Genomic DNA, 70675 nt, shown 5'->3' with positions numbered 1-70675 from the left:
GCCGCTCCCCTGCGAGGCCACCTCCTCGGCCAGCTGCTCTCTCTGCTGGACTCGGCGGCCCGGCGGGGCCTGGGGCCCACGCCCGGGGAGCTGGGGCCCTCGCCGCGACCCCCCTCGCCACCCCCACCGCCGTCGGGGCCCGCGGGGGGGGCCCCTCTCCGCCCGGCCCCCTCCGCTCGCTACCGCAACGGAGACCTGGGCCTGGTGCCGAGGGGGCCGGCTCGCGGGGCCGGGGTTCCCCGGGGGGGGCGGCCGGGCCGCGTCGCCACGGTGACGGCGGCGGGGCTGTCCCGCGGCGCGCGCGCTCACGTCAACGCCTGCACGCACGTTCGCACGCAGGTGTGTGTGTGCGTCTGTGTGCACCCAGCCTGGCGCCGCCACCTCGTGGTGGATGGTGGCTGTTGTGGTACGAGTGTCTCGCTGCGGTTGTCTCTGTGGGTGTCTCCGTGTCTGTGGGTGTCTCTGTGGATGTCTCCGTGTCTGTGGGTGTCTCTGTGGGTGTCTCTGTGGGTGTCTCTGTGGATGTCTCCGTGTCTGTCTCTGTGGGTGTCTCTGTGAGTGTCTCCGTGTCTGTGGGTGTCTCTGTGGGTGTCTTTGTGGATGTCTCCGTGTCTGTGGGTGTCTCTGTGTCTCTGTGGGTGTCTTTATGAGTGTCTCTGTGAGTGTCTGCGAGGGTCTCCATGTCTCTGTGGGTGTCTTTGCGAATGTCTCCTTGTCTGTGTCTCCGTGTCTCTTCGGGAGTCTCCGTATCTCTGCGAGTGTCTCCGTGTCTCTGTCTGCAGGTGTCTCTGCATGTCTCTGTGTATCTACGGGAGTCTCCGTGTCTTTGTGTCTCCGTGTCTTTGTGTCTGCGTATCTATGCGAGTGTCTCCGTGTCTCTGCAAATGTCTCCTTATCTCAGAGTGTCTCTGCGAGTTTCTTTCTGTCAAGGTCACTCACTGAGTCTCTCTGGGTGTGTCTCTGGGTGTGTCTCCATGTGTCTCGGTGTCTCAGTGGATGTCTCTGAGGGTGTCTCCGTGAGTATCTCCGTGTCTCTGCGGGAGTCTCCGTGTCTCTGCGAGTGTCTCACTGAGTGTCTCTGCGGGTGTCTCCGTGTCTCTCTGAGTGTCTCACTGTCTCTGCGGGTGTCTCCGTGTCTCACTGAGTGTCTCTGCGAGTGCCTCTGCGAATGTCTCCATGTCTCACCGAATGTCTCACCGAATGTCTCACCGAATGTCTCACCGAGTGTCTCACCGAGTGTCTCACCGAGTGTCTCACCGAGTGCCTCACCGAGTGCCTCACCGAGTGTCTCACTGAGTGTCTCTGCAGGTGTCTCCGTGTCTCACCGAGTGTCTCACTGAGTGTCTCTGCAGGTGTCTCCGTGTCTCACCGAGTGTCTCACTGAGTGTCTCTGCAGGTGTCTCCGTGTCTCACTGAGTGTCTCACTGAGTGTCTCTGCAGGTGTCTCCGTGTCTCTGCGAGTGTCTTTATGTCAAGGTCACTCAGAGTGTCTCTGGGTGTGTCTCCATGTGTCTCCATGTGTCTCCATGTGTCTCCAAGCCGCGCTCTCGTGCCGCCCCTCCCCAGGCCGTGCTCCACGGCAACGCCGCGTGAAGGCGCCCAACCCCCAACCACATCTCAAGCCGGGCCGACATGGACACAGAGGGGATAGGAGGCGGTAGGAGGGGCTAGGAGGGGGTAGGGGGGGCTAGGAGGGGCTAGGAGGGGGTAGGGGGGGGTAGGGGGGGCTAGGAGGGGGCTAGGAGGGGGTAGGGGGGGTAGAAGGGGCTAGGGGGGGCTAGGAGGGGCTAGGAGGGGGTAGGGGGGGGTAGGGGGGGCTAGGAGGGGGCTAGCAGGGGGTAGGGGGGGTAGAAGGGGCTAGGGGGGGCTAGGAGGGGGCTAGGAGGGGGTAGTGGGGGCTAGGAGGGGCTAGGAGGGGCTAGGAGGGGCTAGGAGGAGAGGGGTCACTCAGGGAGAGCACACACAGGGATCAAGGTCACTCAGAGAGGTGAAAGTTCACTCGCAGGGGTCTCACTGGAGTCGTCAATGCTGCGTCTGGGTGTGGGGTCGCGGCGGGGTCAACTGAAGCGTGCCAGGGCTGGGAAATTCTCTCGGACTTTATTCTCACGAGGTGCACGACCCGCTCCCGTCATCCGTCCCGTTTCATCCAAAAATAAAAGCAGACGCTTTCTTAAATGAACCAAGACTCAGAGTGGACGTCCATAACCCCTCCCGCGAGAATCCGAGTCGCTGCACCGCCCCCCCCCCCCCCGCAGTGACTCGCTCAGAAATCGGGCGCTCTCGCCCTCACGATCGCCGCGACACCCCCCCCCCCCCATCCCCGTGTGACCCACCGACCCCCAGGGTACCCAACAAACAACAGGGTGACCGCGCGCACCCCCGCCCCCTACCTCCCCCCCCTACCCCCACCGCCTCCGAGTCACGCGGAGGTCGTGACCCCGCCGGGACCCCCCGGACTCCCGTCGTCGACTGTCCTCGCTCGCTTGGGGGGCGGCCCCCCGTCCCGCTGCTCTTCGACGTCGTCCGGAGCGACGGCGTCTCGGCCCCCCTCCTCGTCGCGCGCCCCCCCTGCTGGAGAGGAGAGACAGCACGGACGTCAGCCGGCGCTCGGTGGTGAGCCGTCGCCATGGCGGCGGTGACGCGGCCGTCGCCTTGGTGGCGGTGACGCGGCCGTCGCCACGGCGGCGGTGACGTGTAGTGAGTCGTCGCCACGGTAGCGGTGACGCGTAGTGAGCCATCGCCATGGCGGCGGTGATGCGGACGCGAGCCGTCGCCATGGCGGCGGTGACGCGTAGTGAGCCGTCGCCATCGCGGCGGTAACGCGTGGCGAGCCGTCGCCATGGCGGCGGTGAGGCATAGTGAGCCGTCGCCATGGCGAGCCGTCGTCGGCATGAGCGGAGGCCACCGCGTGTCGGCGTCGCGGTCCACACATTCGCCAGATTCCAAATTTACACCGTAAATGACTCGAAGGTGAGTTTCTACACACGGCAATCACCGCCTCCGTCCGCCCTCTCCTGGCGGCAGTACGTACGGTGCGACAGAAGTTCAACGTCCACGCCCTGGGTCCCTCGCGTCAAGGACAATCCTATCCTGGTCTCTCGAGCCCTCCCCCGGTCGGGTAACGTCGCAGCGACAACCCTCGGTCCCCTCCAGCTCCGACCCGAGCACCGCTTTGGCGTGGGGAAGTCAACGGCGGCTGTGTTACAGGCGGCCTTCGCCTCCGCCCCAACCCTCTTTAGCCCCCCGCCATAGGAATGTGGAACGTCCACCGGCGGGCACGGGGCCTCAAGTGGAGAACCGCCGTGCCGTGTGCGAACGAGCCGCAGCAGAGCCGGCCGGCGCCATCACCTGCGTCCTCCGGAGGCGCCGCCAGCACCGTCGCCGCCTCCTCTTCCTCCTCTTCCCGCCGCTGCTGCTGCTGCCCATTGCCCGGCGCGGCCGCTGGCGTCGCCGCCCTCTCCCCGGCCAGCACGGCGGCGGGCAGCGTGAAGCTGAAGCACATCATCTCCTTGCCGGGCGCCACGTTGCGCACGTGGTGCAGGCCGCCGGCGGGCAGCGCGGCGCCGCCCAGCGCCGCCTGGGCGCGCGCCCGCACGTCGGCGGCCGGGTCGGTCGAGCGCGAGAACGCGTACAGGTGCACCGTGGGGCCGCGGTGCGACGCCGCCAGCGCCGCCGCCAGCGCCGCGCCGCCGCCCTCCGCGTCCGCCAGCAGCCCCGGGAACTCCGACAGGAAGTCGAGCGCCAGCGCCGGCAGGTTCATGGTGATGTGGATGGCCGGTTGGGCGCCAACGGCAAGACCGGCAGCGGCGTCACCGATACCGAGACTCTTACTGTCACCGATAACACTGCTAGCACTCGCGCTACCAGCGCCGACGCCATCGATACCGTCACTAACGCCATCACCGCTGACGCCGACACCACTACCGCCGACACCATCGCCAACACCATCGCCAACACCAGCACTGACCCCATCAACATTGACACCATCGCCACTGACACCATCACCACTGACACCATCAACACCGATACCGCCGCCGCCCATCGCGAGGGCGGCGCGACCCAGCTGCAGCAGCAGGTCCCTGACGGGCCCGCGGATGAATGCGCGCCCGTCCACGTTGTAGACGCGGGGGGCAGGAATGGCGCCCTCGGGCTCTGCCGCGGCGCCGCCGGCGCCCGTCCCGGTGGTCACGTCAACGCCGGGCACCTTCGCCGCGAACGGGCGTCGGTCGGAGACAAAAAGGGTCGGAATCAGAATTTTTCATTTGTCCTCAAGAAATGCCGATGAGCCACCAAGTACACGGACGTCCGGTAGCAGCACGGGACGAGGCAAGCGGCCGTCGACCGCTCGTCACGCGGCCGCCCTGCCCGGCGACGCTCGGCGTGAACCGTAACAACGCCCCTCCCCGCCCCGTGACGCACCCACCGGAGGGGCGGGGGGGATACTCCGGGGCGAAACGTTCACAAACAAAAATTGGGAAAACATAAACGGGCACGGGGCTCCGGGCACCGGTGGCCGTAAACGTCGTCGGCGGACGACGGCGCGCGAATGTCACCGCCCGTCCCGGTGCGGAGAGACGGCGCGGCGGTCGTGGCGAGAGCGAGAGACGACGACGCTGCCGCCGGAGCCCACCTTGTTGACGAGGAGGTTGCGCAGCAGCCAGCGCGCGGCGTGGGGGTTCAGGTCGTTGGCGAGGACGCGGCAGCCGCGGCGCGCCGCCGGCACGGCGAAGGGGCCGGCGCCGGCGAACACGTCGAGCAGCACGTCGGCGCGGCGCAGGCGCGAGACCACGCGAGCGTGCTCCGTGCCCAGGCGCGGGTTCCAGTAGACCTGAGCAAAGTCCAGCTCGAAGGTCCGCCCGTTCTCCCTCACCTGGGCGGAGGGCGCAGGAGGAGAGAGGTCACGCGCGCAGCGCAACACAAAGCGAGAACCGGGAATCGTGTCGCCGTGTTGCGGAGAGCAGCGCACTAACCGTTGCGCTATCGCTGCTCACACACACTCTCGCGACAACCGCCATTCGCCACTTTGTGCCGGTGACGTCAGCACGGGGCTCGTGCCAGGCCGTGTGCACTTCGAGGTGACGTGGAGTGTCGAAGGCTCGTTGGCAGGTCGCGGGACAGACCCGGCAGGTGCCAGTGGGTTGACCGAGCGACTGCGATGACCTTCGGATGCGCCGCTCGTGCCCCCTCCGCTGTGCCAACTCGCTGCGTCTGAACCGCCCCGGCGCTCCGTTCATTGTTGTGAGCGTCGCTCCGCGCGCACGCGCACACACGACCGCGCGCACACACGACCGCGCACACGACGAGGTTTTCCCCACCCATCCCCCCCGTGCCTGAGTGACGAGGTTGCCATCCCCCGCGAGGACCTCCATGTGGAAGTTGCGGAAGGTGGAGTCGATGATGTCCACCTTGTTCACCACCGTCGTCACGCCCGGGTTCTTGTCGATGATCACCTGACCTGCGCATGCGCACACACACACACCCAGTCACAGAGACCAAGATCCCCGGTGTGGCCTTAACAGACTGCTGGGGCAGCACCTGTGAAGGCCGGCACGGCACACGAGAGGGCGATTGACCAGCACCACATCCGGCCGCCTTTGTCTCCCCAGTGTCGATGTTTACACACCGCACCAGGTACTCATTTGAGGCCGAGTCGACCTAGGGGAAGGCCCAGGACCGGTTCAGATAATCGTCGCCGTTGTTGGCCGTGAGTGTCAATCGGAACTCGGGTCGCCGGGTTCGTAGCGGAGCGCGCCAACCACTACCCACACACAGACAAAGATCCGCCGTGTAGCCTCGATAGACTGTTGGGGCAAGTGGTGTTAGCGAGTGAGTGAACGGTCTCACGAGCGAACGGCCCAAGCGGCTGCACGAGCCGTTGGGCGAGCAACGCTCGCGAGCCGAGCGACTGCGGGGAGCCGAGCCAGCCAAGCCAGCCCAACGAGCCCAGCGAATCGAGTGAGCCGAGTGAGCCGAGTCAGCCGAGTGAGCCGAGAGAACAGAGGCAGCCGACTCAGCCGAGTGAGCCGAGTGAGCCGAGTCAGCCGAGTGAGCCGAGAGAACAGAGGCAGCCGAGTGAGCCGAGTGAGCCGAGTCAGCCGAGAGAACAGAGGCAGCCGAGTGAGCCGAGTGAGCCGAGTGAGCCGAGAGAACAGAGGCAGCCGAGTGAGCCGAGAGAACAGAGGCAGCCGAGTGAGCCGAGTGAGCCGAGAGAACAGAGGCAGCCGAGTGAGCCGAGAGAACAGAGGCAGCCGAGTCAGCCGAGTGAGCCGAGAGAACAGAGGCAGGCAGCCGACTCAGCCGAGTGAGCCGAGTCAGCCGAGTGAGCCGAGTGAGCCGAGAGAACAGAGGCAGCCGAGCGAGCTGAGAGAACAGAGGCAGCCGAGTCAGCCGAGAGAACAGAGGCAGCCGAGTCAGCTGAGTGAGCCGAGTGAGCCGAGTGAGCCGAGTGAGCCGAGAGAACAGAGGCAGCCGAGTGAGCCGAGTGAGCCGAGAGAACAGAGGCAGCCGAGTGAGCCGAGTGAGCCGAGTGAGCCGAGAGAACAGAGGCAGCCGACTCAGCTGAGTGAGCCGAGTCAGCCGAGTGAGCCGAGAGAACAGAGGCAGCCGAGTGAGCCGAGTGAGCCAAGAGAACAGAGGCAGCCGACTCAGCTGAGTGAGCCGAGTCAGCCGAGTGAGCCGAGTGAGCCGAGAGAACAGAGGCAGCCGAGTGAGCCGAGTGAGCCGAGAGAACAGAGGCAGCCGAGTGAGCCGAGTGAGCCGAGAGAATAGAGGCAGCCGAGAGAACAGAGGCAGCCGAGCGAGCCGAGCCAGCCGAGCGGGCCGAGCTTCCGCCCGCGCTCACCGATGAGGTGGCGGTACGGCAGCTGGTGCTGGCGCAGGTTGACGTGAGCGATGTGGCCGAGGCGGCTGAAGGCGGCGGGCACCTCGCGGCCCTCGGGCAGCACGGCGCGCAGCACCTCCTCGGCGCGGAAGTTGTCGTAGGTCAGCTCCAGGTCGTAGGCCGCGGGCCGTGCCAGCGGTAGGCCGCAGGCACCCAGCGCCTCGCGCAGCGTGGGGCCCGGCTCCTCTCCCACGCTCGTCCTCACCGGGTCCAGCAGGATGTACTTGAGGCCGTCGCCGTCGCCACGCCGGTTCACTTCGGCGTCGACGGCGTCGTCGTTGGCGGCGGCGTCGTCGTTGGCGGCGGCGTCGCCCGCTTCGGATTTGCCGGCGCCGGCGGTGGCGGCGACGACGCCGGCGTCCACGACCCGCCGCACGCCGGGCCGGCGCAAGGAGAGGGCGCTGAGCAGCCGCATGAGGCGCGAGACGGCGGCGGCCGGCACCACGATGGCCGGCACGGTGACGCGGCGCGAGAAGGCGGCGCGGTCCAGCGACGTCATGCCGCGCACGGCGCGCGGCGGGGCGAAATGCCCGGCGCCTTCCAGGCAGCTGGCCCGGTTGTCGGCCTGCGTCATCGCTCCCACGGTGGCGGAGGAGGAGGTGCGGGCCGACGCCGGGCGGGTGGACGACGAGGAGGACGAAGAGGGAGGGTGGACGGCCACGTGGGTGGACCCGCGGGTGAGGAGGTGGTGGGCGCGGCTGCCGAGGGCTCTGGCGGGGGGGAGACGCGCGGTTAGCGGACGCCGCTTCCGGCTACGATCTACCGTCGTCTCCCGGTTACTCGGTTATTGCCACTGCCACTACTGCCGTGGTCGCTACCAATACTATCACTACCACTGCCGTGGTGGCCGTGAGCTTCTCACGCTCGATTGCTCCACCCGTGTTGAGGTCGATACCAGGCATTGACCTGTCGTTTCATCCATCACTACCACACTGCAGGTCACAACCACGCACTCACCAACCCACTCATCCACATACACACTCACCCACCCACACTCACCGCACTAAAAGTCACACCTACACAGTGGCGGCTCCTGCAAAATCTCTCAGGGGGGGCAAATGTCTGGATGATTGATAAGGATAAGGTCCACCCATGCAATGGATAAATTAACAGCTTAAGCATGTAAAGGCAACTTCACTTCTTTAATATTAATGAAAAATAAAGTGACTCTTACAATACATCTTGTTTGTTTCTATACTCACTATTAAAACAAACCACTCAAGTTTCTTTTATTAAAGATTCCACTAGGTGGCGACAAATTATATTGTTGGATGAAACGTGCTTACGTATGATGATGTAAGCACGTATGATGACGTAAGCACGTTAGGGCGAGCCCTCCCGGAAGCCATAGAGAATGCATTGCAGCGCCCCCGTTCGAAAAAAAACATCTTTGAATGTAAGTCTATGGGACCACTCGGGGCGATTCTCAGCTGGAGGGAAATCGCCCAAAAAGAGGCGGTACTCCACAGAACGTAGCATGACGCTGATTGGACTATATCCAGAGGCACAGTGACGGCTAGCGTGACTCTGTGGTTGAATGACATTGGTGGTGCGTCGCCCAATCGCCCTAATGAAGAAACCGCCCCTGCACCTACACACTCACCCACCCACTCACCAGGTCACAACAACACAAGACATAGATTCCCCTATACCTTTAACAGACTGTTGCTGCCATTGGTACCTCATTTGCCAGTAAAAAATATGATAATTGTTTTTTACCCTAGTCTCACATGGGTTGGACCAGATGACGCCAAAAGGCTCTAAGGAAAGCTGTCTCGGGTGTGGACCAATCAACTTCAAGGACAGTGCATACATTATCAGAGTTATGTTTTTTTTTGCATTATGACTGCAGGTATTGTGGTCTATGCAAACATGACTCCTCGTAAAAAAGGTGTCAGTTTTGTTGCCAGATAAAAGGGTAAAAAAACAATTATCAGATTGTTGCTGCTCATTGTTGTGGGCTGGCATGGCACACGACGGGGTGGGTGGCCAGCACCACGTCCGGCCGCCTTTGTCTCCCAAGTGTCGATGTTTACATACTGCACCAGGTACTCGTTTGAGGCCGAGTCGACCTAGGGAAGGCCCTGGACCGGTTAAGATGGTGTTGGCCGTCAGCGGAAATTGAACTCGGGTCGCTGTGTTCATAGCACAGGGCACTAACCGTTGCACTATCGCTCCCCACAACAATACTCACAACAACTAATATTTGCCACTAAGTAGTGGTGACATCACATTGCTTTTGCTAGGCTATCTGCACTTTGAGGTGGTGAAGTGTCGAAGGCTCGCTGGCAGGAGGTCACGGAACACACCCAAGTGTCATAGGTTGACTGGCTGGGATAACTGGCAGATGCACCACCTGTGCCCCCCACTGTGACAACGTGCTGTTTTTTATCCGCCCAGCGCTCCGCTCATTGTTGTGAGCGTCGCTCCTTTGCCCTCTGTAGCAGCATCCTTCACGAGCCTTCTCCACAGAGGCCGTTCTTGACACCGTTGGTACCGGTCATCGGCAAGTCTATTCAGCTTCTTGGTTCTTTCGGTAAAGTCACGTAGAATGGAAATAATAAAATAATAAAAATAAAACATAATAAAATTATTCTCACGACGTTTCGGCCACAACGCAAGCAACCGACTTCAGGTGAAGAACAGGTCTGTCGAGATGACTGAATGACACCATCCAGGCTTGGAGCGTCTATTTAAGCTGGGATGGAGGGGGGTAAGAGCGCCTTGACAAAATAATTTGCATATCAAGAGGAATTTAGCATATTTATGGGAAATGCATATATGCGATTAGTACTACTTGTGAAATGCATAGGTTTGGCGAGGGGTTTAAAGTCATATTATGCCCGTGCATTATGCAGGATTAGCAGCATCAAAGGGAGGGGATAGGGGTAGCATTAATAAAGGGAAGGAATGTTAATAGTATGTAGCTGCAGTAACTAAACCACCACGTAAACAACTAAAGTATAAACCACATAGTATCATCAGTATACTAAATATACTCTCCAATAAGCTGAGCTACTAACAGTAAGTAATACATTACAATTCTAGGTCGCAAAAAATATAATATGCTTCCAGCTAAACTTTATTCTCTTACATCACACGGGTCTACACCGTACCCTGCAGTCACGAAAGCTTTAAATCGAAATTTAAGTCTATTCAGCTCCGCATCCTCATGTATCGCATAAGCTCCATCTCTTCTCCCGCCCATGCTGCACCCGTATAGCCCCTCTATCAGGCCAAACAGAAGCTACTTAGGCATGCGGTGGCTGGGCATGCGGGCTACATGACCCAGCCAACACAGCCTCGCCTGCCGGAGGAGCTCTCCGATAGGACTGTGTCCAGATCTGTCAAGGATTTGTGAGCTCCACACACAATCCAGCCTGGTTAAATACAGGATGGATCGTAAGCAGGCCAGCATGAATATTTCTAAATGGCGCGGATGTTCCATTAGAAAGGTTCACGTTTCACAAGCATAGAGAAGGGGGGGGGGTATGATTGTGACCGAGGAGACCGGAAGCTTCGTGTGGAGCGAAAGACCAGGTAGCTTCCACATCGCAGCGTTACAATGCAGCCAATGAAAAGATTATGCTGCTCTACTGATTCGGAGACCTCACGCACACGCAATCACCACCACTACAGGTCACGCCAACCACTCCCCAAGCTCTAACAACTACAACAACCACCTCGCTCAATGCACGACCCGGGTTCATAACCTCGAATCCATTACAACTCTGATAACAGTGCTGTTTGTTTCTGGTCACTCGACGATTTGGACCCTTGGGCCCAAGTCCCCCTCACGAAACCGTCGCCACTGTCCGTGAGCTGCGACAATCTCGTGGCACACACTCGAGATGATTTATGTACTTATGCAATCTGCACGTGTATACTTTATTCATATGTTCTTACACCGTGACTTGCTGACCTTTTCTCTATTTTGCACTCCTATCTATGAAAAATAGCTTTATGGCTCATCAGATTCCTCCAGCAGAAATACAGATTCTGCCGAGTTGTACCTTGCGGACCACCCGTCCCTTCTGGACATCTGTGACAGAGCGTTGTAGCTCAGCGGATTCCTCCTCTGCCACTCTAAATACAGATCCTGATTTTATCGCTCCATCTCTACGGGTGTAAGGTCTCCCTTCGTGGCCGTCTCGACCATCCTCTAGTCCCCGTGCTCCTCTCTCTGTCTCTCCCTGTCTCTCCCTACCCACACAAAGATCCTGCCCCGTGCAGCCTCAACAGACTGCTGTGAGCACCTATGAAGATCGGCACGGCACACGAGGGGGTGGGTGGCCGGCACCACACTCGGCCACCTTTGTCTCCCCAGTTGAGATGTTTACACACCGCACCAGGTACTCGTTTGAGGCCGAGTCGACCTAGGGGAAGGCCCAGGACCGGTTAAGATAATCGTCGCTGGTGCTGGCCGTGAGTGGGAATCGAACTCGGGTCACCAGATTTGTAGTGCAGCGTGCTAACCGCAACACCACCACTCCCCACACGCTAACACACACACACCAACACCCAACACACCAACACAGACACACACACCCAACACACACAAACACACACACTCACAGACACACTAACACACACACTCAGACACACACTCACAGACACACTCACAGACACACTAACACACACACACTAACACACACACACTAACAGACACACCAACACACACACTAACAGACACACCAACACACACACTCACAGACACACACTAACACACACCCACTCACAGACACACACCAACACACACCAACACACACACTAACAGACACACTAACTAGACACACACACTAACATACACACTAACACACGCACTAACATACACACTAACACACACACACTAACACACACACACTAACAGACACACCAACACACACAATAACAGACACACTCACAGACACACTAACACACACACCAACACACACACACTAACACACACACCAACACACACATTAACAGACACACTAACACAGATACACACAGACACCAACACACACACTAACAGACACCAACACACACCAACACACACACACCAACACACCAACACACCAACACACCAACACACACACACACCAACACACACACACCAACACACACACACCAACACACACACACCAACACACACACTCACAGACACACACTCACAGACACACACTCACAGACACACACTCACAGACACACTCACAGACACACACTCACAGACACCAACACAGACACCAACACAGACACCAACACACACACCAACACACACACTAACAGACACACCAACACACACTAACAGACACACACACCAACACACACACACTAACACACACACCCCACCACAGACACACACAGGCCCCCCGTGTAGGCCCGCGTGGCCTGCTGTTGGGGCACGTGCTGGTTGCGAGCATCATGGCGCACGGCAGCACCGCGCCCGGCCGCCTTTGCCTCTCCGCTACTCAAAGTCTCCACCCGGCACCGGGTCCACCCAGATAGGCCGACTCCACCGAGGGGAACTCCAAGAGGGGAGGTTCAGACGCCACGTGCGGAGCGGGGATCGGAGGGGAACCAAGACCGAGACTTGAGGGGCCGCGGTCTCTCCCCGCGTCTCCCCCCTCTCTCTCCACGTCTCCCCCCCCACGTCTCTCCCCACTCCCCAAGTCTCCCCCCCACCACGTCTCCCCCCCCCACGTCTCTCTCCCCACGTCTCTCTCCCCACTTTCCCCCCCCACGTCTCTCTCCCCACTCCCCACGTCTCCCCCCCCACTCTCTCCCCACGTCTCTCTCCCCACATCTCTCTCCCCACGTCTCTCCCCCCACTCCCCACGTCTCTCTTCCCACTCCCCACGTCTCCCCCCCCACTCTCTCCCCACGTCTCTCTCCCCACATCTCTCTCCCCACTCCCCACGTCTCTCCCCCCACATCTCTCCCCCCACTCCCCACGTCTCTCTCCCTACTCCTCCCGTCTCCCCCCACGTCTCTCTCCCCACTCCCCACGTCTCCCCCCACGTCTCTCTCCCCACTCCCCACGTCTCCCCCCCCACTCTCTCCCCACGTCTCTCTCCCCACATCTCACTCCCCACTCCCCACGTCTCTCCCCACACTCCCCACGTCTCTCTCCCTACTCCCCACGTCTCCCCCCACGTCTCTCTCCCCACTCCCCACGTCTCTCTCCCTACTCCCCACGTCTCCCCCCACGTCTCTCTCCCCACTCCCCACGTCTCTCTCCCCACTCTCCACGTCTCCCCCCACGTCTCTCTCCCCACTCCCCACGTCTCCCCCCCCACTCTCTCCCCACGTCTCTCTCCCCACTCCCCACGTCTCTCCCCCCACTCCCCACGTCTCTCTCCCCACTCCCCACGTCTCCCCCCCCCACTCTCTCCCCACGTCTCTCTCCCCACATCTCTTCCCCCACTCCCCACGTCTCTCCCCCCACTCCCCACGTCTCTCCCACCACTCCCCACGTCTCTCTCCCCACTTCCCACGTCTCCCCCCACGTCTCTCTCCCCACTCCCCACGTCTCTCTCCCCACTCCCCACGTCTCCCCCCACGTCTCTCTCCCCACTCCCCACGTCTCCCCCCCCACTCTCTCCCCACGTCTCTCCCCACATCTCTCTCCCCACTCCCCACGTCTCTCCCCCCACTCCCCACGTCTCTCTCCCCACTCCCCACGTCTCTCTCCCCACTCCCCACGTCTCCCCCCCCCCACTCTCTCCCCCCACTCCCCACGTCTCTCTCCCCACTCCCCACGTCTCTCTCCCCACTCCCCACGTCTCTCTCCCCACTCCCCACGTCTCTCCCCCCACATCTCTCCCCCCACTCCCCACGTCTCTCCCCCCACATCTCTCCCCCCACTCCCCACGTCTCTCCCCCCACTCCCCACGTCTCTCCCCCCACATCTCTCCCCCCACTCCCCACGTCTCTCCCCCCACATCTCTCCCCCCACTCCCCACGTCTCTCCCCCCACTCCCCACGTCTCTCCCCCCACTCCCCACGTCTCTCCCCCCACTCCCCACGTCTCTCCCCCCACTCCCCACGTCTCTCCCCCCACATCTCTCCCCCCACGTCTCTCCCCCCACTCCCCACGTCTCTCCCCCCACATCTCTCCCCCCACTCCCCACGTCTCTCCCCCCACTCCCCACGTCTCTCCCCCCACATCTCTCCCCCCACTCCCCACGTCTCTCCCCCCACTCCCCACGTCTCTCCCCCCACATCTCTCCCCCCACTCCCCACGTCTCTCCCGCCACTCCCCACGTCTCTCTTCCAAGCGGACTTCGAGGCGCCGCGCGCTCCGCTGCCTACCTCAGTGACGTCATCTGAGCGAATGCCACAACTTCCGGTCCCGTCGGCACTTGCGAGAGATAGGGGGAGGGTCTCTGCTTTCCGGCGACGTCATCAGCACATTCTGGGGCAACGTCACCGCGCGGCGTCATCGGAACGCGAGGGGGGAATGACGTCATCGTGACATTGACGAAAAGCGTTCGGAAGCAATGACATCATCAGCGGTGCATCTTCAGACTCGTGAAGAAAACGACGACTATGTTGAGATTGTAACGCTCTGCTACTGGACACCTGTGAAAAAGAGCTTCATAGCTCATCAGATTCCTCCGGTCTCAATACTGATTCAAATTTGAGCAAACTGCCCAAGCTCTGCGTTCCCCTTCTAAGATGTTTTCAGCCAATTAGTTCAGTTCATGTATTAGGTGTAGCCCCGTGAGCCATGCGGCTCTTGACTCGGGTGCAACCAACAAAAACGTGAACAAGAAACATCTTAAAGTGACGACGCGCAACAGAAAAATCCAGGAAAAAACTGCAAAGACTTCCAGAAAAAGCACCGTAGATCAATGTTGTGTGCAAAAATCCCAGTGGGATGCAAGTCAAACAATAACAACCATAAGACATCATGGGACCTCTTTTGCCAGTACCAAAATATACTAATAGGGGGTTTCCCATTTTTTCTGGCAACAAAACTGACACCTTTTGCAAGGAATCATGTTTACATTAACCACAAGGCGCCTTTTGGCGTCATCTGGTCGAACACCATATGAAACGAGGCTCCAAAGAAAGCTGTCTCTGGTGTGGACCAATCAGTTTCAAAGACAATGCATACATTACCAGAGTATTGTTTTTTGTTTGCATTTGACTGCAAGTATTGTGGTTAATGTAAACATGATTCCTTGCAAAAGGTGTCAGTTTTGTTGCCAGAAAAAAGGGGGAAAACCCTATTAGTAACCATAAGACAATTTAGATTAAAGTTATCAGTCGAACTCTACTAAAACGAACAAATATGGCTAAACCAAAACGTTTTCGAAATCACAAAAAGAAATCTATAAAAACTGACTCCACACGAAGCTCCTCCCGTGGTGGACAGGGGGGTGGGGGTCAGGGTCTTGTCGGCCACGGTCAATGCCCTCCCTTCTCTACTGCGCTTTGTGAAACGTCTGCGCCGGTTAGAAGCATTCAGGCTGGCCCTGGCTACGATCCATCCTGGGTTGAACCTGCAGGCTGGATTGTTGACACTCCGACTGATGCTCCTACTGTTGTGGAGTGACTCATGCAGCCAGCTATGGCTGCAGAGTTTGGTAGTACATGTTGTTTACGTCGTTTATTGTGAAAATTCGGTCACAGTTCCTATGACCACTGTTTCATTGCTTTTATGGCTTTATTTTGGTGATTTTCGAAGTTTTTTGGTTTGGCCATGTTTGTTTGTTGTAGTAGAGTTAGACTGATGGCCTTAATCTAAGTTGTCTTGTGGTTGTTGTTGTTTGACTTGTATCCCACTGGGATATTTGCACAGGGTTTGGTGTACGGTGATTTTTTTCTACAATATTGTGCTGTCTTTTCTAGGATTTTTCTGTTCGCACATAGTCACTTTAAGATGTTTTCTTGTTCATGTTTTTGTTGCGGTTGCACCCGATTCAAGAGCCGAATGGCTCACAGGGCTATACCTAATAAATGAACTTTGTGTGGGGAGCTCGCAGATCCTTGAGAGATCTGGACACGGTCCCATCGGTGAGCTCCTCCGGCCAAGCGAGGCTGCGTTGGCTGGGTCACGTAGCCCCGCATGGCCCAGCAGCCATCGCATGCCCAAGCAGCTTCTGTTTGGCCGCATAGAGGGGGCTAAGCGGGCAAGGCACGGGCTCGAGAAGAGGTGGAGCTTATGGGCGAGTGGCTGAGTGACACGGGCTAGTGCTTATGTGGAGGAAAACCCACGTCCAGTTTACTATGAAATTCCAGTTTACGGTGGAAGTCCAGTTTACCATGGGAGTCCTCTTTACAATCGGGAGTCCAGATTACCATGAATATTTAAGTTTACCATGGAAGTCCAGTTTAACGTAACAGACAAATTCACTATGGGAGTCCAGTTTACCATGAAAGTCAAGTTTACCATGGGAGTCCAGTTTAGCATAAAAGTCCAGTTTACCGTGGGAATCCAGTTGACCATGAAAATCCAGTTCACCATAGCAGTCCCGTTAATCATGGGAGTTCAGTTCACCATGAAAGTCCAGTTCACCATAAAAGTCTAATTTACCATTAAAGTCCAGTTCACCATGGGAATCCAGTTTACAGTGGGAGTCCAGTTTACCATGGGAGTCCAGTTTACCATGAAAGTCCAGTTTACAATTCAAGTCCAATGTACCATGTGCAAGGCGTTTGGCAACCTGCAGTTCCGGAGGCTGCTGCTGCTTGCGGCTCGTTGGTGGCTCGTTGGTGGCTCGTTGGTGGCTCGTTGTTCATGTATTGAGCCGCCGCCGCCGCCGTCTCGCAATCACAAGGGCGTCATGGCGGCTCGAGGTTTATCGAGTCGTTCTTTTTTTTTAACCGATTTCGAAACCAACGTCTCCCCTTGTTGTTGTGTCGGCTGCCGAGCCCTGCCCCGGCTGTACCCCACCGAGTGACGGTCCACAAAGCAGCTTTCTGCTGCTCCACATGAGCATTGAGGCCTCGCCTGCCCTGCTCCTGCCTACAGCTCTGCGGGGCGCAGTGGGAAGGGGGATGAACACGTCGGGTTCATTGACAGCGGATGGGGGGGGGTGGGTGATGGGCCGAGTGGCTCCCCCCAACCAGGGCTTGAGCTCTCGGCCCTTCCCGTCGTGAGCCGCCCACTCTATCGTCCGACCCCTGGGGATGGAGCGGCGAGCGACTCTGACGATGTGGAGCAGCCAGGCAGGGCACGCCGCACGGTGAACACAGCAAGAAACTTTATTGAACGAAACAGAATGTCCAAGTGGCCCCCTCTCTCCCTCAACGCAACGGCGTGTTGACAGTTTTCAAGAGCCCGTGGTGGAAATTACACGTTCCTGTGGTGGGTGTCGTGTGGACTGTCACGTTGAGCCCTTTTGTGGATTTGGGAGGCATTCATCCAGCCGTGGATTGAGCGTGGCAACGGCGGCCGGGTTGGCGGTGGTGGGAACAATCACGGCAAGAAGGGCCTGGGTTTGATTCCCGCGTGGGGCGCCTCTCTGTGTGGTGTTTATTCTCACAAATCGGTTTATACTCTGCGTGTGTCCCTCCGAGTGCCCGCGTGCTACAGAGAGCACGTGGCAGGAACCTCCTGAGAACGAGCCCTGATACTCGGCGAGGCTGAGTGGGTCAGCGGAGTTGTAGTCATGGCGATGACGAGCGAGTGAGGCTGGGTGAGCGAGTCGTCGTCATGGCGATGACGAGTGAGTGAGGCTGGGTGAGCAGAGTCGTCGTCATGGCAATGATGAGCAAGTGAGGCTGGGTGAGCGGAGTCGTCGTAGTCATGGCGATGACGAGTGGGGCTGGGTGAGCAGAGTCGTCGTCATGACAATGATGTGAGGCTGGGTGGGTGAGCGGAATTGTCGTCATGGCGATGATGGGAGGGGGGGGGGGACCGCGTGTGCTGGCGTCTCGCGCAGTACGTAGTTTATGACTCTGGAGGGGGATGATGGGTTTGAGTTGAATGAGGAGTGAGCGACGGGTGGGTTGAGTGCGGGGTGAGTTGAGTGCGGGGTGAGTTGAGTGCGGGGTGAGTTGAGTGCGGGGTGAGTTGAGTGCGGGGTGGGTTGAGTGCGGGGTGAGTTGAGTGCGGGGTGAGTTGAGTGCGGGGTGAGTTGAGTGCGGGGTGAGTTGAGTGCGGGATGAGTTGAGTGCGGGGTGAGTTGAGTGCGGAATGAGTGAGGCAGGGTGAGTTGAGTGCGGGGTGAGTTGAGTGCGGGGTGAGTTGAGTGCGGGGTGAGTTGAGTGCGGGGTGAGTTGAGTGCGGGGTGAGTGAGGCAGGGTGAGTTGAGTGCGGGGTGGGTTGAGTGCGGGGTGAGTTGAGTGCGGGGTGAGTGCGGCAGGGTGAGTTGAGTGCGGGGTGAGTGCGGCAGGGTGAGTTCAGTGCGGGGTGAGTTGAGTGCGGGGTGAGTGCGGCAGGGTGAGTTGAGTGCGGGGTGAGTTGAGTGCGGGGTGAGTTGAGTGCGGGGTGAGTGAGGCAGGGTGAGTTGAGTGCGGGGTGGGTTGAGTGCGGGGTGAGTTGAGTGTGGGGTGAGTGAGGCACAGTGAGTTGAGTGCGGGGTGAGTTGAGTGCGGGGTGAGTTGAGTGCGGGGTGAGCGAAGTGAGTGCGAGTCAGATTGAATGTCACTGCTGAGAATGTGGCTGGTGCATGAGGTGAGGCGAGTGAGACTGGTGGTGTGAGAGGTGAGTGTCCCATGGCCCCGGTGAGCGTGGCGCTCACAGCATGCGCTCAAGTGCCAGGGTGATCCGGTTGCGTGCCAGCTCCAGTTGGTGGACCCGGACCTCCACGCGGTCGCCGGGGCCCAGCAGGAAGCTACTTCGCCGGTCAGCACCCCCCTGACCTGCGAGACGACAACACCACCCCACACTCACCACGACACACTCACCACACCACCTTCGCCATGCCACAATCACCACACCACCCTCGCCATCCCCACCATCTTGGGCTCTCCTGTTGTGAAATGTTATCTCCCTCGCCTGGTCTACAGGAGGTCGTGGGGTCGATCCCATCCCTGACGCCTGCTGCTGTATATTTGTAGTTGCGTCTCTCTCTCTCTCTCTCCCCCCCGCGCCGTCGTGTGGATTTGTTTCCGGATCCCTCCTGTTTTCCCCTCCACAGTTAGAATCAACGTCATGGGATGAGATCATTTCCGCTGCTGTAAGATTTTCCCACGATGATACGGCCACTTCGTTGGGCCATCATTTGTGATGACCAGGTCGCTTCTGAATAAAGAGCCACACAGCTCAATGGGGCCATACCTGGGAAAAACGATCTTCTTCGGCTGATGTAGATGCAGAGACAACAACGACAATGTCACATTCAGGTGCTCAAGCCAGCAGATAGCCGCGTCAGCAGGAGCACTAGCGGAGTAGGAGTGCATCATCATCACTGTGATGATGTCTCCTCCTTCATATTTGTGGATCAGGCATCATTTCGGCGTTACACGTTGTACGGTCTCTCTATTCTGGGTGACCACAGTCACACCACTACTGAAGGGAGTTTTAAAGTGTGTACTTGTGCATCATTAGCTATTATCCGCCATGTACTGCTGCCATGGTTTGTGCAGTGGATGATGCGGTTTAGTTTAATGGATTTTAGTATTAGTTTGATTCACGATTCAGTTTGAGGATCGGGGGAGCAAAACACCACCACTGTCTCACCGTGGGGGAGGGCACCCGGACTCTACCACCACTGTCTCACCGTGGGGGAGGGCACCAGGACTCTACCACCACTGTCTCACCGTGGGGGAGACCACCCGGACTCTACCACCACTGTCTCACCGTGGCGGAGGGCACCCGGACTCTACCACCACTGTCTCATCGTGGGTGAGGGCACCCGGACTCTACCACCACTGTCTCATCGTGGGTGAGACCACCCGGACTCTACCACCACTGTCTCATCGTGGGTGAGGGCAGCCGGACTCTACCACCACTGTCTCACCGTGGGTGAGACCACCCGGACTCTACCACCACTGTCTCACCGTGGGTGAGGGCACCCGGACTCTACCACCACTGTCTCATCGTGGGTGAGGGCAGCCGGACTCTACCACCACTGTCTCATCGTGGGTGAGACCACCCGGACTCTACCACCACTGTCTAATTGTGGGGGAGAACACCCGGACTCTACCACCACTGTCTCACCGTGGGGGAGGGCACCCGGACTCTACCACCACTGTCTCATCGTGGGGGAGAACACCCGGACTCTACCACCACTGTCTCACCGTGGGGGAGGGCACCCGGACTCTACCACCACTGTCTCATCGTGGGGGAGAACACCCGGACTCTACCACCACTGTCTCATCGTGGGTGAGGGCACCCGGACTCTACCACCACTGTCTCACCGTGGGGGAGGGCACCCGGACTCTACCACCACTGTCTCACCGTGGGGGAGACCACCCGGACTCTACCACCACTGTCTCATCGTGGGTGAGGGCACCCGGACTCTACCACCACTGTCTCACCGTGGGGGAGACCACCCGGACTCTACCACCACTGTCTCACCGTGGGTGAGGACACCCGGACTCTACCACCCGTGTCGCTACTCCCACTGCTGCGCCCGATATAATATTTGTCGTCTTCCCCCGCACCCCTGATTATAGCGCAGTTAACCACGTATTGCGCGAAAGAAGTTCAACGTACATCCATACGTACAATTCAGGGGAGATCAGCATTCAGGGCGATTGATGACCCAGCACTCCCCAATACACTCCGTCCACTCGCTCGCTCGCCGGTGGTAGGTCGTCTCTTCGTGACTCTTCTATCGCTACCACTGCCACGATTATTATTGGTTTCGTGAGATGTTAAAGGCTCTTTGCTGGCAGGGTGAGGTCACGGGACAGACCCAGCAGGTGCCATCGGTTGACCGACTGAGATGACCGGCAGATGAACCACCTGTGCTCCCCTGCTGTGCCAACTCGCTGCGTTTCAGCCGCCCGGCGCTCCGCTCATTGTTGTGAGTGCGAGCGACTGCTAACCCCTCCACCTGGCATGATTTTCTACCAAATACCATGGTGGACAAAGCCAACGCACACACGACCACACACACAGATCTCCCCTATAGCCTTAACAGGCTGTTTGGGGCAAATGCTGTTAGCGAGCAGCACCTATAAAGGCCGGCATGGCACACGAGGGGGTGGGTGGCCGCACCAGGTACTCATTTGAGGCTGAGTCGACCTAGGGGAGTCGACACACACACAGATACACATGTGCACACACGTGCACACATACACATGCACACACCCACACATGCACGCACGCACACACACACACACAGACACACAAGCACACATGGACACACAAACACACACACACACATGCAAAGGCACGCGCACATGCATGCACAAGCGCGTGCCACACACAACACTGAGCGTGCCACACACAACACTCTGCGTGCGTGCGTGTGTGCGGCCCACCTGTGGGAAGCATGTTCTGCGCGGTGATGAACCTCCTGGGAATGAGGCCTTTCTGGCCCACGCCGATATCGACGAAGGCGCCGAAGTCGGTGTAGCTGTCGACGCGGCCCTGCAGCGACATCCCCACGTGCAGCTCCTCGAGCGTCATCACCGTGCGCCGGAAGATCGGTTTCTGCAGCTCTGACACGGGGAAGACACGAGCGGGGGGGGGGTGTGATATACGGGGGGGAGATTCGGGTTACAGGGAGACACGGGGGGAGATACGGGGATGCAGGCAGTCACGGGGGAGATATGGCCATACGAGGAGACACAGGGGGAGATACGGAGGGAGACACGGTGTGAGATACGGGGATACAGGGAGTCACGGGGGAGATACGGGGATACACGGGAGAGAATGTGCGTGAGCGAGTACCGGCACGGATGTCGTGGTCTTGAGGCTGCTTGAGTCCGTCCAGCACAATCTGCAGCGTGGGCACTGTGGTGCCCACGGCCTGCGCCAGCGCCTCCACGGAGCCATGCTGGGCCAGCGCCGCCTCCACGCGGCCCCGCAGCTCGGGCCGCCCCACCTGGCGCCGCGCACACAAAGACAAAGCTCCCCGCTGTAGCCTTCGCGTGCCGTTGGCGCGCGGCAGCGGAGGTCGGCCACCTTCGTCCGCCCAGATGGCGACGTTTACTCGCCGCCACGCCGGTCGCTTGTTTGAGGTCGAGTCAACCCAGAGGAGGCCCGTGACCGCTTCGGAAGACGTTCGCCGTCGACGTTGCCGGTCAAGAGCGGGGATCGAACTCGGCTCGCCGGGTTCACGGGGTTGGGGCCGGCGCGCTGGTGCAACGCGGGCAACACGGACGCCGCGCTCGGTGGCGGCCGTCCCGATGAGCCCCGGCGAGGGGTGAAACCGCTGCCCTCCGCGTCGTCTCGGCACGGCCACGCGCGCCAGGAGGGTCGCCGGCGCAGTTCCCCTGAGCCGGTGGTCTGGGCAAGGCCGAATGCTTTTGTACACGCAGTGAGCGCACGCAGTGAGGGCTCGCTGGGGAGAGCATCGATAAATCAACCGCCCCCCCATGGTCCCCCAAGTTCCCACCACCCCCGCCCCGAGCCACTCCCCCCCACACCGATCCCCCCTAGCCTTGCACCATCACCCCCCCCCAAGCCCCCCACCTGCTCGGCGGAGCCCCCGATGAGGTGCAGGAGGCGATGGGCGATGCCGTACGACTCCGGGTGGATCCACGTGCGGTCCAGGGGGTTGGCGACTTCCTCCTCCCCCTCCTCGGGGCCCCCTCCCCGCCTGGTGCGCTTCTTCCGACAGGGAGCCGGAACGGGTTTAGCCTCCGGCTCGGAGCCTCCGCCACCGCCGCCGGCACCGACGCTGCTCGCGGAGAAAGGGACGTTGGGAAGGAGGGGGAGATGGAGCGACCGGAACGGCACGAGCGGATTAGCAACGCCGACTGTTGCCCTGCGGCACCCGGTGGAGCGGTCGCCTCCCAGTAGCAGCCGGGGGGGGTTGGCGAGGGGGGGTTGGACGAGCCGGGCCCCGGGGACCGTACCTTGCGGACGACGAGGTGGCGGGCCCCGTGGAGCCCGAGGAGGAGGGCGGGGGGTTGACGCGCACGAAGCCGGCGCACTGCAGGAACGTTTTGGGCCCCAGGCCCTTAACGCGGAGCAGCTGCTGGCGGCAGAGGAAGGGGCCTTGCTGCTCACGCCACTCCACCAAGCGGCGAGCCAGAACGCTGCTCAGCCCGGACACGTACCTACACGCACGCGTACACACACGCACGTGTACACGGGAACACACGCACGCACGTGTGGGAGTGTGGTCGTGCATTAGTGCAGTAGTCTACGAGCGCGGTAGTGAATGTGGTAGTTTTTGAGCGTGGTAGTGAGGGTGGTAGTGGTGGTGAGGGTGGTAGTGAGCGTGGTGGTGGTGAGCGTGGTGATGGTGAGCTTGGTGATGGTGAGTAAGCGCGGTGGTGAGCGTGGTCGTGAGCGTAGCGATGGTGAGTGTGGTGGTGGTGAGCGTGGTGGTGGTGAGCTTGGTGGTGGTGGGGACAGGCGTCCATGACGTCTCCTGATCAAACCCCATTTGGCGGAGCCAGGAGATTGAATCTTTACCCTCGGGGCTCCTCCAGAAACAGAAAAAAACCACTGCTGGTGGCCACGTGGAATGTTCGAACGCTCACTGCGGAGGAGAGGCTGCCACTCCTATGCCGGGAGCTGGACCGGTACCGCCTGGATCTCTGTGGCATTCAGGAGGTCCGGTGGGCCGGTAGGGTGGACAGTCCTCTACTCGGGGCAGGAGACTACTAAACAACAGGGAGTAGCTATTCTTCTGAACAAAAGAATGAAGAGGGCGTGGGAGCGTGGCGGTGAGGTATCGGTATGGGAAGCTGTAAGCCCCAGGCTACTTTGGGCTCGCCTTCCCATCAACCAGAGGCAAGGAGTGGTGGTCGTGGTTACTTATGCCCCCACCGAAGATGAACATCCGTGGAGGGATGCAGGCAAGGCCAATGAGTCAGATGCCTTCTATGACCTCCTGTCACAGGTGCACGCTAAAGTGGCCCTTCGGGATAGGGTCATCTTGTTGGGCGACTTTAATGCCCGAGTTGGTCATGATGCTGGCACCTGAACTGGAGTGATTGGAAGGCATGGGCCAGATCAGCTCAATAACAACGGTAGGAGGCTGCTAGATTTTTGTGCACCCCATGGGCTTGTAATTACTTCCGGCATCGGCGCATCCACACAACATGGATGCATGCCGGGTCCAAGCAAGAACATCTGCTGGACTACGTAGTGACGGAACAGCGGATGCGGGCCCATGTCCTTGACACCAGGACCTAACGTAGAACTAATCTGCCCACTGACCATCGACTTGTCATCTGTAAGATGCGCCTGCCATTCTTCCACTCCGGTGGTGGGTGTACACCCAGGACCCCATTCAAACCCAGTGGCCTGGTCTCAGTTAGCTGATGAAAGATGCAAGCGAGAATTACATCATTGCTTGCGGCTGGGGTTGGCATTGTCCCCCACTCCTGCTGATGTCGAGGGGAAATGGGCGAGGTTTAGGACTGTGGCTCATGCAGCTGGAATGGCTGCTTTCGGTATATGGTCCAGACCGCCCCAGAAACCCTGGCTAACAGAGGTGTTCAGGCTGGCTCAGAAAAAAGCGACAGGCCCACTCTCATTGTCTACAGCATCCCACGTCAGACAATGAGGAGGCTTACCGCAACCTTCGCTCGGAGGTTAGGAGGGTCGTGAGGCACTGCAAGGATGGGTGGTGGTTGCGGGTTGCTGAGGAGATGGAATCTGCCTCAATGGCCCGCGATCACATATCGCTCTTTAACTCCATTAAAAAAATTACTTGCAGCGCCACACCGATTACCATCATTAGGGGAAAGAATGGTGATCCAATCTCCGACTCTCAGGAACAGGTTTGCAGATTTGCTGAGCATTTCTGTGAGGTCCTTGGGGAGGGGAAATCCCTCAGCCTAAAAAACATCGGTGCCTCAAATATTGGAATAATAATTCACCCCCTGTGAGTGGCTGGCTGAGGTGCCATCTGTTTAGGAAGTACTGAAGGCGATCCAGAGTCTGAGACCAGGAAAGGCACCGGGCAGAGATGATCTCCGAAGCGAAATGCTGAGGGAGGGTGGAATTTGTGCACAGACTGCCCTACATGACATCATAACAACAGTCTGGACCATTGGACGGGTTCCGCAGGATTGGAAGGATGCCCTGGTGGTCCCCCTCTTTAAGAAGGAGGACCGCACAGACTGTAACAACTACAGGGGCATCTCACTCCTCAATGTGCCAGGAAAGGTCCTGGCAAGGATTATCCAACATCGCCTTGCTAGGCACGCTGAGAAGAGGCTTGCGGAGCCCCAATGCGGTTTCAGGAAAGGGCGTCCTGCACAAATGCCATATTTTCTGTCCGTCTGCTACAGCAGACCTGGTCAAGGCCTATGATACCATCAGTAGGCCTGGGTTCTGGGTTGTACTTTGTGCTTTCGGAGTCCCTGACCCTCTGCTCACGCTCATTAAGAACCTTCATGATGGTGAGCGGGCCCGGGTAAAACTACGTGGCCGGGAGTCAGAGCCATTCCCTGTTCACCTTGGAGTGCAACAGGGATGTCCTCTGGCTCCCACATTATTCAACGTAGTTCGTGAAGCTTTCAATGGCTGTACCGGAGGAATTTCCACCTGGTACAGATAAAATGAGAGGCAGATCGATGCCCGGGTGCGGTCAGGGGATGGCTCCCTATTGGTCAACCATGTTATGTATGCCGATGATCTGGTAATTGATGCTCACTCAAAGGAGGAGTTGGAGGTGCTGCTGCTGAACCTTGCCACTAAGAGGTGGGGCCTTACCATCAGTGCAACCAAAACTAGGCACCTGCCTGGTCATTTTGTACCATCAGACACTCCACCCCCACAACTCGCAATCGGAGATAGGGCAGTTGTGGAGGGAGTGGAGAGTTTCCCATACCTGGGCAGTGTGCTCATGACCGGCTCTGGTTTGACAGCAAAGGTCTCACTCTGAATCAGTCGAGCGGCATTATCTTTTCATCGGCGTCATCTGGTCCAACACCAATGGAGACTAGGCTCTAAGAAAAGCTGTCTCGGGTGTGGACCAATCAACTTCAAGGACAGTGCATATCATTATCATTATCAGAGTTGTTTCTTTTATGTTTGCATTTTGACTGCGTGTGTTGTGGTTATTGCAAACATGATGCCTTGTATAAAGGTGTCCGTTTTTGTACCAGTTGAAAGGGTAAAACCCTATCACTATATCTTTTCATCAGTTGCGTAACGCTGTGTGGATGCTACCTGGTCTGTCGTTCCACACGAAGCTTCAGGTCTTCTCGGCCACAGTCATTCCCTCCCTTCTTTACGCTTGTGAAATGTATTAGGACATCTTTGCCGATTAGAAACATTTAGGCTAGCCTGCCTATGATCCAACCTGGGTTTAACCAGGCTGGATTGTGTGAGGAGCTCCATCGGTGAGCTCTTCTGGCAGGTAAGGCTGCGTTGGCTGGGTCATGTAGCCCGTATGCCCAACCACCGCATGCCTAAACAGCTGTTGTTCGGCCGGATAGAAGGGGCTAAACGGGCACGGCACGGGCTAAAGAAGCGATGGAGTGATGTGGTACAGGAGGATGTGGAGGAGGCTTGTGAAGGACGCTAATGGGCAGTTGGAGGCAGTCGGCCTTCAACAACAATGGAGGGCGGAAGAGCGACGCTCACAACAACGAGCAGAGCGCCGGGTGGCTAAAGCACAGCAAGTTGGCACAGTAGGGCGCACAGGTGGTGCATCAGCCAGTCATCTCGGCAATCTCAGTCAATCGACCCGTGGCACCTGGGTCTGCCCCGTGACCTCCTGCCAGAGGGCGTTCGACACTTCACGTGGCCTCAACGTGCACATAGCCTGGCACAAGCGTCGTGGTGACATCACAGCCACTTGGTGGCGAATGGCGGTTGTTGTTGTTGTAGTTGTGCTGGTGAGTGTGGTAGTGAGTGTGGTGGTGATTGCCGCACCCCAGCAGTGTGACGGAGCAGGCGTTGATGTCCACGCCCACGAAGCTGACGCACTCCTCTACCACGCCACGCAGCGCCACCTTTAGCTGCGCATCCGGCAGGTCGTGCTGCATGCCACCACCACATCAACAACAACCACCACCGCCACCATAACCACCGCCACTATAACCACCACCACATCAACAACAACCACCACAACCGCGACCACCACATCAACAACAACACCCAACACATCCAACCACAACCACCGTCACATTAACAACAACCACCACCATAACATCACCACCACAACGCAACAGATGAGTGAGCGTCCGCACACCTGGTACATGCCGATACCGAGGTGCTTGGGGTCGATCTTCACCAACTCTGCAAGAGGGTCTTGCAGACGGCGAGCGATGGACACTGCAAAGACAAAGACCCCCCCCGCCCTGTTGTAGCCTCCGCAGACTGCTGGGTCACGTGCCGTTGGCGGGCGGCAGCCACGAAGGCCGGCACGGCGCACGGGGGGGGGGGGGGGGGGGGGGGAATTTGCGGACTGCGGGGCAAGCGGCACGCGGGGGTCGCGGGGGTCGCGGGGGTCGCTGTGCGTCACCGGCGCTGCGCAGGTTGGGGTCCATGCCGGGCATCTCTTGCTGCGCCTCGGGGCTCACGCTGTAGATGGAGGAGCCGTTCTCGTTCACGATGCTGCGCACGGGGGGACACGCGGCGGGGGGGGGGGGGCCACACGGGGTCACAGGGGAGTCACACGGGGGCGTATGGGGGGGCGTATGGGGGGGGGTCACACAAAGACACACGAGGGTCACAGGAGGGTCACAGGAGGGTCAAGGGAGGTGGAAGACGAGAGGGGTGGTCAAATTGGAAGGTGGGGAGGAAGGTGAGAGTAGGAGGTGAGTGTGTGAGGTGAGTATGAGGTGAGTGTATGAGGTGAGTGTGTGAGGTGAGTGTGTGAGGTGAGGGTGTGAGGTGAGTGTGTGAGGTGAGTGTGTGAGGTGAGGGTGTGAGGTGAGGGTGTGAGGTGAGTGTGTGAGGTGAGGGTGTGAGGTGAGGGTGTGAGGTGAGTGAGTGAGTGTGTGAGGTGAGTGTGTGAGGTGAGGGTGTGAGGTGAGTGTGTGAGGTTAGGGTGTGAGGTGAGTGAGTGAGGTGAGGGTGTGAGGTGAGGGTGTGAGGTGAGTGAGTGAGTGTGTGAGGTGAGTGTGTGAGGTGAGTGTGTGAGGTGAGTGTGTGAGGTGAGGGTGAGAGGTGAGGGTGTGAAGTGAGTGTGTGAGGTTAGGGTGTCAGGTGAGTGTGTGAGGTGAGGGTGTGAGGTGAGTGAGGTGAGTGTGTGAGGTGAGGGTGAAGTGAGGGTGTGAGGTGAGGGTGTGAAGTGAGGGTGTGAGGTGAGGGTGTGAGGTGAGTGTGTGAGGTGAGGGTGTGAGGTGAGAGTGTGAGGTGAGTGAGTGTGTGAGGTGAGTGTGTGAGGTGAGTGTGTGAGGTGAGTGTGTCAGATGAGTGAGTGAGTGTGTGAGGTGAGTGTGTGAGGTGAGTGAGGTGAGTGAGTGTGTGAGTGTATTAGGTGAGTGTGTGAGGTGAGTGTGAGGTGAGGGTGTGAGGTGAGGGTGTGAGGTGAGGGAAGGGACTGAGGTGAGTGTGGGAGTGACTGGGTGAGTGTGTGAGGCGAGTGTGTGAGTGTATTAGGTGAGTGTGTGAGGTGAGTGTGAGGTGAGGGTGTGAGGTGAGTGTATGAGGTGAGTGTGAGGTGAGGGTGTGAGGTGAGTGTGTGAGGTGAGGGAGTGAGTGAGGTGAGTGTGTGAGTGACTGGGTGAGTGTGTGAGGTGAGTGTGTGAGGTCAGTGTGTGAGGTGAGTGTGTGAGGTCAGTGTGTGAGGTGAGTGTGTGAGGTGAGAATGTGAGGTGAGAGTGTGAGGTGAGTGTGTGAGGTGAGTGAGTGTGTGAGGTGAGTGAGTGAGGTGAGTGTGTGAGGTGAGTGTGTGAGGTGAGTGTGTGAGGTGAGTGTGTGAGGTGAGTGAGTGAGTGTGTGAGGTGAGTGTGTGAGGTGAGGGTGTGAGGTGAGTGTGTGAGGCGAGGGTGTGAGGTGAGTGAGTGAGGTGAGGGTGTGAGGTGAGGGTGTGAGGTGAGTGAGTGAGTGTGTGAGGTGAGTGTGTGAGGTGAGTGTGTGAGGTGAGTGTGTGAAGTGAGGGTGAGAGGTGAGGGTGTGAAGTGAGTGTGTGAGGTTAGGGTGTGAGGTGAGGGTGTGAGGTGAGTGAGGTGAGTGTGTGAGGTGAGGGTGAAGTGAGGGTGTGAGGTGAGGGTGTGAAGTGAGGGTGTGAGGTGAGGGTGTGAGGTGAGTGTGTGAGGTGAGGGTGTGAGGTGAAAGTGTGAGGTGAGTGAGTGTGTGAGGTAAGTGTGTGAGGTGAGTGTGTAAGCTGAGTGTGTGAGGTGAGTGAGGTGAGGGTGTGAGGTGAGAGTGTGAGGTGAGTGTGTGAGGTGAGTGTGAGGTGAGTGTGTGAGGTGAGGGAGTGAGGTGAGTGTGTGAGGTGAGTGTGTGAGGTGAGTGAGTGTGTGAGGTGAGTGTGAGGTGAGTGTGTGAGGTGAGTGAGTGTGTGAGGTGAGTGTGTGAGGTGAGTGTGTGAGGTGAGTGAGTGTGTGAGGTGAGAGTGTGAGGTGAGTGTGTGAGGTGAGTGTGTGAGGTGAGGATGTGAGGTGAGAGTGTGAGGTGAGTGTGTGAGGTGAGTGAGTGTGTGAGGTGAGTGAGTGAGTGTGTGAGGTGAGTGTGTGAGGTGAGGGTGTGAGGTGAGTGTGTGAGGTGAGGGTGTGAGGTGAGTGAGTGAGGTGAGGGTGTGAGGTGAGGGTGTGAGGTGAGTGAGTGAGTGTGTGAGGTGAGTGTGTGAGGTGAGTGTGTGAGGTGAGTGTGTGAAGTGAGGGTGAGAGGTGAGGGTGTGAAGTGAGTGTGTGAGGTTAGGGTGTGAGGTGAGTGTGTGAGGTGAGGGTGTGAGGTGAGTGAGGTGAGTGTGTGAGGTGAGGGTGAAGTGAGGGTGTGAGGTGAGGGTGTGAAGTGAGGGTGTGAGGTGAGGGTGTGAGGTGAGTGTGTGAGGTGAGGGTGTGAGGTGAGAGTGTGAGGTGAGTGAGTGTGTGAGGTGAGTGTGTGAGGTGAGTGTGTGAGCTGAGTGTGTGAGGTGAGTGAGGTGAGGGTGTGAGGTGAGAGTGTGAGGTGAGTGTGTGAGGTGAGTGTGAGTGTGTGAGGTGAGGGAGTGAGGTGAGTGTGTGAGGTGAGTGTGTGAGGTGAGTGAGTGTGTGAGGTGAGTGTGAGGTGAGTGTGTGAGGTGAGGGAGTGAGGTGAGTGTGTGAGGTGAGTGTGTGAGGTGAGTGAGTGTGTGAGGTGAGTGTGTGAGGTGAGTGTGTGAGGTGAGTGAGTGTGTGAGGTGAGTGTGTGAGGTGAGTGTGTGAGGTGAGTGAGTGTGTGAGGTGAGAGTGTGAGGTGAGTGTGTGAGGTGAGTGTGTGAGGTGAGTGTGTGAGGTGAGGATGTGAGGTGAGAGTGTGAGGTGAGTGTGTGAGTTGAGTGAGTGTGTGAGGTGAGTGAGTGTGTGAGGTGAGTGTGTGAGGTGAGGGTGTGAGGTGAGTGTGTGAGGTGAGGGTGTGAGGTGAGTGAGTGAGGTGAGGGTGTGAGGTGAGGGTGTGAGGTGAGTGAGTGAGTGAGTGTGTGAGGTGAGTGTGTGAGGTGAGTGTGTGAGGTGAGTGTGTGAAGTGAGGGTGAGAGGTGAGGGTGTGAAGTGAGTGTGTGAGGTTAGGGTGTGAGGTGAGTGTGTGAGGTGAGGGTGTGAGGTGAGTGAGGTGAGTGTGTGAGGTGAGGGTGAAGTGAGGGTGTGAGGTGAGGGTGTGAAGTGAGGGTGTGAGGTGAGGGTGTGAGGTGAGTGTGTGAGGTGAGGGTGTGAGGTGAGAGTGTGAGGTGAGTGAGTGTGTGAGGTGAGTGTGTGAGGTGAGTGTGTGAGCTGAGTGTGTGAGGTGAGTGAGGTGAGGGTGTGAGGTGAGTGTATGAGGTGAGTGTGAGGTGAGGGTATGAGGTGAGTGTGTGAGGTGAGGGAGTGAGTGAGGTGAGTGTGTGAGTGACTGGGTGAGTGTGTGAGGTGAGTGTGTTAGGTCAGTGTGTGAGGTGAGTGTGTGAGGTGAGAATGTGAGGTGAGAGTGTGAGGTGAGTGTGTGAGGTGAGTGAGTGTGTGAGGTGAGTGAGTGAGGTGAGTGTGTGAGGTGAGTGTGTGAGGTGAGGGTGTGAGGTGAGTGTGTGAGGTGAGTGTGTGAGGTGAGTGTGTGAGGTGAGTGAGTGAGTGTGTGAGGTGAGTGTGTGAGGTGAGGGTGTGAGGTGAGTGAGTGAGTGTGTGAGGTGAGTGAGGTGAGTGTGTGAGGTGAGTGAGGTGAGTGAGGTGAGTGAGTGAGTATGTGAGGTGAGTGTGTGAGGTGAGTGAGGTGAGTGAGTGTGTGAGGTGAGTGAGGTGAGTGAGTGTGTGATGTGAGTGAGGTGAGTGAGTGTGTGAGATGCGTGTGTGATGTGAGTGTGTGAGTGTATTAGGTGAGTGTGTGAGGTGTGAGGTGAGGGTGTGAGGTGAGGGTGTGAGGTGAGGGAGTGAGGTGAGTGTGGGAGTGACTGGGTGAGTGTGTGAGGCGAGTGTGTGAGTGTATTAGGTGAGTGTGTGAGGTGAGTGTGAGGTGAGGGTGTGAGGTGAGTGTATGAGGTGAGTGTGAGGGTGTGAGTTGAGTGTGTGAGGTGAGGGTGTGAGGTGAGGGTGTGAGGTGAGTGAGGGTGTGAGGTGAGTGTGTAGTGAGGGTGTGAGGTGAGGGTGTGAGGTGAGGTGAGCGCGAGGTGAGCAGCCCCCTACCCCCCCACCTGTAGACGACATTGAGGGGCTGTAGGGTGTTGCTCTGGATGAGCTCCGACATGAAGCACTCCGCCTCACGGCAGCCACAGCCGTTGCCAATCGCCACGGTCTCACAGCTGCAGCACGGGGGGGCGAGCATGAGTGAGTATGTGTGTGAGAGCGAGCGTGAGTATTTGTGTGAGCGTGAGTATGTGTGTGTGTGTGAGTGAGTGTGAGTATGTGTGTGTGTGAGCGTGAGTGAGTATGTGTGTGTGTGAGTGAGCGTGAGCATGTGTGTGTGTGAGCGTGAGTGAGTATGTGTGTGTGTGTGAGTGAGTGTGAGTATGTGTGTGTGTGAGCGTGAGTGAGTATGTGTGTGTGTGTGAGTGAGCGTGAGCATGTGTGTGTGTGAGCGTGAGAATGTGTGTGTGTGTGAGTGAGTGTGAGTATGTGTGTGTGTGAGCGTGAGTGAGTATGTGTGTGTGTGTGTGAGTGTGAGTATGTGTGTGTGTGAGCGTGAGTATGTGTGTGTGAGTGAGTGTGAGCATGTGTGTGTGTGAGTGTGAGTATGTGTGTGTGAGTGAGTGTGAGTATGTGTGTCCGGCAAAACAACCTCCTACCTCCTCGCGGTGCCGGACGGGCAACACTGTCGTGGGCAGTGCTGTGGGGGGAGGGCCAATGCCCATTGGCCTCTCCCCTCATGGCGTCTGTGACCACCACAGTGGCTAAACGGGGGCTCTGGACGGGTGCGAGGGGCTGGTAACCCCTCCACCTTCAATTAACCACCACTAAACTACGAATTAAACATAAACCTGTAATTAATAAGCTTGTGCCGGAGGCCCCGGGGGGTCAGGCTTTTATGACGTCTCCTGGCCAAACCCCATTTGGCGGAGCCAGGAGATTGAATTTTAACCCTCGGGGCTCCTCCAGAAACAACGAAAAACCATTGCGGATGGCCACGTGGAATGTTCGAACGCTCACTGCGGAGGAGAGGCTGCCACTCCTCTGTCGGGAGCTGGACCGGTACCGCCTGGATCTCTGTGGCATTCAGGAGGTCCGGTGGACCGGTTCTGGCTCCTGCCACCATGAGGGGTGGACAGTCCTCTACTCGGGGCAGGAGACTGCCAAACAACAGGGTGTGGCTCTTCTTCTGAACAAAAGAATGAAGGGGGCGTGGGAGCGTGGCGGTGAGGTGTGGGAAGCTGTAAGCCGCAGGATACTTTGGGCTCGCCTTCCCATCAACCAGAGGCGAGGAGTGGTGGTCGTGGTTACTTATGCCCCCACCGAAGACGAACATCCGTGGAGAGATGCAGGCAAAGCCGATGAGTCGGACGCTTTCTATGACCTCCTGTCACAGGTGCTGGCTAAAGTGGCCACTCGGGACAGAGTCATCTTGTTGGGTGACTTCAATGCCCGAGTTGGTCATGATGCTGGCACCTGGTCTGGAGTGATTGGAAGGCATGGGCCAGATCAGCTCAATAATAACGGTAGGAGGCTGCTAGATTTTTGTGCAGCCCATAGGCTTGTAATTACCAACACGCTCTTCCGGCATCGGCGCATCCACACAACATCATGGATGCATGCCGGGTCCAAGCAAGAACATCTGCTGGACTACATAGTGACGGACCAGCGGATGCGAGCCCATGTCCTTGACACCAGGACCTACCGTGGAGCTGATCTGCCCTCTGACCATCGACTAGTCATCTGTAAGATGCGCCTGCCATTCTTCCACTCCGGTGGTGGGTGTACACCCAGGACCCCATTCCAACCAAAAGTGGCCTGGTCTAAGTTAGCTGATGAAAGTTGCAAGCGAGAATTTCATCATCGCTTGCAGCTGGGGTTGGCATCGTCCCCCACTCCACCTGATGTCGAGGGTAAATGGGCGAGGTTTAAGACTGTGACTCATGCAGCTGCAATGGCTGCTTTGGGTACGCGGTCCAGACCTCCCCAGAAACCCTGGCTGACGGAGGAGGTGTTCAGGTTAATTGAGAAAAAGCGACAGGCCCACTCTCATCGCCTACAGCATCCCACGTCAGAGAATGAGGAGGTTTACCGCAGCCTTCGCTCGGAGGTTCGGAGAGCCGTAAGGCGCTGTAAGGATGGGTGGTGGTCGCGGGTTGCTGAGGAGATGGAGTCTGCCTCAGTGGCCCGCGATCACAAATCACTATTTAACTCCATCAAAAAAGTAACCTGCAGCGCCACACCTATTACCATCATTAGAGGAAAAAACGGTGATCCAATCTCCGACCCCCAGGAACAGGTTTGCAGATTTGCTGAGCATTTCTGTGAGGTCCTGGGGGAGGGAAAATCTCTCAGCCAGGAAAACATCATGGCACAAAGTGGGGATAACCCTGCTGAGGCTGCGGTGCCTCAAATATTGGAAGAGGTCACCCCCTGTGAGTGGCTGGCTGAGGTACCAGCTGTTGAGGAAGTACTGAGGGCGATCCGGAGTCTGAGACCAGGGAAGGCACCGGGCAGAGATGATCTCCCAAGCGAAATGCTGAGGGAGGGTGGCGTTTGTGCACAGACTGCCCTATATGACATCATAACAACAGTCTGGACCACTGGACGGGTTCCGCAGGACTGGAAGGATGCCCTGGTGGTCCCCCTCTTTAAGAAGGGGGACCGTACCGACTGTAACAACTACAGGGGCATCTCACTCCTCAGTGTGCCGGGTAAGGTCCTGGCAAGGATTATTCAACATCGCCTTGCTAGGCACGCTGAGGAGAGGCTTGCGGAGCCCCAATGCGGCTTCAGGAAAGGGCGGTCCTGCACAGATGCCATATTTTCTGTCCGTCTGCTACAGCAGAGGTGTAGGGAATTCCAAAAAGACCTACATCTCTGCTTTATTGACCTGGTCAAGGCCTATGATACCATCAGTAGGACTGGGCTCTGGGTTGTTCTTCGTGCTTTCGGAGTCCCTGACCCTCTGCTCACGATCATTAAGGACCTTCATGATGGTGAGCGGGCCCGGGTAAAACTACGTGGCCGGGAGTCGGAGCCTTTCCCTGTACACCTTGGGGTGCGACAGGGATGTCCTCTGGCTCCCACATTATTTAACATCTATTTCGACTGCATAGTTCGTGAAGCCTTCAATAGCTGTACCGGGGGAATTACCATTTGGTACAGATATAATGGGAGGCTGATCGACGCCCGGGTGCGATCAAGGGATGGCTCCCTATTGGTCAACCACGTTATGTATGCCGATGATTTGGTAATAGCTGCTCATTCAGAAGAGGAGTTGGAGACGCTGCTGCTGAGACTGGAGCGTGCCACTAAGAGGTGGGGCCTTACCATCAGCCCCACCAAAACTAAGCACCTGCCTGGGTATTTTGTACCATCGGGCACTCCACCCCCACAACTCTCAATCGGTGATGGGGCAGTTGTGGAGAGAGTGGAGAGTTTCCCATACCTGGGCAGTGTGCTTATGACCGGCTCCAGTTTATCAGCAGAGGTCTCACTCCGAATCAGTCGAGCGGCAATATCTTTTCATCGGTTGCGTAACGCTGTGTGGAAGCTACCTGGTCTGTCGCTCCGCACGAAGCTTCAGGTCTTCTCGGCCACGGTCATTCCCTCCCTTCTCTACGCTTGCGAAACGTGGACCCCCCTAGTGGAGCATCTTCGCCGGTTGGAAACATTTAGGCTGGCCTGCCTACGATCCATCCTGGGTTTAACCAGGCTGGATTGTGTGAGGAGCTCACAAGTCCTTGAAAGATCTGGGCAAAGTCCCATCAGTGAGCTCCTCCGGCAGGCAAGGCTGCGTTGGCTGGGTCATGTAGCCCGCATGCCCAGCCACCGCATGCCTAAACAGCTTTTGTTCGGCCGGATCGAGGGGGCTAAACGGGCGCGGCACGGTCTAGAGAAGAGATGGAGTGATGTGGCACAGGAGGACGTGGAGCTGAGTGGACTTGCCGATGACTGGTACCAGCGGTGTCAAGATCGGCCTCAGTGGAGGAGGCTCGTGAAGGACGCTACTGGGCAGTTGGAGGCAGTCGCCCTCCAACAACAACGGAGGGCGGAGGAGCGACGCTCACAACAACGAGCGGAGCGCCGGGTGGCTAAAGCACAGCAAGTTGGCACAGTAGGGGGCACAGGTGGTGCATCAGCCAGTCATCTCGGTCATCTCGGTCAGTCGACCCGTGGCACCTGGGTCTGCCCCGTGACCTCCTGCCAGCGGGCGTTCGACACTTCACGTGGCCTCAGGGTGCACATGGCCTGGCACAAGCGTCGTGGTGACGTCACCGCCACTTAGTGGCGAATGGCGGTTGTTGTTGTTGTTGTATGTGTGTGTGTGAGCGTGAGTATGTGTGTGTGTGAGTGAGTGTGAGTATGTGTGTGTGTGAGCGTGAGTATGTGAGTGAGTGTGAGTATGTGTGTGTGTGAGCGTGAGTATGTGTGTGTGTGAGTGAGTGTGAGTATGTGTGTGTGTGAGCGTGAGTATGTGTGTGTGAGTGAGTGTGAGTATGTGTGTGTGTGAGCGTGAGTATGTGTGTGTGTGAGTGAGTGTGAGCATGTGTGTGTGTGAGCGTGAGTATGTGTGTGTGAGTGTGAGTATGTGTGTGTGTGAGCGTGAGTATGTGTGTGTGTGAGTGAGTGTGAGCATGTGTGTGTGTGAGCGTGAGTGAGTATGTGTGTGTGAGTGAGCGTGAGTGTGAGTATGTGTGTGTGAGCGTGAGTGAGTGTGTATGTGTGTGAGTGAGCATGAGTGAGTGTGTGTGTGTGCAAGTATGTGTGTGGGAGCATCGTCACTAGGGAGACAAAGGCGGCCGGGCGTGGTGTTGGCCACCCACCCCCTCGTGTACCGTCCCGGCCTTCATAGATGCTCGCTAACAGCACTTGCCCCAACAGTCTGTTAGGCTAGACGAGGGATCTTTTTTGTCTTTTTCTGTGTGAGTGTGAGTGAGCGTGTGTATTAGTGAGTTTGTGTGGTAAGCGAGTGTGTGAGCGAGTGTGTGTGTGAGTGTGTGAGTTTGAGCAAGTGTGTGAGTTTGAGCGAGTGTGTGAGTGAACATGTGAGTTTGAGCGAGTGTGTGAGTGAATGTGAGTTTAGGCGAGTGTGTGAGTGCGTATGAGTGAGTATGCGCGTGAGTGCGGGTGAGCGAGTGTGAGTGTCTCTTCCGTCTATCTCTCTCTTTGTCACTGTGTGTCTGTGTATCTGAGTGCGTCTCTGTGTATCCGTGGGTCCATATCCCCGTGTGTCTTCTCCGAGTCCCCGTGTCCCCGAGTCTCAACTCCCGAAGTCCCCGAGTTCCTGTGTTCTTGTGACCCCGAGTCCCAACTCCCCGACTCTCAAGTCAACGAGTTTCCGAGTCCCCGGTCTGTGAGTCCTGAATCACCGAGTCCCAAATCCCCGAGTCCCAAATCCCCGAGTCTCAACTCTCCGAGTCTCAAATCCCCGAGTCCCAAATCCCCGAGTCTCAACTCTCCGAGTCTCAACTCTCCGAGTCTCAACTCTCCGAGTCCCAAATCCCCGAGTCCCAAATCCCCGAGTCTCAACTCTCCGAGTCTCAACTCTCCGAGTCTCAACTCTCCGAGTCTCAACTCTCCGAGTCTCAACTCTCCGAGTCCCAAATCCCCGAGTCTCAAATCCCCGAGTCTCAACTCTCCGAGTCTCAACTCTCCGAGTCTCAACTCTCCGAGTCTCAACTCTCTGAGTCCCAAATCCCCGAGTCTCAAATCCCCGAGTCTCAACTCTCCGAGTCTCAACTCTCTGAGTCTCAACTCTCCGAGTCCCAAATCCGCGAGTCCCAAATCCCCGAGTCTCAAATCCCCGAGTCTCAACTCTCCGAGTCTCAACTCTTCGAGTCTCAACTCTCCGAGTCTCAACTCTCCGAGTCCCAAATCCCCGAGTCCCAAATCCCCGAGTCTCAACTCTCCGAGTCCCAACTCTCCGAGTCTCAACTCTCCGAGTCCCCAGTCTCACCGGTGCTGCAGCAGGAGGTTCCTCACGGTGGCCTGGCTGCATTTTGTGTTGTTCAAGAAGATCACGTCGGTTGCCACCACCTGGCCTGCACACCCTCAGCACCACCACCACGCTCACCACCACATCCTCACATCCACCACACTCACCACCATCGGTGTGGCGAGCGGGGGGGAGCCTCACCCGCGGGCGAGGTGAGCGCCAGCGTGCGGTGGCGAGCGTGCGGTGGCGAACACGCGGTGGGGAGCGTGCGGTGAGCCTCACCCGTGGGGGAGGTGAGCGCCAGCTTGCACCCGTGCCGGAACCCCGGGTCGATTCCGAGCACGGAGCGACCGCGCACCGGCGGCACCAGCAGCAGCTTGCGCAGGTTCTTAGCGAAGAGCGAGATGGAGGCGAGCTCCGCACGGCGCGTGAGACTCGCGCTGACACCGCACGCGGCGGTGGGAGGGGCGGAGGGACACAGGGGGGGTCACGGGGCGGAGGGGGTCACGGGGGTACACATGGGGTGGGGGGGGTGTGGGGGGTCATGGGGGGACGCGTGGGGGGACGCGTGGGGGGGGCACGTGTGAGGGGACGCGTGGGGGGCGTGTGGGGGGGACACGTGGGGGGGGCGTGTGGGGGGGCGTGTGGGGGGCGTGTGGGGAGCGTGTGGGGGGGGCGTGTGGGGGGGCGTGTGGGGGGGGGGTGTGGGGGGACACGTGGGGGGACACGTGTGGGGGGCGTGTGCGCTCACCGGTAGTGGCGCGTGAGCAGCGGGATAATGAGGCGCTTCAGGGAGTCCTCCACGGAGTTGGTGAGCAGCTGCTGCACATAAGGCGGCACGAAGGGTACCTGCAGACGCCACCTACGAGCAGCAGACACAGGGGCCCAGTGTAGCCACCACCACCTCACTCAGGGGCCCAGTGCAGCCACCACCTCACTCAGGGGCCCAATGTAGCCACCACCACCTCACTCAGGCGCCCAATTCAGCCACCACCACCTCACTCAGAGGCCCAGTGCAGCCACCACCTCACTCAGGGGCCCAATGTAGCCACCACCACCTCACTCAGGCGCCCAATTCAGCCACCACCACCTCACTCAGGGGCCCAGTGTAGCCACCACCACCTCACTCAGGGGCCCAGTGTAGCCACCACCACCTCACTCAGGGGCCCAATGTAGCCACCACCACCTCACTCAGGGGCCCAGTGTAGCCACCACCACCTCACTCAGGGGCCCAATGTAGCCACCACCACCTCACTCAGGGGCCCAGTGTAGCCACCACCACCTCACTCAGGGGCCCAATGTAGCCACCACCACCTCACTCAGGGGCCCAGTGTAGCCACCACCACCTCACTCAGGGGCCCAATGTAGCCACCACCACCTCACTCAGGGGCCCAGTGTAGCCACCACCACCTCACTCAGGGGCCCAATGTAGCCACCACCACCTCACTCAGGGGCCCAGTGTAGCCACCACCACCTCACTCAGGGGCCCAATGTAGCCACCACCACCTCACTCAGGGGCCCAGTGTAGCCACCACCACCTTACTCAGGGGCCCAATGTAGCCACCACCACCTCACTCAGGGGCCCAATGTAGCCACCACCACCTCACTCAGGGGCCCAATATAGCCACCACCACCTCACTCAGGGGCCTCGATCTCACTCAGGGGCCCAGTGTAGCCACCACCTCACTCAGGGGCAAGACCCGTGCCGGCGAGCGAACCGCAACGTGAACGTCTCCAGACTTACCCCTTTCTCTCTCTGTTCCCTGTTCCCTCTGTCCCCTCTCTCTCTCTGTTCCCTCTCTCTCATGCTCTCTGCTGCTCCCGATCTGATCCCCCCTCTCTCTCGTGCTCCCTCTCTTCTTCCTGCTATATGGCATCAACATTTGCCAAATTAAATACACACAGCAGCAACATCGGCCCTGCTACTGCTGTGCGAAGCTGGCAGGACCCTCCTGTGAGCGAGTCTTGAGACTCGGCGATGGTGGACGTAGTGATGGGCGCTGCGCTATGAACCCGGTGACCAAAGTTCGATTCCCTCTCATGGCCAACACGAGTGACGATTATCCGAATCGTCACTGCTGTTGGCCTGGGCCTCCTCCCCTAGGTCGACTCAGCCCCAAACAAGTACCCGGTGCAGCATTGTGTAAACATCGCCACTGGGGAGACAAAGGCGGACGGAGGTGGTGCTGGCCACCCACCCCCTCGTGTGGCGTGCCGCCTTTGTAGGTGCTGCTCACTAACAGCACTTGCCCCAACAGTCTGTCAAGGCTACAGGGGGGTCTTTGTCTTTGTTCAGTGGGGCCCTGACCTCTGGTAGAGACACCAGCTGTGAAAGTTGGTCTTGACTTGCACGGGGATGTTGATCTTCACCGTCAGGATTTTCAAATTCTCTCCCCGATTCAGCGCCAACACCTGCAACGACAGAGATCAATCGTCGATTAAAACGCTCAGCGGCCGCTCTGGGTTCCCGCCTGACACCCGGGGGACGCGCACACTCGCACACATGCACGCACATTCACTCACAAGCACGCACACTCAACAACAACCACCATTCGCCACTAAGTGGCGGTGATGTCACCACGACGCTTGTGCCAGGCTATGTGCACGTTGAGGCCACGTGAAGTGTCAAATGCCCCGCTGGCAGGTCACGGGGCAGACCCAGGTGCCACGGGTCGACTGACTGAGATGACTGGCTGATGCACCACCTGTGCCCCCTACTGTGCGAACTTGCTGTGCTTTAGCCACCCAGCGCTCCGCTCATTGTTGTGAGCGTCGCTCCTCTGCCCTCCGTTGTTGTTGGAGGGCGACAGCCTCCAACTGCCCAGTAGCGTCCTTCACGAGCCTCCTCCACAGAGGCCGATACCAATCATCGGCAAGTCCACTCAGCTCCACATCCTCCTGTATCACATCGCTCCATCTCTTCTCCAGCCCGTGCCGCGGCCGTTTAGCCCCCTCAATCCGGCCGAACAAAAGCTGTTTGGGCATGCGGTGGCTGGGCATACGGGCTACATGACCCAGCCAACGCAGCCTTGCCTGCCGGAGGAGCTCACCGATGGGACTTTGTCCAGATCTTTCGAGGATTTGTAAGCTCCTCGCACAATCCAGCCTGGTTAAACCCAGGATGGATCGTAGGCAGGCCAGCCTAAATGTTTCTAACCGGCGAAGATGTTCCATTAGAGGGGGTCCACGTTTCGCAAGCGTAGAGAAGGGAGGGAATGACTGTGGCCGAGAAGACCTGAAGCTTCGTGCGGAGTGACAGACCAGGTAGCTTCCACACAGCGTTACGCAACCAATGAAAAGATAATGCCACACACACGAGCCCACTCACGCTCACACACGAGCACACACAGGCGCGAACACTCGTGCTCACACACATGAGCACACGCACACACGAGCGCAACACTCACTCACACTCCTCCCTCACTCACTCACACACACTCACCTCGTAGTTCTCCACCCTGGTGATGGGCTTCTGGAAGCTGAAGTATTTTGAAAAATTGTTGATGTCCTGGCCCTTGCCGTGGGGGGCCTTCCCGTGGAGGCTATGCGCAGAAAGGCCCCCCTCCCTGGCCCCCTCCTTGCCCTTGTGTAGTGACGATTCGATCATCACCATGGAATTCTCGCACCTGTGGGGGTCGCGGGCAGGACCGGATTCAGGTTCTTGTAGGCCCTAGGCACTCCTGTTTCGTAGGCCTTCAGGCAGGGCCGGATTAAGGTTCTTGTAGGCCCTAGACAATCCTGTGCTCTCTCCAGCTACCACTGCTGCTGCCCCATGTCACGACTACTGCCGCAGTCACTTCGCTTCTTCCCTGCGGTACTTGGTACAGCCGCTGGACAAGATGTCGTCACCGCTGACGCGTTCGCTACTTGGTCCTGCAAGCGAGTCTTCGACAGGAGCCGCCGCAGTCTGCCACGGGTAAGCGGATTTTACTTGAAATTATTGAGAGAGAAAAAAAAATCCAAGGTGAGCCCTAAAAATATAGAAAGCGAAAACGTCTTCAACTATCCATAATATATACTTAATTTGGAGCTTTCGTGACTGCAGGAATTTCTCTTTGGTTCTTTCGGTAAAGTCACATATAAAGATAAAATAATAAATTAAATACTAGCATACGACGTTTCGATTGCAACACAAGCAATCATCATCAGGTATAAATGAAATAGAAACACAAATCTAGTATACTTAGAAATGTAACGTAATCTTTTGCACCTTGCCACTCACCGTGCCACTCATTGACATGCTAATTTCTGTAACCCCTCCCTCTCTCTCCGCCCCCGCCCCCCTCTCTCTATTTAAGGCCTCGACACAGAGGCGTGGTTTCTCTGTGTGCCTATCTTTGTCTCTCTCTATGTATCTCTGTGATATCTGTCTGCTTATATGTCTGTCTATATGTCTCTGGTTCTGTGTTTTATCTCTCTCTCAAATTTAGCATTCTCAGGAAGAACGTAATCAACCAGCTAGGGTGTTGACTGTTATGTTATCCGACTCTCTGTTGTATTACATTACATTTCTAAGTATACTAGATTTGTGTTTCTATTTCATGTATACCTGATGATGATTGCTTGTGTTGCAATCGAAACGTCGTATGCTAGTATTTAATTTATTATTTTATCTTTATACGTGACTTTACCGAAAGAACCAAAGAGTTATCCATAATATAGTTTTTTTGGGTTAGATTGCGTGTCGTTAAACCTGCCACCACCCGACACAGCCAATTAGTAGGTTTGTCACGTAAACAAAATGTGCCAATTCGCTACTCGTACAGCACACCGGTGTGTTGGAGAGAAAATCCACAACATTTACAATCTGAGTACGACGTTACTACAATAATTACAACTAGCATCATCAGGCGACAGCCAGATTTGTGGATAAATCCTCCTGTTACTATGATTATAATATTGGATGAGGCAGCTTTAAAGGGATGTCGTTAATTTTATCATACAAATAAAAACATGTTTTTCCGTAGGCCCTAGGGCACAGTGCCTACTGTGCCCTGTTGGATAATCCAGTCCTGGTCGCAGGAAGCCGCAGAGGTCGCGGGGGTGGGGTCACAAGTGAACTAAACTCCGGCAGACTCTCGATTATCCGCGCTAATGACGGGGAGGATGGCCGTGGAGAATTCAACATCGCGATTCATCCAAAAACATAACCATTTTGAAACGAATCACAGCTAATGATTACGATTGTTACGCTTTCGATTTGGAAGGAATGCGGACGTTCAAGCAACCATCGATGCGCGTGCTCAGTGGTGATAGTGACACTTTCCTGGCTCCGCCCAGCAGCAGACTCTCGGCCCACGATGTGGATGACAGCAGTCACGGCAATCGATGTCAATCACACTCCTGTACTGACTGGAGAGGCGGTGGAGTGGATTTCGGATTCACCGAAGCACATACAGTTTTTGTTCGGTTTTAGCACCATGTGACTCGTAATACACATTTTCAAGAATAAAAATGTACAACTGTTCTTTAGGTTATTAATTTGGATTTGTATTGAGGGACTACTTTCGTTGTCTTGGTGTGGTCTGGGACTGTTTTTGCTGTCGTTTTACTGTCCTCTCCCCAGCTTTGAAATTGATGCCATTAGAACTTATACACTTAATTGATTTAAGGGGCACCACGTTAACTACCTCGCCTGGTATGGAGGAGGTTGTGGGATCGATCCCGACCCTGACGCCTGCTGTATGTCTCTCTCTCTCCCCATGGACTTCTTTTCTCCAGGTCCGGGTTTTCTCTCCCCATGTAGATTCAACATCACGCGTTTAAGATTATTTAAACTATTTGGCTGCTATACAACTCCACGTAATAAGCCACATGGTTAAATTATCATTTGTGATGGCCAGGTAGCGTCTGAAAATAAGCTAACAGCGCGGTGGGCCTTACTTGGTAAAATAAAATAGCTTCGTTGTATTTGTATATATTTTAAAGTGATTTGTTTACCTTTCCTATACTCTGCACTCCTATTGTGTTTTTAGATTGTTTGTTGTTATGTTCTGACCTGCCCATCCTGGACATCGATGAAAAAAGAGCCTCACAGCTCGTCAGATTCCTCCAGTGCAAATAAATATCCTGATTCCGATTCGTCGTGTGCCCATCGATTCCCAGAGCTGGAACCAAATTGACTGCGATTGGTTGTCTGTGAGGCTGAGACAATCAGCTCACTATCGTGAGAACCCCGTTTGATCACAGTTCACTCTGTGTGAGTTGGTGGGTCTCTGTGTGAGTCTGTGGGACTCTATGTGAGTCTGTGTGACTCTGTCTGAGTCTGTGGGTCTCTATGTGAGTCTACGCGTCTCTGTGTGAGTCTGTCTGTGTGTATGTGGGTCTCTGTGTGAGTCTGTGTGTCTCTGTGTGAGTCTGTGGGTCTCTGTGTGAGTCTGTGGGTCTCTGTGTGAGTCTGTGGGTCTCTGTGTCTCTATGTGAGTCTGTGTGTCTCTGTGTGAGTCTATGGGTCTCTATGTGAGTCTACGGGTCTCTGTGTGAGTCTATGGGCCTCTGTGGTTGGGGCTCCGGGTCTCGACCTCTGAGCGGCCCGGCTGACCCTCGTGGTGGAGAGGGGGACGGTTCGCGACCTCCGGGTGACCTCACATTTTGCGAGCCATGTCCATGGTGGCCCTGTCCTTGGCGATGATGTCGGCCAGGATGTGCTGCACGCCGGCCTCCACCTCGGCCAGAGTCGACAAGCCTGGGGCGGAAAATGGGGACACGGAGACGTGGGGAGTTACGGAGACATGAAGACACGGAGACACGGGGAGTTACAGAGACACGGAGACATGAAGACGCGGAGACATGAAGACACGAAGACGCGAGGAGTTACGGGGACACGGAGACACGGGGAGTTACAGAGACACGGAGACATGAAGACGCGGAGACACGAAGACACGGAGACACTGAGACACGGACACACGAAGACACGGAAACACGAAGACACGGAGACACGGGGAGTTACAGAGACACGGAGACATGAAGACGCGGAGACATGAAGACACGAAGACACGGAGACACGAAGACACGGAGACATAAAGACACGGAGACACGAAGACACGGAGACACGAAGACACGGAGACACGAAGACACGGAGACACGAAGACATGGAGACATAAAGACACGGAGACACGAAGACACGGAGACACGGGGACACAAAGGGTCCCCTCCTCTGTGATGGCAGTGGTGGTGGTTGTACCCGGCTCTGCGGGCCGCACCAGTGCCACCATGTTGAGTGTGTGGGGCGCCGTGAGCACCGTCTGCGCCGCCGCCTCCAGGCCGAGACGCCGCGCCCGCTCAGCCTTGCTCTGCCTGCTGCTCGTCTTGAACGGCGCCACCTGCAAACAAAAAAGACAAAGATCCTCAGCGTAGCCTCAACAGACTGTTGGGGCAAGTGCTGTTAGCGAGTGGCCAGCACCACGACCAGCCGCCTTTTTACACACCGCACCAGGGACTCATTTGAGGCCGAGTCGACCTAAGGGAGATCCAGTACCGATTCGGATAATCGTCACACACGCGCGCACACGCACTCACGTACACACGCGCACGCACGCATACACCTACACACACACGTACACACACGCACGCATGCATACACACACAGTGTGTGTACTGTGTATGGTGTGTACTGCGTGTGTAATGTGTATTGCATGTGTACTGCATACTGCGTTTGTACCGTGTACTGTGGACTGCATGTGTACTATGTACTGCATACTGAGTATATACTATGTACTGCATGTGTACTGTATACTGCGTGTGTAGTGTACTGCGTGTGAGTCTCACAAGGATCTCTAACTCCTGCACACAGCGACATTCCTGCAGCGCCTGCTGCAGCCGAGGAGTCAGCTGATCCTCCTTCTGCAGGGTCGCCACGGCGCTCTCCACCTTCTTCTGCACAGACCTGCAGCACACAGTACACACACACAGTACACACACAGTACACACACATACTATACACACACAGTACACACCCACAGTACACACACACAGTACACGCACAGTACACACACATACTATACACACACAGTACACACACACAGTACACATACAGTACACACACAGTATACACACATACTATACACACACAGTACACACACACACAGTACAAACACACACACACAGTACACACATAGTATACACATGTAATAAATGACGTTGACGACACACAGCTTGGTCTCCGTCTCTGTCTTTATTCTTGTTATGCCGCTCACACTCCGCCGGTCCTGACCGTGGAGCGGCTGTTCCACTGGCGCGCCCCGCGCGCTCTTCCCGTCAGTTGCACTCCCCTCTCCTCCCGCACAGCGCTGGCTGACGGTGTGCTTGGGAGTCGTCTCCAGCCACGTGGCCGATGGTGCCGGAGACCTCCCACGGCTCGACGCGGTCCCACTTCGAGTCTATGCCAACTGCCCCGAGCCTCTTCCGGATCCCCCTTATATTCCCCTCTCTCGTCATCCCGTCTCCACCTTCCACCAGAGGTGTGGACTCGAGTCATGTGACTTGGACTCGAGTCAGACTCGAGTCATGAATTTGATGACTTGCGACTCGACTTGGACTTGCATAACAATGACTTTGTCCCACCTATGAGATGTGGACTCGAGTCATGTGACTTGGACTCGAGTCAGACTCGAGTCATGAATTTGATGACTTGCGACTCGACTTGGACTTGCATAACAATGACTTTGTCCCACCTCTGCCTTCCACCACGCCCTTTCCGAACCTTCCAGATCACGCCCTTCACTTAGCGCCCCCCGGCTCCGCCCCTAGGCTCCGCCCCTGATCATCCGGGCATCCGATTGGACTGGAGGTGGGCGGCGGACCTCCCCATATGCCCACCTTACTGGGCCCCGCCCCCAATACTCCGGGCCGTCCGATTGGCCCAGAGCTGAGCGGCGAAACCTCGCTTACGCTCGCATTACACACACATAATATACACACACACAGTACACACATAGTATACACACATAATATACACACACATAATATACACACACAGTACACACAGCGTATACACACACAGTACACACAGCGTATACACACACAGTACACACAGCGTATACACACAGTACACACAGCGTATACACACACACCGTACACACACAGCACACACAAACAGTACACACACACACACAGTACACACTCAGTACACACACTCACTACACATACTCAGTACACACACATACAGTACATACTGCACATACACACAATACACATACAACACCTACACAGTACACACACACAGTACACACACAGTACACGTACACACAGGACACCTACACAGTACATAGACGTACAGCCCTTCGAGGAGGAGTAGGGACATCGTCAAAGCCAGCAGGAGGAGGAGGAGGAGGTGTGCGACGATGTTTAATTACCGCAGCTGGTGGACGCTCTCCTCCACCTGCCTCAGCATGTCGGCGTCCATGTCGTTTGTGAGCTCACGGCGGTAGCGTGCGATGAAGGGGATCGTGAACTCCTCGTCCAACAGCCGCACCACCTGCTGTACCACGCCCTCCGACAGGACCAACTGCCTCGCCACCGTCTGTGCCAGCGAGGGTGAGCAAGAGAACCCGTCAGCCTCACCACTGCCTGTGCCAGTGAGTGTGAGCAAGAGAACCCGTCAGCCCCTCCACCGCCTGTGCCAGCGAGCGTGAGCAAGAGAACCCGTCAGCCTCACCACCGCCTGAGCCAGCGAGGGGGAGCAAGGGAACCCGTCAGCCTATTTTGAACCTATCTGCGTGACTTTACCAAAAGGCCCAAACAATATTAATTCCTGCAGTCACAAAGCTTTAAGTCAAGAGTTATTATAATTTGTCTGGGCCAATGGTCAAACATTGAGTCCATTACTAATCGTATGCAATCGTGAATATCACAGCGAGCAGAGTGGCTGCATTCTAATAACCCGAGAGAAAAAAAGTGGTCAGTGCAATTGGGTTGTTAACCGGTAACCGTTCTCAGAAACCATTAACCGGTTTCCGAAAGTCAAAACCGGTACAGAATGCGATGGAATGTTGGCGATCGAACGTGCCAGTTGGCACGCGCCAATAACTGCATGCCCGCGCAATTGCCGGCGGCAGAGCCTCCAATTGAGGGAGCTCTACGGGGTGTTTGGCCGACTCTTTTGCGCTGACGAGGAGGGGAGAAGGGTGGGAACGGTCTGAGCGCCACTGCTCATTCTCACCTGAGCGACCGTCCAGCTCACAGCCACCGGCTCCCCCTTCACGTGGGGCCCAGTGGCAGAGCCCGTGTGTGGCTCCCCCTTCACGTGGGGCCCAGTGGCAGAGCCCGTGTGTGGCTCCCCCTTCACGTGGGGCCCCGTGGCAGAGCCCGAGTGTGGCTCCCCCTTCACGTGGGGCCCCGTGGCAGAGCCCGTGTGTGGCTCCCAGTTCGTGCTGGTGTGAGGGTCTGGTTTGATCGCCAGAGCCTGGGGGTGAGGGGGGAGTCATATGCACAGCATTAGACAACACGGTGGGTGGAGGAGGGGGGGTGAGCGTCACGGCTAGGTTGAGGATTTGGGTCGGGGTTAGGGGTTAGACCGAGTTAGACTGGGTTAGTGTTGGCTTGAGGTGTGTTTTGGTTAAGTCAGGTTACGGCCATATGACCAAGTTCAATGCTGGAACAGGAGAAACATCCACGGTGAGTGAGCGAGCGAGTGGTGAGCGAGTGCGTGGTGAGCCAGTGTATTACTGGGTGAGCGAGTGTGTTACTGAGTGAGCGAGCGAGTGGTGAGCGCGCAAGTGGTGAGCGAGTGTATTAGTGTGAGCGAGCGAGTGGTGAGCGAGTGTGTTACTGAGTAAGCGAGCGAGTGGTGAGCGAGTGTATTAGTGTGAGCAAGCGAGCGGCGCTCCCCACACCCTCCCTCACCTGCCCTGCGTCCCCGATGGCGATCCCAGCGAGAGCACCCCTCCCAGGAGACCACGGTGGCTCCTCCTTCACTGCCACGAGCTTCCTTGGCGAAAGGGGCTCAGGCTTCTCTCGGGCCTTCGTTGCCTTTGGGACCTTGGGGGCCTTGGGTTCCTTGGGGGCCTTAGGGACTCTGGGAGCCCTGGGGGCCTTGGGTTCCTTGGGGGCCTTAGGGACTCTCGGAGCCTTGGGTTCCTTGGGGGCCTTAGGGACTCTGGGAGCCCTGGGGGCCTTGGGGGCCTTAGGGACTCTCGGAGCCCTGGGGGCCTTGGGTTCTTTGGGGGCCTTAGGGACTCTGGGAGCCCTGAGGGCCGCCGGTCTTTTGGCCCTCTTGGCTGGGGTCTCGGTGTCGTCGCTCCCCGAGTCGGTGTGGAGCCGCCTCTTGGTGCCGCCGGGCGTCTTGGACCTACTGGGAGCAAAAACGGTCAGAGGCACGAGAGGGCGGAGGGTGATGCTGAACGGGGAGTTGTAAAAGTGAAACTGCAACTCGGCATGGAACCCATGTGCCCATACGTGTGTGTGTGTGGATGTGTGTGTGTGTGTGTCTTTGTGTCTGTGTAGGGGTTATTACGGGAGAAACGGCGGACGAGAAACATAGGGGTGTGTGCACTCACACACACGGGTGGTCGCACCGACGTCCGCATCCGTGATCCCCCACGCCCCCAGCCCTCTGAGGGGATCCCTATAAAAGGCGGGGAGACAGAAAGCTCGGGGCAGTACGACACGAAGCTGACCAGTGAAGATTGAAGACTCGGAGATTAGGCCCTGGGACTCCCCTGTCTCGCTGCCCTTGTCAGGGCCGAGCTGGGTAAGCCAGCGGCGCGGCCCAAGAGCTCCCGGACCTCTGCCCTTGTCAGGGCAAGGCCGGCTTAGCTGGTGCCGAGATCTGTGCTTGCCAGGGCCAGATCAGTCAGCCTCCCGTAGCCCAGTAGAGGAGGACTGGGGAACAGGACAGAGGGCATAGTACTAGGGTGGGTTTCCCATAGTACGGGTGAAGGGGCCGTTACCCCTTCAACTATTGTGCCTGTCACTGAGTTAATAAACAGAGTGTGCTTCAACTCCGACCTCGTCTCCTCGAACTTACTACATCTGGCGTCAGAAGTGGTCCAAGCATGGATACGAGACGGACGACTCGTGCCCAAGACCCAGGAGAGGATGACGACGAGGGAGAGGCGGTGCAAGACGTCGCCGCCGGCGTACCTGCACAACCGCTGCCGGCTCCAACACCTGCGGGGTCGTCGGAGAGGCTCGGGACGTCGGCTGACGAGTTGGCGTTGGCCCACTCGCAACTGGCGGAGCTCCTGTATGCAGCGGCCGCCATGCTGGAGCGGATAACTCGCCTGGGGCCGGGAGGAGCGACGCGGCGGGAAGATGGGCAACGCCCGCCAGAAACTCCCGCCTCTGCGATGGTCGGGAGGCTTGGAATTCCCGCCACAGGGACAGTAGGGGCCGAGGGAGGGGCACCAGCTCGTCACGCGGGTGGCGGGGCCCAACCAGCGGGCGCCACGTCATCGGCGGGGGCGGGTCGCAGTGGCTGCCTATCAGGGGTTGCCACGTCACCACCAGTGGACGCCGGCACCGACCAAGCTGGAACCAGCGCGTCACGGACGGCGCGACCTCCAGTAGGGGCCGCCATTGCTCATACTGTCCATGGGGACGGTACGAGTGCTGCGAGAGGATCGGAGACGGAGCCGACATTTCAACAACGCCTGCCCGCCCTGCAGGTGTTCGTAGCAAGCGGCGGCGATTGGGGTGGGTTCCAGCGCAGGTTCCTCGCCCACCAAGAAATGGCTGCGTGGACAGACAACGAGGCGCTGTGTGCTCTTCCGGCGATGCTGGATGGCGACGCCCTGGGCACCCTCACTGCTGCACCCAGGTCGGCACGCTCCACGCTTCAGTCGGCGCTGCAGCTGCTGGCCACGGTGTATGGGCCGCCTTCTGATTGTCGCCAGCTCTTCTACGAGCGACAGAAGGGCGACAAGGAATCACCACTTGCTTATCGCACGGCCCTGCTGTCATTGGCGAAGGAGGCCTTCCCGCGTATGGACGAAGAAGGGATCGATGCGATGGTGGCCGAGAAAATTTTGCTGCTGGCCGACGACTTGGACTTCGTCATCCTAGCACAGGATGATGCGGACATGTCGTCATTGCAGGCTGCAAGGCACATTCATGCCAATCTCATTTCCCAGCGGAGGAAGGCTAACAAAGCAGCTGCAAGACACACTTCCGACTCTGAGGGAGCCTTCGCCGTGGACCGTTCTGCGGGATGGCGATCTACCGAGCGACCGGCTCGGGACGTACCGAGCCACCGAGAGCAGCCCAAGTCTCCGGGAGCGCTCGTCACGTGCTACAATTGTGGCCTCCGGGGACACGTGGCGTCGGGATGCCGGGCTCCTCGACAGCAGGGAGCGAGACCTGGGGCTGCGGAAGGTCCTCTTCACAAGCCTTCGCTACATCCTCGGGCAAGTCATGGCACCCCACACGTTCGGCCTGCACGCACACCCACTTCCCTCTCACATGGTCCGACACACGAGTCTCGGGGTTTGGGTGCTGGTGCGTCGGGTCGCGGCTTGTCGGGGAGGGCGCTCCAACCGGGCCAATGGTCCGAGTTGGCTCACCGGGTTGTAGCTGCGTCGGCGGGGTCGTCCGTTGTCACGGGGCATATTGACGGGGTGGAGGTACGGGTACTGGTCGATACGAGAGCTTCGGCGACTATCATTTCGGATTTGATTTATAATATCCTGCCCGTTCAGAGTCGCCCATTGCTCTCTGTCGAAATACCGTTTTACGCTGCGAACGGGGGCTCGTTAGGTATTATCGGCCAAATTCGAGCGCAAATTTCTATCGGGGACATTAAACTATCTGGCCCGGTATTCGTCTCCTCCTCGCTGGCAATTCCGTGCCTGTTGGGGACAGACTTTTTGGCCAAATTGCCCATGAAAATTTTGATTGACCAGCAATGCATCGAGCTTCCATTGGGCCGACGTATAACGTTCCTGCCTTCCACCCCTGCCTTGCATACTGCCTGTGCAACGGTACAGGCGCTCGTGGCTCAAACGGTGCGCGTACCCCCGGGGGCACAGATGCTGGTGCCCCTGCGGTTGCGTCGACCATTCGCTAAAGGGGTCTCAGACGAGGGCATTATGCTGGGCCCGTCTAGGGCCGGGGTGAATGGCCCAGATTTGGTGACGGCCCAGACTATTGTTAAAGGGGATGCGGACCCGTTTATCGCGGTCCTAAATGTCGGAACACGGACGGCGGTGGTTTCGCAGGGAACCGTGTTCGCACATGCAGTCCCGGTACCTGCGGAGATGCCGATCATTGGCCAGGTGGCCACCGATTCTCAGTCGCGGCTGCCCTCAGACATTGACGAGGGTTGGCTCGAGGCGCTGTGTGCTGAGTCACCTGACCTGTCCGACTCACAACGTGCTAAATTGCGCACCCTTTTGCGGGAATTTTCCGACGTCTTTAGTAAACATAAATACGATATCGGATGTACCAATTTGCTGCGCCACCATATTGACACCGGTGACAACGCTCCTATCCGACAAAATCCTTTTCGGTTAAGTCCCGCCGAAAAGGATCATGTCAAATCGGCTGTAGATGACATGTTGACTTCTGACATCATTTCTCCCTCGACCAGCCCTTGGGGTGCACCCATAGTGTTGGTTAAAAAGCACGATGGGTCCCTAAGGTTCTGCGTTGATTTCCGGCGGTTAAATAAGATCTCGGTGGCCGATGCTTACCCGCTTCCTCCAATGGACGAATCGCTGGATGCCCTCGCGGGATCGCGATTCTTCTCCACTTTGGATTTACTCTCAGGATTTTGGCAACTTCCCTTGGACGACAAGTCTAAGCCCAAAACAGCTTTCAGAACGCCGCACGGCCTCTTCCAATTCAATCGGTTACCCATGGGGCTCCACTCCGCTCCCGCGACGTTCCAGCGCCTGATGGAATTGGTTCTCGCTGGCTTGCAATGGGAGGTGTGTTTGATTTACCTAGACGACGTTATCGTATTCAGTAAGACGTTCGAGGAACATCTTGATAGGCTTCGGGCCGTCTTTCTCAAAATGCGCGCAGCTAATTTGAAATTCAAGCCACAAAAGTGCCATTTGCTGCGCGAATCTGTAAAATATTTGGGTCACATCGTCGGCCGGTCAGGCATCTCAACCGATCCCGCCAAAACGCGTTGTGTCAGCTCCTGGCCAACTCCCACCTCGGTGGGGGAGGTTAGAAGCTTCATCGGATTTGCTTCATATTACCGCCGGTTTGTCGCGGAGTTCGCTTCCATCGCTAAGCCATTACATGCTTTAACGTCCAAAGGGGTCAAATTTCATTGGGGGCCGGAGGAGGAGGCCGCTTTTAACTCTCTTCGGGACGCCCTGGTGGGGGCCCCGCCATTAAGCTACCCCGATTTTTCTATGCCCCTCGTGCTCGACACGGACGCGAGCAATACCGGGATTGGAGGCGTGCTGTCACAAATTGTGGGTGGCGTGGAGCGCGTTGTGGCTTATGGTAGTAGAGTATTGTCTCCGGCCGAGCAGCGATACTGCGTCACCCGCCGCGAACTGTTGGCTATTGTTTTCTTTATCCAACAGTACCGGCCATATCTGTACGGCCGGCATTTCACCGTCCGTACAGATCATGCGGCGTTGCAGTATGCCCTGCGTATTCACCAGCCATCGGGGCAGTTGTCCCGATGGCTGGAGATCATTCAGGATTTCGATTTCGAAACAACTTACCGTAAGGGGATTCGCCACACCAATGCCGATGCCCTGTCACGCCTGCAGGTCGCTTCTGATTGCACCTGTTTCTTGGGCTCGGGGCGTTGCAAATCGGCAAACGACGGCCACAATCCGGTCCTAGCGGCCGCTGTTGAGGCCCCTTCGGACGTTGACCCTATTGCGGTGGGAGGGAAGGATTCCCTGTTGGGCTTGTCATGTGCGGAGTGGGGGCGCCTCCAAATGGAGGATGCTTCCCTCCTGGCGCTAGGGCGTCGCGCGGAAGGATCCGCTCAGGGAAAGTCGGGCGTTGACTCATGGGGGTTGTGCCAGGGCCTCCTCATGCATTGGGACGGTACGATCCGCCGCCACAGGCTGGTGGTGCCTTCCGCGTTGAGGGGTAGGGCTGTATGGGCCGCTCACGAGCGGCTCCTGCACCTGGGCACCCTCAAAACCCTTGCCATGCTCCAGCTTAATTTCTTTTGGCCGGGCATGGCAAGGGATGTGGACGATCTCTTGCAATCTTGTACCCAGTGTGCCCAACGCAAACCGCCGGCGAGGGGAGCCTGCCCACCACTCCAGTCTATTTCGGTCACCCGGGTTAATGAGCTTGTCGCCCTCGATATTTTGGGGCCGTTTCCCTCCACGCCGAGGGGTAATAAGTACCTGCTGGTTGGCGTCGAGTATTTCACGCGATGGCCTATGGCTTGGCCCCTCGCCAACCAGTCAGCAGCGGCCGTTGCAGAGGCTTTTGTTCACGGATATGTCCTTGACAAGGGCGCTCCGGAACGGTTGTTAACCGATCAGGGAAAGAATTTCACTAGTGCCCTTTTACACGAGGTGTGTGAGCTTCTGGGTACGAAGAAAATTCGTACTTCGCCTTACCACCCACAAACGGATGGGATGGTAGAACGCCTGCATAGGACTCTTACGTCCATGCTATCCCACCAGGTATCTGAGTCCCAAACCGACTGGGACCTTCAGATTCCTGGAGTCCGAGCAGCATACAGAATGGCTCCTCACGCGGCGACCGGATTCTCGCCGTTTTTTTTAATGTATGGCCGCGAAGTTGACCCGCCTGTCGCGACTCAGCTGACATGTACCGCGCCGCACGCTAAATCTAAGTTGGCGGACCATGTTAAGTTTAACGTCCTCCGGTTGGCTGAGGCACGGGAGGCGGCCATGCAAAACTCTGCCTCGCGCCAGAAGCAAAACGAAAAGTTGCGATCGCGCCGGTCACACACGCACGAATGGCACCCGGGTGACAGAGCGTGGCTGCACTGCCCCCAGGTGCCATTGGCCACCTCGTCGAAGTTGTTGAGGCCATGGAGGGGCCCCGTGGAAATTGTGCAGGTTATGCGGCCGCAATGTGTTCGCATTAAATGGGGGAAACGTCGGTGGTTTGTCCACCCTTCACGGTTGAAGCCGTTCTTTGCTCCACATGCTTCCTCTCATGACTATGGCCGAACATGTGGGGGGTCCACTGACTCCGGGAGGGCGGGGTCGCCGTCTGCCTCTGATCCGCTGCTAACTGTTCCGTCTTCAGGGGTCCGAGGACTGATGCCCTCTCTGCCGCCAGCCTCCTCAACGGAGGTCGACGCTGGCTCGTCCAGGATGCCGGTGCGCCGCGCACCTGTACATTCACCACCTGCCGCCGACCCTACCAGGTCGGGCCCTTGTGACGGGCCCGCTGCACGGACACGCGCCAAGACGCGCCGGTTATTGTAAAGTGCTTTCCACGCGCGTTCCGCTGCTGGTGGGCTCACTCACCTGCGTTTTTTTTCCTGTTGGGTGCATGGGGATGGGGAACCACGTTCGGTATATATGTTGCATTTTGGGGAAGTGGGTACGTATAGGGGACCGTCGGTTGTTGTTGTTGTTGTTGTGTTGTTGTTGTTACACTTGTTCTTGTTATTGTTACGGTTACGAGGCACACGCGTGTTGACGGGGGTTAATCCTTATTCTTGGGGGTTGAGGAATTGTTGCAGCCGGGACGGCTGCGAGCTGTACAGGGGGGGGTGATGTAGGGGTTATTACGGGAGAAACGGCGGACGAGAAACACAGGGGTGTGTGCACTCACACACACGGGTGGTCGCACCGACGTCCGCATCCGTGATCCCCCACGCCCCCAGCCCTCTGAGGGGATCCCTATAAAAGGCGGGGAGCCAGAAAGCTCGGGGCAGTACGACACGAAGCTGACCAGTGAAGATTGAAGACTCGGAGATTAGGCCCTGGGACTCCCCTGTCTCGCTGCCCTTGTCAGGGCCGAGCTGGGTAAGCCAGCGGCGCGGCCCAAGAGCTCCCGGACCTCTGCCCTTGTCAGGGCAAGGCCGGCTTAGCTGGTGCCGAGATCTGTGCTTGCCAGGGCCAGATCAGTCAGCCTCCCGTAGCCCAGTAGAGGAGGACTGGGGAACAGGACAGAGGGCATAGTACTAGGGTGGGTTTCCCATAGTACGGGTGAAGGGGCCGTTACCCCTTCAACTATTGTGCCTGTCACTGAGTTAATAAACAGAGTGTGCCTCAACTCCGACCTCGTCTCCTCGAACTTACTACATCTGTACATGTGTCTTATATGGGGAGCGGCGGTGGAGCGGTGGCGCGCTGCGCTATGAACCTGGTGACCAGAGTTCGATTCCCGCTCACGGCCAACACCATTGACGATTATCTGAGCCGGTCATGGGCCTCCCCTAGGTCGACTCAGCCTCAAATGAGTACCTGGTGTGGTGTGCAAACATCGCCACTGGGGAGACAAAGGCGGCCGGGTGTGGTGCTGGCCACCGACCCCCTCGTGTGCCGTGCCGGCCTGCATAGGTGCTTGCTAACAGCACTTGCCCCAACAGCCTGTTAAGGCTAAATATGTGTAGTGATATGGAATTGGTCACTACGAAGCATAGTGCTGGTTGATGGCACAGAAGGGGACCTGCAGTTGCAGCAGCCTGTCTGACAGTAGGTCACGTAATAAACCAGAGAGAGCGATGTAGGGGAAAGGTCACAGAAGGGGCCCATCGGGGAGCCCCGGGAACCCACCAGTAGGTTCTAGAAGGGAGGTGTTGCGGGGGCGGAGCGAGGCCACGCCGGGATGATAAAAGGGGACCCCGAGCGAAGGCTCGGGGCTGTTGCCTGGAGTGAGGTCCCCTCGTCGTGCTGCTGGAGTCTTCGCCGCCATCTTCATCTGCTCGGTGCCGTCAGTCAGGCACCCTGCCAGCTGTCCTGACTGGGGGCTGTAGTTACTCTGTGTGGACCGTGAATAAATAGAGTGCCTCCTACTCTTAGTGTCTCTGTGTCAGTCACTACAAATGTGTAGTGACTTTGTTGGTGTCACTATGGTGCTTAGCGCCAGCTACTGTCGCAGGAGTGGAAACGCACGTCGGGAGTCCTCTCTGCCACCAGACCAGAGGTTGATATAGAAGCTGGCCATCGGGGGCATGGTTTTAGTGAGGGTTTAAGGAGAGCAAGTGAGGATGTGATACTCCGTCTGAACCAGAGTGGGCAGATGACCTAGACACGGTAGCAAGGGGGCCGAAGGGGGCTCGAGGGATACGTGACGTGGAGCCGAGAGCCTTGTAGCAAGATCCAGAAGGGGGCGTAGCCGAGGGCGGAGCGAGGCCACGCTCGGAGAGGATAAAGGGGAAGCCCTGAGAGCGATCGGGGCTCGTCTGTGGAATCAACCCTGGCTGCTACGTCTCTTCGGTCTTCGCTCAGCATTGTGGGTGAGGCAGCATGTAAGCTGGCTGACCCGTTCGTGTAGTTAACCCGCTGCTCACATAGTTAACCGTGCAGCTATCACCTAGCAGTAGAACCAGTGTACATTTGGGAGTTGTAATAAACGTTGCCTCCAAGTTCAAGTGTGTGTCTCCATGATCAGCACTACACGTAACCATACATGTGTGTGTGGATATAAGTGTGTTTCTGTGGGTGTGTACGTGTGTCCGACAACACAACCCCCGACATCCTCGGGGGTGCCGAACGGTAACGCTGTGATGAGCAGTGCCATGGGGGGAAGGCCAAGTCAATTGGCCATTCCCCTCATGGCGTTTGTAGCCACCACAGCGGCCAAAGGGGGCTCTGCATGGGTGCGAGGGGCTGGTGACCCCTCCACCTTCAACCTAACTACCACTAAACTACATGGAAAAAATCTAACTAAGCAAGTACCTGAGGCCCCGGTGGGACGGGCGTCTATGACATCTCCTGGCCAAATCCCACTTGGCGGAGCGAGGAGACTGAATCTTACCCTCGAGGTTCCTCCAGAAACAGAAAAAAGCCATTGTGAGTGGCCACGTGGAATGTTCGAATGCTCACTGCGGAGGAGAGGCTGCCACTCCTCTGTCGGGAGCTGGACCTGTACTGCTTGGATCTCTGCAGTTTTCAGGAGGTCCGGTGGACCGGCTCTGGCTCCTGCCACCATGAGGGGTGGACAGTCCTCTACTCGGGGCAAGAGACTGCCAAACAACAGGGAGTGTCTCTTCTGAACAAAAGAATGAAGGAGGCGTGGGAGCGTGGCGGTGAGGTGTGGGAAGCTGTAAGCCCCAGGCTACTTTGGGCTCACCTTCCCATCAACCGGAGGCAAGGAGTGGTGGTTTCTTATGCCCCCACCGAAGATGAACATCAGTGGAGGGATGCAGTCAAGGCCGATGAGCCAGATGCCTTCTATGACCTCCTGTCACAGGTGCTTTCTAAAGTAGCCCCTCGGGATAAAGTCATCCTGTTGGGTGACTTTAATGCCCGAGTTGGTCATGATGCTGGCACCTGGTCTGGAGTGATTGGAAGGCATGGGCCAGATCAGCTCAATAATAACGGCAGGAGGCTGCTAGATTTTTGTGCAGCCCATGGGCTTGTAATTACCAACACGCTGTTCCGGCATCGACACATCCACACAACATCATGGATGCACGCCGGATCCAAGCAAGAAAATCTGCCACACTATATAGTGATGGCAGAGCGGATGCGGGCCCATGTCCTTGACACCAGGACCTACCGCAGCTTTCACTCTGAGGTTCGGAGATCCGTGCAGCGTTGCAAGGATGTGCGATCGTCACGATTTGCTGAGGAGATGGAGTCTGCCTCAGTACCCCGCGATTCCAAATCACTCTTGAACTCCATCGAAAAAGTAACTTGCAGCACCACACCTATCACCATCATTATAGGAAAGAACGGTGATCCAATCTCCAACCCCCAGGAACAGGTTTGCAAATTTGCTGAGCATTTCTCTGATGTCTTGGGGAAGGTTAAATCCCTCAACCTGGAAAACGTCATGGGACAATGTGGGGATGACCCTGCTGAGGCCTCAAATATTGGAAGTAGTCACCCCCTGCGAGTGGCTGGCTGAGGTGCCATCTGTTGAGGAAGTACAGAAGGCAATCTGGAGTCTTAGACCAGGAAAAGCGTGGGGCAGAGATGACCGCTCAAGCAAAATGCTGAGGGAGGGTGGCGTTTGTGCACAGACTGCCCAAAATGACACCGTAATAACAGTCTTGACCATTGGGTGGGTTCCACAAGATTGGAAGGATGCCCTGGTGATCCCCCCTCTTTAAGAAGGGGGACCACACAGACTGTCACAACTACAGTGGCATCTCCCTCCTCATTGTGTCGGGAAAGGTCCTAGCAAGGATTATTCAACATCGCCTTGCCAGGCACGCTAAGTAGAGGCTTGACGAGACCCAATGCGGTTTCAGGCCAAGGCAGAGCTGCACAGATGCCATATTTTCTGTCCGTCTGCTACAGCAGAGGTGCAGCGAATTCCAACAGGACCTATATCTCTGCTTTATTGACCTGGTCAAGGCCTATGATACAATCAGTAGGCCTGGGCTCTGGGATTGTTCTTCGTGCTTTCTAAGTCCCCGACTCTCCGCTCACAATCATTAAGGACTTTCATGATGGTGGGCAGGCCCCTGGAAAAACTACGTGGACCACCAGGGCATCCTTCCCATCGACGCAGGGCAGGCAGCCCAATCGCGTCACCAGCTGGAAAGACAAAGGTAACTTGCAACAACGGGATCGTGGTCGCAACGCCTTGTCCGCGACCCCGCGGCGCCGTGTCTGCGACCCCGCGGCGCAGTCTCTGCAACCAGCCGCTTAAAAGCGTAAAAAAAAACTATTGAAATGTTTTATTTTACCGTTATGGAAAGAGTGGAGAAGTTTTCGTATTTGGGGCAGTGCGCTTATGACCAGCTCTAGTTTGGCAGTTGAGGTCTCACTCCGAATCGAGTCGAGCGGCATTATTGTAACGCTGATGTCGAAGTTTCCTGACCCTGTCGCTCCATACAAAAGCTGTCTTCTCACCCACGGTCATGCCTTCCCTTTTCTATGCTTGCAAAACGTGAGGCCCTCTAAAGGAACGATCGAAGTATTGTTTATTTTACCACGTAAGGCCCCACTGAGCTGGGCAGCTCTTTGTTCAGAAGCGACTTGGCCATCGCAAAGAGATAGCCCTAAACAAAGTGAGCCTTATAGTGGCCAATTGCTCTAAGCACATGGTAATGTTGATTATAATTGTGGAGGGAAAAAGCGGAGGACCCGGAGAAAAATCCACACGACCACAACTCCAAATATACAGCAGGGGTCAGGGTCGCGATCAAACCCACGACCTCTTGTGTATCGGTTGAGGTAGTTAACATATCCCAGCCACTGTGTCACCAAAACGATGGCATTCACAGTTCCCCAGATCGTCCCCACATCCTCACGTGTCATTGTCGCTTGGCATCCATTCGTCGCTGTCCGACATCGACTCTTGATCGTCATCCTCGTCGTGGAGGATGATCGCTGCCTTCCTGTTTGGCCGCAGTCGCTCCATCAACGCCACCAGCAACGTCTGCTCAGGGAGACGCTTACAACACACGACAAACCACAATCATCATCACCACCACCATCCTCATTATCATCATCACCATCATCACTGCCAACATCCTCATGATCATAATTACCATCACCACCATTATTATGATTATCATCATCAGTGCTGGTAACACACGTGCCTCATAGAAAAAAGATCCTGGGTTCAACTCCAGACTTGGGTGCCTCTCTCTGGCGAGATGTTAACTACCTCGCCTGGTATACAGGAGGTGGTGGGCTCGATCCCGACTCTGATGATGCCTACTGTATATTTGGAGTCTGTGTCTGTCTCTCTCTCCCCGTGGTTGCGTGGTTTTTTTCTCCGGGTCCTTCAGTTATTCCCTCCACATTTAGAATCAACATCACGCGTTGAGAATATTTTGGTCGCTATAAATGTCCACGCGATGATGTTGATAGCCACTTCATTGAGCTATAACTTGTGATGGCCAGGTCACTTCTGAAAGAAGTGCTACACAGCTCAGCGAGGCCTGACACCTGACAAATAGAACAAAGTTTAGCACAATAACCCCACCAATAATAGATATCCATTGTAATGTATTCGAATACATACTCTTTGGTTCTTTCGGTAAAGTCACGTAGGTATAAAATAAAATAAATCACGACGTTTCGGGCGCAACACAAGCGTCCGTCATCAGATGGGAAAGCATGGCCTGCTGCTGAGGCAGCTGAGGCAGCAGACCGAAACGTCGTGATTTATTGTATTTTCTACCTACGTGACTTTACCGAAAGAACCAAAGAGTTTGGATTCCTGCAGTCACGAAAGCTTCAAATCAGGATTATTCGAATACATTCACCCCCACCATCCGGGTCTTGGCAACTGATTGGCTCACAATTGACGACATCACATTGACCACCCACCCCCCCCCCGTCTGTTTAAGACCGAAACAGGAGGAGGATTTCTCTGCAACTCCTGGCTGTGGCCTGATGATGCTACTGCTCGTTGTTATTGTTTTAATTACTGGCGAAAAGTCACGGTACTCGAATTGTAAATGTTGCTGTGGGCTTACTCTCCAACACACAACCGGTTTAGTGCTGAAATTTTAACGAATTGCCACCTTTTGTTTGACATGACAAACCCTTTCTGATTGGCTGTGTGGGGTTTAAAGGCACATCCATATTAACGCAATTTAACCGAACACAAAAAAAACACCTCTATAATGGAAAAAAATGGTTAAGTTGGTATGTTTTCCCCTTGTTCTACGTGGGCTTTCTCCAGGTGCTCCCCTAGCTAAAATAAAAGCCACAACTCTCTAACAGCCATTGGCCAAACCACATCCCTAATGCTCAAAAGTTCCCTCCAAAACCCCACAATTGGGGTCACGCAGCCACAGTAGAAGCAGAGACGTCGCCCACCCCCCAGCACCAGCACCACCACCACCACCCCCCAGCACCACCACCACCACCACCTCCCAGCACCACCACCACCACCACCACCCCCCAGCACCACCACCACCCAGCACACCACCACCCAGCACACCACCACCCCCCAGCACCACCACCACCAGACCCCCCAGCACCACCACCACCACCCAGCACCACCACCACCACCCAGCACCACCACCACCCCCCAGCACCACCACCACCACCACCACCCCCCAGCACCACCACCACCACCCCCCAGCACCAACACCACCACCACCCCCCAGCACCACCACCACCCCCCAGCACCACCACCACCACCACCCCCCAGCACCACCACTACCACCCCCAGCACCACCACCACCACCACCCAGCACCACCATCACCCCCCAGCACCACCACCACCACCCCCCAGCACCACCACCCCCAGCACCACCACCACCACCCCCCAGCACCACCACCACCACCACCACCCCCCCCCAGCACCACCACCACCACCCCCCAGCACCACCACCACCACCCCCCAGTACCACCACCACCACCCCCCAGCACCACCACCACCACCCAGCACCACCACCACCAACCAGCACCACCACCACCACCCAGCACCACCACCACCCAGCACCACCACCACCACCACCCCCCAGCACCACCACCACCAGCACCCAGCACCACCACCACCACCCCCCAGCACCACCACCACCACCCCCCAGCACCACCACCCCCCAGTACCACCACCCCCCAGCACCACCACCACCACCCCCCAGCACCACCACCACCACCACCACCCCCCCCCAGCACCACCACCACCACCACCACCACCCCCCAGCACCACCACCACCACCCCCCAGCACCAACACCACCACCACCCCCCAGCACCACCACCACCCCCCAGCACCACCACCACCACCACCCCCCAGCACCACCACTACCACCCCCAGCATCACCATCACCACCACCACCCAGCACCACCATCACCCCCCAGCACCACCACCACCACCACCACCACCCCCCAGCACCACCACCACCACCCCCAGCACCACCACCACCACCCCCCAGCACCACCACCACCACCCCCCAGCACCACCACCACCACCCCCCAGCACCACCACCACCACCCCCCAGCACCACCACCACCACCCCCCAGCACCACCACCACCACCCCCCAGCACCACCACCACCACCCACCACCACCACCCCCCAGCACCACCACCACCACCACCCAGCACCACCACCACCACCCCCCAGCACCACCACCACCACCCCCCAGTACCACCACCCCCCAGCACCACCACCACCACCACCCCCCAGCACCACCACCACCACCCCCCAGCACCACCACCACCACCCAGCACCACCCCCCAGCACAACCACCACCACCACCCCCCAGCACCACCACCACCACCCCCCAGCACCACCACCACCACCCCCCCAGCACCACCACCACCCAGCACCACCACCACCACCCCCCAGCACCACCACCACAACCACCACCACCACCACCCCCCAGCACCACCACCACCACCACCACCCAGCACCATCACCACCACCCCCCAGCACCACCACCACCACCACCCAGCACCACCACCACCACCCAGCACCACCACCACCCAGCACCACCACCACCCAGCACCACCACCACCACCCAGCACCACCACCCCCCAGCACCACCATAACCACCACCCCCCAGCACCACCACCACCACCCCCCAGCACCACCACCACCCCCCAGCACCACCAACCCCCAGCACCACCACCACCACCACCACCCAGCACCACCACCACCACCCAGCACCACCACCCAGCACCACCACCACCCCCCAGCACCACCACCACCCCCCAGCACCACCACCACCACCACCCCCCCAGCACCACCACCACCCCCCAGCACCACCACGACCACCCAGCACCACCACCACCACCACCCAGCACCCAGCACCACCACCACCACCCCCCAGCACCACCACCCCCCAGCACCACCACCACCATCCCCCAGCACCACCACCACAACCACCACCCAGCACCACCACCACCACCCCCCAGCACCACCACCACCACCCCCCAGCACCACCACCACCCCTACCCAGCACCACCACCACCACCCCTACCCAGCACCACCACCACCACCCCCCAGCACCACCACCACCACCCCCCAGCACCACCACCACCACCCCCCAGCACCACCACCACCACCCCCCAGCACCACCACCCAGCACCACCACCCCCCAGCACCACCACCACCACCCCCCAGCACCACCACCCCCCAGCACCACCACCCCCCAGCACCACCACCACCACCACCCCCCAGCACCACCACCACCACCACCCCCCCAGCACCACCACCACCACCCCCCAGCACCACCACCACCACCACCCCCCAGCACCACCACCACAACCACCACCCAGCACCACCACCACCCCCCAGCACCACCACCACCACCTCCCAGCGCCACCACCACCCCCCAGCACCACCACCCCCCAGCACCACCACCACCACCACCCCCCAGCACCACCACCACCACCACCACCCCCCAGCACCACCACCACCACCACCCCCCAGCACCACCACCACCACCACCCCCCAGCACCACCACCCAGCACCACCACCACCACCCAGCACCACCACCACCACCCAGCACCACCACCCCCCAGCACCACCACCACCACCACCACCACCACCACCACCCAGCACCACCACCACCCCCCAGCACCACCACCACAACCACCACCCAGCACCACCACCACCCCCCAGCACCACCACCACCACCTCCCAGCGCCACCACCACCCCCCAGCACCACCACCACCACTATCCCCAGTACCACCACCACCGCCCCCCAGCACCACCACCACCACCCCCCAGCACCACCACCACCACCCCCCAGCACCACCACCACCCCCCAGCACCACCACCACAACCACCACCCAGCACCACCACCACCCCCCAGCACCACCACCACCTCCCAGCACCACCACCCCCCCAGCACCACCACCACCACTATCCCCAGTACCACCACCACCACCCCCCAGCACCACCACCACCACCCCCCAGCACCACCACCACCACTATCCCCAGTACCACCACCACCACCCCCCAGCACCACCACCACCACCCCCAGCACCACCACCACCCCCCAGCACCACCACCACCTCCCAGCACCACCACCCCCCAGCACCACCACCACCACTATCCCCAGTACCACCACCACCACCCCCCAGCACCACCACCACCACCCCCCAGCACCACCACCACAACCACCACCCAGCACCACCACCACCCCCCAGCACCACCACCACCTCCCAGCACCACCACCCCCCAGCACCACCACCACCACTATCCCCAGTACCACCACCACCACCCCCCAGCACCACCACCACCACCCCCCAGCACCACCACCGCCAGCACCACCACCACCACCATCCCCCAGCACCACCACCACCCCCCAGCACCACCCCCCCCCCCAGCACCACCACCACCAGCACCACCACCACCCCCCAGCACCACCACCGCCAGCACCACCACCATCCCCCAGCACCACCACCACCCCCCAGCAGCACCCCCCCCCCCAGCACCACCACCACCACCGCGAGGCCATCATTGCATTCTCAGCAACCACGTGTACACAGCAGCACACAGCAGCCACGTGTACACAGCAGTACACAGTAGCTACGTATACACAGCAGTACACAGCAGCCACGTGTACACAGCAGCACACAGCAGCCACGTATACACAGCAGTACACAGCAGTACACAGTAGCTACGTGCACACAGCAGCACACAGCAGTACACATCTGCATACAGCAGCACATAGTAGCACACAGCAGTACACACACAGCAGTAGTCACGTATACACAGCAGTACACAGCAGTACACAGTAACACACGGCAGTACACACGGCAGTACACAGTAACACATAGCAGTACACATACGGCAGTACACAGTAACACACACGGCAGTACACACACAGCAGTAGCCACGTGTACACATCAGTACACGGCAGTACACACGCAGCAGTACACAGTAACACGCAGCAGTACACAGCAACACGCAGCAGTACACAGCAACACGCAGCAGTACACAGCAACACGCAGCAGTACACAGTAACACGCAGCAGTACACAGCAACACGCAGCAGTACACAGCAACACGCAGCAGTACACAGCAACACGCAGCAGTACACAGCAACACGCAGCAGTACACAGCAACACGCAGCAGTACACAGCAACACGCAGCAGTACACAGCAACACGCAGCAGTACACAGCAACACGCAGCAGTACACAGCAACACGCAGCAGTAGTCACGCAGGAGACATTCACTGCTGGGCGATCTTCCTGCCGATGGACACCGCAGGGAAGTGAACCTAGGGAGGCCTTCATCCAGCAGTGGATAAACCATAGCCGATGATGGATGATGATGATCACAACAATAACAACAATAACAACAATAACAACAATAACATCGGCAACAGTAAACCTTGACGCGGGTTCTAGGAGGCGTTGCGGCCTAGAGGCTCGGCCGGGGCGAGGCGCGTCCCGGCCCCGCAGAGGAAGGTCCCCGTCACCCTCTCCCCCCACCCCCCACTAGGGTCCCCTCTCCCCCCCCCCTCGGGGTCCCCTCTCCCCCCCCCCTCGGGGTCCCCCTCTCCCCCCCCCCCTCGGGGTCTCCTCTCCCCCCCCCCCCTCGGGGTCCCCTCTCCCCCCCCTCGGGGTCCCCTCTCCCCCCCCCCCCTCGGGGTCCCCTCTCCCCCCCCCCCTCGGGGTCCCCTCTCCCCCCCCCCCTCGGGGTCCCCTCTCCCCCCCCCCCTCGGGGTCCCCTCTCCCCCCCCCCCCCCTCGGGGTCCCCCTCTCCCCCCCCCCTCGGGGTCCCCTCTCCCCCCCCCCCTCGGGGTCCCCTCTCCCCCCCCCCTCGGGTCCCCTCTCCCCCCCCCCCTCGGGGTCCCCTCTCCCCCCCCCCCTCGGGGTCCCTCTCCCCCCCCCCCTCGGGGTCCCCTCTCCCCCCCCCCCCTCGGGGTCCCCTCTCCCCCCCCCCCTCGGGGTCCCCTCTCCCCCCCCCCCTCGGGGTCCCCTCTCCCCCCCCCCTCGGGGTCCCCTCTCCCCCCCCCCCTCGGGGTCCCCTCTCCCCCCCCCCCCTCGGGGTCCCCTCTCCCCCCCCCCCTCGGGGTCCCCCTCTCCCCCCTCGTCCCCCCCCCCCCCCTCGGGGTCCCCTCTCCCCCCCCCCCTCGGGTCCCCTCTCCCCCCCCCCCTCGGGGTCCCCTCTCCACCTGCACCCCGCGAGGAGTCCAGTCGCCGCGTCTCGAGCTCCGTTCAAATCCCCACGCTGACAATCCCCTAGCGCGGATAAGCGCAGGGCAATTGCAATTCCCAACGTTGATGGAGCGCACTGGCTGTTCGCCCGCCTACCCGCCCACTCGCCCACGCACCCGCCCACCGATTCACGCACTCACCCACCCACCCACTCACTCTCCCACCCACTCACTCACTTAACCACTCACCCACCGACCTATTCATTCACTCACCGACTCACCCACTCGCCCACCCACCCACTCATCCACACACCCACCCATTCACTCACTTACCCACTCATTCATCCATCCACTCGCCCACACACCCACCTATTCACTCACTCACCCACTCACTCACTCACTTAACCACTCACCCACCGACCTATTCATTCACTCACCGACTCACCCACTCGCCCACCCACTCATCCACGCACCCACCCACTCACTCACGTATCCACTCATCCACCCACTCACCCACCCACTCGCCCACGCACCCACCCACTCACTCACTTACCCACTCATCCACCCACTCACTCACCCAATCACCCACCCACTCACTTAACCGCTCACTCACCGAACTATTCATTTACCCACCGAACACCCACTCACCCACCCACTCACTCACCCACTCACTTACCCACTCACTCACTTAACCACTCATCCACCGACCTATTAATTCACTCACCGACTCACCCACTCGCCCGCCCACCCACCCACTCATTCACGCACCCACCCACTCGCCCACCCACTCATCCACCCACTCGTCCACTCGCCCACCCACTCGCCCACGCACGCACCCACCTATTCACTCACCCACCGACCACCCACTCACTCACTCACTTACCCACTCATCCACCCACTCACCCACCCACTCACTCACTTACCCACTCATCCACCCACTCACCCACCCACTCACGCATCCACCTATTCACTCACCCACCGACCACTCACTCACCCACTCACCCACTCATCCATCCACTTATTCACTGACCCACCCACCCACTAACTCACCCACTCACTCACTTACCCACTCACCCAGCCACCTACCCATTCACTCACTCACCCACTCACTTAACCACTCACCCACCAACCTATTCATTCACTCACCGACTCACCCACTCGTCCACCCACCTACTCATCCACGCACCTGCCCACCCACTCACCCACCCACTCACTTACCCACTCATCCACCCACTCACTCACCCACCCACTTACCCACTCACTCACCTACTCACCCACCCACTCACCCACTCATTCACGCACCCACCCACTCACCCACTCATCCACCCACTCGTCCACTCGCCCACGCACCCACCTATTCACTCACCCACCCACCGACCACCCACTCACCCACCCACTCACTCACCCACCCACTCACCCACCAACTCACTCACCCACCCACTCGCCCACGCACGCCCCTATTCGCTCACCCACCGACCACTCACTCACCTACTCAATCACTTACCCACTCATCCATCCACTTATTCACTGACCCACTCACTCACCCACCCACTCACCCAGCCACCTACCAATTAACTCACTCACCCACTCACTTAACTACTCACCCACCGACCTATTCATTCACTCACCGACTCACCCACTCGCCCGCCCACCCACCCACTCATTCACGCACCCACCCACTCGCCCACCCACTCATCCACCCACTCGTCCACTCGCCCACCCACTCGCCCACGCACGCACCCACCTATTCACTCACCCACCGACCACCCACTCACTCACTCACCCACTCACTCACTCACTTACCCACTCACTCACCCACTCGCCCACACACCCACCCACTCACGCATCCACCTATTCACTCACCCACCGACCACTCACTCACCCACTCATCCATCCACTTATTCACTGACCCACCCACCCACTAACTCACTCACTTACCCACTCACCCAGCCACCTACCCATTCACTCACTCACCCACTCACTTAACCACTCACCCACCGACCTATTCATTCATTCATCGACTCACCCACTCGTCCACCCACCTACTCATCCACGCACCTGCCCACCCACTCACCCACCCACTCACTCACTTACCCACTCATCCACCCACTCACTCACCCACCCACTTACCCACTCACTCACCTACTCACCCACCCACTCACTCACTCACCCACTCATTCACGCACCCACCCACTCACCCACTCATCCACCCACTCGTCCACTCGCCCACGCACCCACCTATTCACTCACCCACCGACCACCCACTCACCCACCCACTCACTCACCCACCCACCCACTCACCCACCAACTCACCCACTCGCCCACGCACCCACCCACGCACGCCCCTATTCGCTCACCCACCGACCACTCACTCACCTACTCACTCACTTACCCACTCATCCATCCACTTATTCACTGACCCACTCACTCACCCACCCACTCACCCAGCCACCTACCCATTAACTCACTCACCCACTCACTTAACTACTCACCCACCGACCTATTCATTCACTCACCGACTCACCCACTCGTCCACCCACCTACTCATCCACGCACCTGCCCACCCACTCACCCACCCACTCACTCACTTACCCACTCACTCACCCACCCACTTACCCACTCACTCAGCTACTCACCCACCCACTCACCCACCCACTCACTCATTCACCCACTCATTCACGCACCCACCCACTCACTCACCAACTCATCCACCCACTCGTCCACTCGCCCACGCACCCACCTATTCACTCACCCACCGACCACCCACTCACTCACCCCCTCACTCACTTACCCACTCATCTACCAACTCACTCACCCACCCACCCACTCGCCCACGCACCCACCCACTCGCCCACGCACGTACCTATTCGCTCACCCACCGACCACTCACTCACCTACTCACTCACTTACCCACTTATCCATCCACTTATTCACTGACCCACTCACTCACTCACCCACTCACTCACTTACCCACTCACCCAGCCACCTACCCATTCACTCACTCACCCACCCACTTAGCCACTCACCCACCAACCTATTCATTCACTCACCGACTCAGCCACTCGTCCACCCACCTACTCATCCACGCACCTGCCCACCCACTCACCCACCCACTCACCCACTCACTCACCCACCCACCCACTTACCCACTCACTCACCTACTCACCTACTCACCCACTCACTCACCCACCCACTCACTTAACCACTCACCCACCCACCTATTCACTCAATCACCGACCCACCCACTGGCCCACCCACCCACTCAACCACCCACCCGCCCATTCACTCACCTACCCACTCATACACTCACCCACCCACTCACTCACCGACCCACTCATCCACCCACCCACTCACCAACCCACCCACCCACTCCGGCAGGCGAGGCTGTGTTGGCTGGGTCATGTAGCCCACATGCCTAGCCACCTTATGCCCAAGCAGCTTCTGTTTGGCCGCATCGAGGGAACTAAATTGGCATGATGTGGGCTACAGAAGAGATGGACTGATTCCGTACAGGCGGATGTGGAATTGAGTGGACTTGCCGATGATCGGTACCAGCAGTGGTGTCAAGATCGGACTCTATGGAGGAGGAGGCTCGTGAATGACGCTGCTGGGCAGTTGCGAGGCGGTCGCCCTCCAGCAGCAACAACGGAGGGCCAAGAGGACCGACACTCACAACAACGAGCGGAGGACCGTGCGGATAAAACACAGGAGAGTTGGCACAGTATGGGTACAGCTTGTGCATCTTGCCAGTCGCCTCAGTCGGTCAACGCCATAGCATTTTCTGGGTCTGTCCCGTGACCTCCTACCAGCAGCAAGCCTTCGACGCTTCACGTGGTCTCAAAGTACACCTAGCCTGACACAAGGGTCGTGGTGACGTCACCGCCACTTCGTCAACCCTGATGCTCTATAAACATCGCCACTCGGGAGACAAAGACGGCCGGGTGTGCGTGATGTTGCCCCTCCCCCCTCCTTGTGTGCGTGCCAGCTTGAATCACAACTGCTACTCACTATACTAACAGCACTGTCTTTCTGCTCACAATCATTAAGGGCCTTCATGATTCTGGGGCAGGCCCGGGCAAAGTTGCGTGGCCGGGTGTTGGAGCCATTCCCTGTTCACTTCAGG

The 70675-nt window shown here is 58.0% G+C and overlaps 3 protein-coding genes across 9 annotated transcripts in view; 1 reads left to right on the top strand and 2 right to left on the bottom strand.

Moving 5' to 3' along the window:
* The window catches only part of LOC144734739 (cilia- and flagella-associated protein 157-like), a 24822-nt gene extending 23153 nt beyond the window's left edge, over nt 1–1669 (top strand). The window contains exons 8-9 of one of the 3 annotated variants that reach the window (XM_078617083.1): nt 1–339; nt 1567–1669. The exon at nt 1–339 is cut by the window's left edge and continues 54 nt beyond it. In XM_078617083.1, the coding sequence (XP_078473209.1) occupies nt 1–339; nt 1567–1593 (366 nt within the window). In that variant the 3' untranslated portion in view covers nt 1594–1669. The other 2 variants (XM_078617082.1, XM_078617081.1) reach the window with 2 other exon arrangements.
* A 729-nt stretch (nt 1670–2398) lies between these two features.
* TRMT5 (tRNA methyltransferase 5) lies at nt 2399–14260 on the bottom strand. Of its 2 annotated transcripts, none has more exons than XM_078617079.1 (6): nt 14174–14260; nt 6842–7590; nt 5331–5455; nt 4631–4870; nt 3349–4204; nt 2399–2571 (listed from the first exon to the last, which is right to left on the bottom strand). In XM_078617079.1, the coding sequence occupies exons 1-6, from the start codon at nt 14185–14187 to the stop codon at nt 2420–2422; spliced, it is 2136 nt and encodes a 711-aa protein (XP_078473205.1). In that variant the 5' UTR covers nt 14188–14260; the 3' UTR covers nt 2399–2419. The 2 variants fall into 2 exon arrangements, with proteins under 2 accessions (XP_078473205.1, XP_078473206.1); XM_078617080.1 differs by having other exon boundaries at nt 2399–2568.
* Nucleotides 14261–17056: 2796 nt separating this feature from the next.
* Nucleotides 17057–66686, bottom strand: SRBD1 (S1 RNA binding domain 1). 4 transcript variants are annotated; one of them, XM_078617025.1, is made up of 22 exons: nt 66571–66686; nt 59785–59927; nt 48345–48792; nt 47662–47904; nt 46856–47022; nt 45270–45387; nt 44686–44824; nt 44091–44187; nt 40945–41128; nt 39811–39914; nt 38254–38364; nt 37785–37942; nt 37524–37617; nt 31630–31737; nt 27367–27458; nt 27094–27176; nt 26775–26881; nt 22790–22993; nt 22404–22611; nt 21660–21813; nt 21248–21427; nt 17057–18676 (listed from the first exon to the last, which is right to left on the bottom strand). In XM_078617025.1, exons 2-22 carry the CDS (start codon nt 59892–59894, stop codon nt 18552–18554), a joined length of 3234 nt encoding a protein of 1077 aa, XP_078473151.1. In that variant the 5' UTR covers nt 59895–59927; nt 66571–66686; the 3' UTR covers nt 17057–18551. The 4 variants fall into 4 exon arrangements, with proteins under 4 accessions (XP_078473151.1, XP_078473150.1, XP_078473153.1 ...); XM_078617024.1 differs by lacking the exon at nt 66571–66686 and adding an exon at nt 65784–65871; XM_078617027.1 differs by lacking the exon at nt 66571–66686 and adding an exon at nt 65784–65871 and having other exon boundaries at nt 37524–37608.
* Between the last annotated feature and the right edge of the window lie 3989 nt (nt 66687–70675).

Source organism: Lampetra planeri, chromosome 52, assembly GCF_965212315.1.
Source record: "Lampetra planeri chromosome 52, kcLamPlan1.2.h2, whole genome shotgun sequence".
In the NCBI taxonomy this organism is placed as follows: Eukaryota; Metazoa; Chordata; class Hyperoartia; order Petromyzontiformes; family Petromyzontidae; genus Lampetra; species Lampetra planeri.
This window is presented reverse-complemented; position numbering and strand designations above follow the sequence as displayed.

Excerpts from the sequence above, each read along its gene's own strand:
- TRMT5 (XM_078617079.1), bottom strand. Across the intron at positions 4,205-4,630 it reads GCAACCTCCTCGTCAACAAG|GTGCCCGGCGTTGACGTGAC; the intron begins GTGGGCTCCGGC and ends TTCGCGGCGAAG. Across the intron at positions 2,572-3,348 it reads GGCGCCTCCGGAGGACGCAG|CAGGGGGGGCGCGCGACGAG; the intron begins GTGATGGCGCCG and ends TCTCCTCTCCAG.
- SRBD1 (XM_078617025.1), bottom strand. The coding sequence starts at position 59,894 with ATGGAGCGACTGCGGCCAAACAGGAAGGCAGCGATCATCCTCCACGAC. Across the intron at positions 37,943-38,253 it reads CTGCTCACGCGCCACTACCG|CGCGAGTCTCACGCGCCGTG; the intron begins GTGAGCGCACAC and ends GTGCGGTGTCAG. Across the intron at positions 22,994-26,774 it reads TGCTCCGTCACACTGCTGGG|GTACGTGTCCGGGCTGAGCA; the intron begins GTGCGGCAATCA and ends GCGTGCGTGTAG.